This window comes from Panthera leo, chromosome F3, assembly GCF_018350215.1.
Source record: "Panthera leo isolate Ple1 chromosome F3, P.leo_Ple1_pat1.1, whole genome shotgun sequence".
NCBI classification, from domain to species: domain Eukaryota; kingdom Metazoa; phylum Chordata; class Mammalia; order Carnivora; family Felidae; genus Panthera; species Panthera leo.
Genome location: NC_056696.1, coordinates 11872574 through 11944242, shown reverse-complemented (window position 1 = coordinate 11944242; position 71669 = coordinate 11872574). Strand labels below are relative to the sequence as shown.

Sequence of the window (71669 nt, the reverse complement as noted above, 5' to 3'; positions counted from 1 at the left end):
AGCGCCATTGCCACAGCCAAAGCGGAAACTGAACCGAATGGGATTAACCGTGGCTTAGACCCCAGGGAAAACCTACAAGACTTGAAGACAGAGCAACTGTTCAAAATCAATCACCGGGAGGAACAACAACAACAACAGCCAAAAACAAAAACGGCACTGGAAAAAAAGGGTCAGGAGGAGAAGGGTTCCAGAGGCGCAGAGGAAACACCTGCTGGGAGATGTTCGAGGAGCATAAGCCTTGAACGAACTTCAGCTGGACAAGACAGAGATGGGAACCGAAGAGACACAGGTGAAGAGCTCGTCCCTAGGGGATGTGGTGGAATAAATAAATTCATTTATTTTTGAAATGCTTGCCAAAGCATGCTACCATTTGCTGCGTGCTGTCTCTGTGCTCCACTTGATATTGGTCTTAGGAGATGCAAAGATGTACAAGATCCATGGGTCTGTGGACATGTGGACATGTTACGGATGTCGCTGCTTCCCATGTCGGCACTTGACCATGAGCATAAGTGGCTCCTTCAATTTCACACCCTACGTGCCTCTCCGGTCTCATCCTTTCCGGGCCCTGGGTAGGAGGAGTTCATGACAGTGGAGACGACAACTGGACTTAGGACTCCACTAGGCACAGTTTCTCCCGTGGGTCCAATGTTCGGACCCGCATTGTTGCGGAATCCAGCATTTGAGGGGAGCCTACGCCCTTTGGCTTCTGGAGTAGGATTGCTCATCACGGAAGCCTCGGGTCTAGCGGGCTCCCCTAACACCTCCACTAAAACACAGAACGCACAAAAGCAAATAAAAGGTTACATTTCATTCACAGCCTCCTCCTTTGCATCCCTTTTTATATCCTACCTTCTCACCAATCACACCTTTGTTGGCACGTTTTGGTCCTCCCAACTAGACCCTGAGGAACCCGAGGACCAGGACTATCTTACTCAGTGTGGTTGTTTGGGGTTGTGGGGTTTCTTTTTGGTAAAACATTTGTATCATTGCAGTAGAATACACGTAACAGACGTTTCCAGTTTAGCCATTTTAAAATCTATCACGCAGCAGCATTAATTCCATTCACGACGTTGTGCAACCGTCCCCAGTACCCACTTCCAAAATGTCGTCTTCTATTTTTGTATCCTTATCACAGTGCATGGCACAAGTGTGATTTTAATCAGGAATATCTTTAGAGAGGCAACCCAGGCTAATGAGGAACCACGCGTGCTTTTGATGAAGAAGCCGCCCGACAGAATTCAGAGACCGCCACAAACAGGTGGCAAATTCCTTTGCGAAGAAAAGACCTTCAGACCTTCAGACCTTCTCTGGGGGTCATCAACATGGGAGCTTCAGGGCGCCAGGCATAGAGTGGGGGTCCCCACTGACTTGATGTCACGGTGATGGGTCCGTTCTATGTGGAGACAGGGAAGGAAGGGCAGAATGACGATCGTAAAACTCAGCCTCCTACGGGTCAATGACTCTTAAGTTTATACAAATGTATTATATTTATTACTCGACCTCATCATTTGACATTGTTTGATACGATACTTATATGATGTTATTTATGAAATGTTACAATAATTATTATAAAGCAAGCACCATCAATTACTGGCGAACTTCTTCTCCCCCTTGAAGTGACTGGCCCACTCCCAACCTCCGGGGAAATCTAAAAAGAGCTTACAGACTCTCCTTCCAGGGGCCTGAGGGTGGGGATGTGGCAAAGGAGCGATATTTTTAGTTAATTTTAACCCATGTGAAAGCGCTTCCCACTGTTGTAGGAGAGAAACAAGCTTCGGCCAGCATGTTCCCAATTACTGGGTTCACGTCTTGACGGGAAAAACCCCCGCAATTATGGTGGCTGATGTCAAGGGAATAATGGTGACTAGGAGAAAGGAAACAGTCTTTAAGGGCTTTGTCGAGCAACCCATCCACATTAAGTAAGAGCAAATGACCAACTCATGCCCTCAAACTCGGGTCCGGGAGACTTTTTTAGTAACACGCGACCATCCGCGACTTCTTTCCCTTTGTGTGTTTCTTTCCTCCTGTTGCCAATGAACTCCTAACTGTATACTTCAGAGAATGTGAATCGGGGATCGATACTACTAGATAGAGAGATAGATAATATCTTTATAATATTTCATAATATTTATAATATATTTACATATTTTATAACATACGTGTTAGTATCAGCTTAGAGTTACTAAAAAGATAAGCTTAAGGTTACTTATAAGTTTACAATTCCGCTCCCATATGCTATTTGCATTAGCAAATATCACATAAACGTATACAAAGACAATTTATAGTTTCTGCAGCTCAAATTATTGTGGTCCCTTAAAAGATCCTGAGGGGAAGACACGAGGACCCTTACAAACAAGAGGGGCACAGGGCCAGGACTTCCCTGGGGGACACACGGGTGGCCGGAAGGCGATTTTAGGAGCTTCCTTTGAAATTCTACCTTTGCTTTGGCTCCTTTCAAAAATGTAAATATTTTATTTGAGAAAGTTTACTAATTAATTCGTTATCACTCGCTAAAGCCTCAGCACAGATTTTTTTTTTTTTTTTTTTCAGAGAGAGAGGCAGAAGCTGAGAAGGAGAAAGGAAAAACACGGGTGAAGTTTACCTCAGAACAGGAATCTTTTGAAGGCAGAGAATGAGAGAGAAAGGTCTGGATCCAGAGGGCAGGCCAGTGGAAGCCATCTTGGGAACACTGGAGCGCTTAAGAAAGGTGAGGGCCCCGAATAAGCTTGACTTCAGAGTTTGGACCCCGGACCGGCCCCGCCTTCATCGGCCCAGCGGCTCTCACCGTCTGGCTGTCGCCTCCTGTCCCCCTCACCCAGGCTCCTCTCTTGAGCTTGATCCGCTCCAGGGATGGGCCCTCCCTGGTGACCTCCTCGATCTGGTGCAGCCGGTGGCTCTCCCAGCCTCTGCCGCTCTTCAGAGGGGGTGTGAAAGAAAAGAGAAAAAGGGAAGCGGAGCCATGGCCCCCCCACCAGCAGGCAGGCTGGGCTTCCTCACTTTGCCTTTGTTACTCTGAATGTTCTGGAGCCTGAAGACGGGTGCAGGCAGCAGGCCTCGGAGCACAGTCTCCTCTGGCTTGTGAGTCGTCTCAGCGCCTAGGAAAGGTGGGCACCAGAGGACGGGGAGGAGGAGAGGTGAGCGGACGTGGGTAGTGCCATCTGAGGGACACGCACGAGCCCCCTCGCCCCACACAGTCCGGCCAGAGACTCTGCCCCGCCAGACCCCCCCCCCCCATGCTGTGGGAACACAACTATTAGGCACTTCTCTTCCTCTCTTGTCAGTCAGTGCTGTGTTTTCAGGGGCCGCTATCAGCCACAGTGTGTGTGTGTGTGTGTGTGTGTGCACGCGTGCCTGCATGTGTAGGTGCCCGGTGGTCTCCTATGTAGCAAGTCCACGGTGCATAGTTAAGTATATAGTGTATAGAAAGTCTTCTAGAATATTCTGGTGTGTTACCAATACAGGTCTACCCGTGAGCCCGTGCAGGGGTGATCAGTGAGAATGAAGAGCCCAGAAAGTGCCTTTTGTCCCAAGTCAGCAGAAGCTCAAAGCCACCAGTCTTCTCCCCCAACTCCTAAACGGATCGACTTCCTTTCTCTCACAAGAGAGGAACATTGTATCCGCGGAGGTGACCTCAAAACAGAGTTGACTGTTGCCCTGGAAGGAACCTGACACAGTTTCTAAGACCCCAGGACAAAGGGACGGTCAGGTGTGAGGCTTCGGATGGCCTGTCCCAGGATAAATGGTGTAAATCCATTTCGGAACAAACCGCGGCCCCGCGGCCCGACGCCAAACCCCGCGGCTGTGCAGGGGTGAGGGAGGTGGGGTGGGAGGGCTCAGATGACACAGCAGAAAACACAGAGGTAGAATTTGCAGGTCCCCCTGCTTACTGCTTATTCGTGTCTCCTGGGACTCGTTCTTGCTCTGACACCTACAGGAAATCCGTAGGCCAAGTTTTTCTTTCCTCCTTTGATGTTGCCATAGCAACACTGGGCGTCCCTGGGCCGATGGCTTCCTCTGGGAGAGCCTTGCAGACGCATGTCCTCCGGGAGCCTTGCCGGGCCCAGGTGACCCAGACCGTCTTGAAGGTTCTGTTCATCCACTTTTACCCGCACGCAGGTCTTGCCTAGCTCTGCCACGCTTACGGTTGACTGCTTTGCTTAGAAGCAAAAACCCAGCTCTGAAAATGTCTCAGCTCTGAAAGTAGTGTCCCGCTTGTTTCCCAAAGTCTCTCGGGCCTGTAATCAATCAAATGCATTTCTTTGCACACCTAGAACTAAGCGATTTGGAGCAGTTTTGTGCCTTTCCTTTATATCTGTTATTTAAAAATTTTTTCACCTTTATTTTTGAGAGAGAGAGCACATTAGCGGGGGAGAGGCAGAGAAAGAGAGGGAGATACAGAATCCGAAGCAGGCTCCAGGCCCTGAGCTGTCAGCCCGGAGCTGGACCTGGGGCTATAGAACCCACCAGAAATCATGACCTGAGCCGCAGTCAGTGGGACCCTTAACCAACTGAGCCCCACCCCCCAGGCGCCCCTATATCTGTTATTTAAGTGGAAATCCCACGAACGCCAATAGGTTCTAATTCATGTCTCCTCAAGTGATTCTCTAGGTTAGGAGTCGCTGCTGTTCCTGTGAAGGCCACGTGGTAAATAATGTTACAGTTTCAGGCCAACCGGTCTCTGTTGCAAACACTCACCTTTGCCCTTGTAGCCGGAAGAGTCGTAGGGCCTCAACAAATGGATGTGGCCGTAAGGCGATAAATCTGTATTTACAAAAACAGGCAGCAGGCTGGATTTGGCCTGGGCCATAGGGTGCAGGCCCCTGATCCAGGTGGCTCTTTCAAACAGTCCCTTTTAAACATTTTTACGTACTCCCTATTACCATTATTTTAAGACAGTTATTTTAAGAAAGTTCCTAAATTTGCATAAACTAGCTATACGTTTCTGTGATTTTCTTATAAGCACACATAAAAACATACTTTCCGATCTTTTTTTAATCATAACCTTACGTATAAGAAAAACACAGTAAGTTCCATCTGGCGTAATTCCAATTCTTGCTCCAAACACGTGAATGTATTTTTATTCAGTTGTGGTTCAAACATATATCCCATTTGCTCTGTTGTCATTTACACGTACTCTGGTAGAACCACTGTTATCTGCTGATATATTCTGCCTTCTCATTTCTAAAGATAATTCAGTAAGTATTTCACTATACCCACAGAGCTGGCTTACTATAAATTCTCCTATTGTTAAATATTTGGATTTTTTTCCCCATTATTTTTCCATGAGCTAAATGAGGCTGGACTGAGCCACCCAGGCACCCCTAAAATAAACAGTTTCACGAACGTTGTTAACAACTGCACAATTCACTATTACGCTCAAGCTGAGAATTTTCTTTTTCCAAATGTGGAAGCGTGGCATCTCAAGATGAGACATTACCTGCTCCAGTAAAAGACTTTTCCCCGGCTCAAAGTTCAGACATTGTTTGGTATTTCCCTGCAGTAAATTTTTGCCTCTGAGATCCACTGGAGACGCCGAGTCTGAAGCGACAGAGAGGGCTGGGTAGAGACAGCGTAAAGAATCGTTCTCGGGCATTCCTTGGTAGAAAGGGGCTTTCTCGAGATGGCTCTCGTTCAATTGGAGCTTTTCAGAAATACAAATCACCTGTTTGAAACAATCGCGACAACAGGGCACCGAAATACACACTGGCTCCTAACTCTGGTTCTATCCTATTGACATCTTCAGGTACTTAAGCCAGCAAGACATAGGACTGAGGATCAGTGCTTCTGAAACAATCCATGGTAAAGAACCAGTCTGGATTTCTTTTTCTTTTTCTTTTTTTTTTAATTTCCAAAATGTCACCAGCTGATAGCTTTAGAAAACACAATCAAAGAACGATCAGAAAAGTAAGTAAAAAGACAAGACATGCAAAATAGCAACCCCCAATTATGCATTTGCCATTAGAGACCATTTTTAGTTTTTATTATATAGTTAATATAAATGCAGGTATTATTATTATGTTAGAGATCATATTAAGTTGGAGTTAAATAAACACAATCATAGCACAGAAAAAATGATAAAGACTGAACCCATTTTTCATTAAAAGGGCGTATTGGTGAATAATACAGGCTTTACTTTGCTCATCATAAACTAGTCTAAGGCCCAAACTTAGAGTCAGAGGCTGGCCTTGCTCAGTCTGCTACTGGCTGTGTGAGCCAAGACAACTTACTGTCTAACCTCCATTTCTTCATCTATAAAGTACGGATAAAAATACAATCCAATCGGGTTGTTGGGAAGATAAAGTATGACAACACATGGAAAGTTCTTAGGATAGTATCTAGTGTAGTAGATGCTAAACAGTGACAGCCAAGGGGCACCTGGGTGGCTCAGTCGGTTGAGCATCCGACCTCGGCTCAGGTCATGATCTCACGGTTCGTGGGTTCGAGCCCCGTGTCGGGCTCTGTGCCGACAGCTCGGAGCCTGGAGCCTGCTTCGGATTCTGGGTCTCTCTCTCTCTCTCTCTGCCCCTCCCCTACTCACGCTCTGTCTCTCTCTGTCTCTCAAAAATAAATAAATGTAAATTTTTTTTTTTAATTTTAAATAAAAATAAAAATAAAAAGCGATCGCTAACCTTTCTGTTACAGGGTCAGCCAGCATGGAAGAGCTTTGAGGAGACTGGGTGATGAAATGTGTGAAGAGCATGCATTCATCTGGCTTCAGGGTACCATCTAATAAGAGTCAGATATGCAGTGAAAACCCACCGCGTAATAGACTCCTAAACTAATAAGAGTTCGGTAAGGCTGCCAGATACGAATTTAATTCACACTATCAATAAGCAACAAGGGACTGTAATAGAACATGAGATGCCATTCGTAACATCAGGAATCTCTCAAGTTTCTAGGAACAGAAATAAAAAGGAAGGCATGAAATTTTATGGATAAATCATTCAAATTCTATAAAAGGCATAGAAGAAGACATGAATCATGAATGAATGGAATTATCTGATATTATAAATCTGTCGGTTCTCCCTGAAATGAATCTACACATTCCATATGTTCCCCCAAAAGCTCCAGCAGAGGTTTGGGGGAAACTCGACAAACGGAATCTGAAGTCTGCATCGAATAATTCAGTTTCACAAATAGTGGGTCAATTTTACGTGTGTGTGTGCGCGCACACACACACACACACATACACACACACACACACACACACAAAGAGCAAGGAGAGGAGAGTATATACCAGCACAGCAGCAGAGAAACAAAGCATAGAACAGAAAGGAATGTCCAGGAATAGAGATGTGTACAAGGAAGACGTCTGATAGAGGTGGGGAGTAGATAAACTGTTTAGCAGACGGTGCTAAGAAAGCTGGCTCCTTAGAGCTGGTAGGAGAAAATATTCCCGTAAGTGGAAAGAGATTTTTTGCAACAAGACCGTATAAGCACAGACTATAAGGTAGGAGAGTATTGGGTCTGGCCACAGATTTCTATCCAACACGGACACAGTCGACGGTTGTTAACAGGTGTCTACCATATCGAGAGACTGTTCAAAGTTTAAAATCAATGGGATTAATGTTTAGATGAGAAAAGAATTCCTATTAATCCTTGAAAGAATAGGAAAATGGGTAGAGGATAGAAATAGGCAATGCACAGAAAGGAAGACACCTGAATGGCTAAAGTTCAAGAGATTCTCGACCTCATCCATAATGACAAACATCGACATGAAAACAACAGTAGTTGGGGCGTCTGGGTGGCTCAGTCAGTTGGACGTCCGACTTCGGCTCAGGTCATGATCTCGTGGTTGGTGGGTTTGAGACCCTCGTCGGGCCCTGTGCCGACAGCTCAGAGCCTGGAGCCCGCTTCGGATTCTGCATCTCCCCCACCCTCAGCCCCTCCCCTACTCGTGCTCTGTCTCTCTCTGTCTCTCAAAAATAAATAAATGTAAAAAAAACAACAGTAGGCGCCCCTTAATATCCACTCCAGTAACAACAATGTAAAAATTTGAGTTGGGGGGGGGGGACTGGAACACCGGGGCTTAGTTGGCAGGAGTGGAAATTGGCACAGTCTTTCTGGAAAGTAATCTGGCAGCTCTAAGGGAATTAGCCTCTGGGTGCCCTACAATACAGCAGCCTCTCTCCAGAGAACCTGCCTGGGAAAATCTTGCGTAAGCCCATTAAGGCCCCACATGGAAAATGGAACACGGGAGAATTATTTGTAGCAGCAAATAGCTGTCCCATGGCTATGGGAAGCGATACACTGGTGAGCATATCCTGGAAGGAGTAAGAATAAAGGTAAGAAATGTAACGAGACACTATGACGTCAGCTAAATGCAACATACATACGTGAAACACCCGCACGCATTTCTCACAGGCAGGTACATATCCAGAACATCTATTCAACGTCGTAGCAGAGGTGCCCGCTTAATAGGAAAGAAAAGTAATGGAAAATGGGGCGTGCATGGAACCCTGAAATCAAATAAGAAAGGGACCTTGTGGGGGTCAACGTAATACACCCATATGCCACCAGCTGTGAGAGGCATTTGATTGAATCAAAGCTCTGCCCCTAAAATCCAAAAAGTTAAAAAAAAAAAAACCTACATGATACGGAACAGAGTGTTATCAGAGGCGCTCTTGGATCTCGGTGGACACTTTTCCTTGAACATACGGAAACACGTGAGCCCCGTGGGACAGAAAATGCAGACTGAGACTGTGGTCTTCAATTCATGAACTCTGGGCTTCAGTCTGTAGAAGTTCTTTCCCATTCGGCAACACTGGGGAAGATGAGCCAAGCGGGGAGCGGAGGGCACGGTTTCTCGATCCTGGGACGCCGGTGACAAAGCTCCCTCCCGGCCGGGGTCTCCTAGAAACGCTCGATTTGTGTTCCTGCCTGAGCAGTAGGGTCCCTGTTTTCCCTTTGCATGCTGGCAGTAGCATATGTCTTCACCGTGGCTGCCTTCCAGCGACTTCGAAGCCAGAGCTTTGCTCCGGGCGAGCATCCAGAAGAGTGATTTGGACTCCGTGGCTGAAGAGCCCGAGTCCTTAAGGAGGACCCACAGGCGATGCCGACTGCTTCTTCCAGCCTTTGTAAGCTGAGGAGGGAAGGAGGCCGGTAGCCCTCGGTCATTCTCAAGTCTTTCCTAGGTCATTCTCAAGTCTTTCCCAGCCACCGTATGCTGGCCTTAATTTGATGTGCATTCTTTTACGGGATGCCCAGGCGCTTGGGAGGGTTTCAAAAGCAAGAGGCGAAGCCTTGCATTTTTGTTGTAGATCTTTGCCCCACCTGCCTACTGGCTATGAGTCGCTGGGCAAACGCTTCCTCAAGCGTGTCGTGTCGGTGGGGAAACCGAAGCGTGTGTACCTTCTCGGTGTAAGAGAAACACCGTTCACCAAACAGAGCGAGCAAGTTCCTCCATGAGGTGGTGAGAGGCCTCTGGAGGTCTTCTGATCTCACCTCCGATGCTCTCCCCCAAGCTGCAAATGCCACGATTCTTAATGGCGAAACTACCATTGGGGGTGTCTGTCGTGTAGTAAGCTGTTTGTAAACAAGACCTCATCTCATAATTTTAACCCCGCTGCTAATTAGCTGCTCTCAGTCCTAGGTAACAAGCAAGGAATGGTCTAGAGAGGTTCCTGCCTTGTCCCAGGTGACAGAGCTAAGGCACAACAGACCCAAGAGGCAACCGAGGCGTGCGTGGGTCCATGTGCGGAGGCTTCCGCCGTCTCCATATTGGTATTAAAAGCCTCTGTTAAGATCCAGAGACATTTTCTCCAGCCCTTTGCAAACTGAGTCGTCCTCGGCACCTCGGTATTATTCCTCGGTTCCAATTAGGCAGATGTGCCCTCAAAAGTAGGACCCTGAAAGAACGAGGCAGAGAAAAATAACGAGGCTCCCACCCTGGGGACCGTTCGCCACCTAAGGAGCACACAGGAGAGGCCCAATCAGTAAAAATCCCCTTCCCTTCCTGTCTTGCGACAGGTGCACCAGGGAAGGCTGGACCCTAGAGGCTGGATTCTCGGAGAGGTGGCAACCTCAGGAAGGGTGATAAGAGACTCTCCACGGCAAACATAACCCATTTTTCCAGTCAACCAAGGGCTATTCTTTGGGCCATTTTTCTAGCTAAGACTGATGGTACCAGGGCAAGGTACAGGTTTTGATGTCTTCCCACAGCCTCTAAGTCCGCCTGAGGACTGTGCAAGAAGGAGCCTATGGCTGGTCAGCGTTATGGGTCAGGCATATTGACTTCCACTTGATCGCCAAAATGCCCCATGGTAACAGGTAACGATAATTGTACTCGCGGGGATAGCAACGGCTAGTTTAGATCCTACAATATTTTACAGCCAGTGACAAATGCCTTAGAAATATCTCATCTCACTTGACCCTCTAAACAACCCTCAAGAGTCGATATCATGACTCCTACTTTATATAATTAAAACGGAATGGGGCACCCGGGTGGCTCAGTCGGTTAAGCATCTGACTGCAGCTCAGGTCATGATCTCGCGGTCTGTGAGTTCGAGCCCCGAGTGAAGCTCTGTGCTGACAGCTCAGAGCCCGGAGCCTGCTTCCGATTCTGTTGTCTCTCTCTCTCTCTCTCTGCCTCTCCCCTGCTTGCACTCTTCTCTCTCCCTCTCTCAGAAATAAATAAACGTTAGAAAATTAAAAACACAAAAACCGACACTTGCTTAATTGTCCAGCCATTCATCTTACTAATATTTACGGCGAGGAATAATTAATATAATCGGTGTCTGTAGTGAAGTGTAATTGAACATGGTTTATTATTAATAAAGGAAAAACAATTCACAGTAAGCAGAATCATAAGTGCTATTTCCTCCATAACTGGTTGCCTTCTACGTAAAAGCCTTCTTTTATTAGGGCATCTGGGTGGCTCAGTCAGTTAAGCATGCAACTCTTGATTTCAGCTCAGGTCATGATCTCACGGTTCATGGGTTTGAGCCCCGAGTCAGGCTCTGCACGGACAGTGCAGAGCCTGCTTGGGATTCTCTCTCTCTCTCTGCCCCTCCCTTGCTAACACTCTCGCTCCCTCTCAAGATAAAGAAATAAACTTAAAAAAAAAAGCTTGTTTTTTATTTCCTCTAATCTGGGAATTCGTATTCTTGGGTCCCAAAGGATTCATGGGTAGAATTCAGGGGTGGAAAAGGGAGGCTGTACCTAGATTTGAATAGAAAATATAACACTTAGGCTTTAGTAGCCTCTCACTAAAATGTGATGTTTTTCAGTTCTACATATCGCCGACAAACTACAGCAGTATAATCAGAAATATCTAACTTTATCACCAGTATAAACTGTATATTTTATTTTATTTTACTTATTTTAATTTTTTAATGTTTATTTATTCTTGAGACAGAGACAGAGCATGAAAAGGGGAGGCGCAGAGACAGAGGGAGACACAGAATCCGAAACAGGCTCCGGGCTCTGAGCTGTCAGCACAGAGCCCGACGCGGGGCTCGAACCCACAAACTGTGAGATCATGACCTGAGCCGAAATCGGACGCCCAACCCACTGCGCCCAACCCAGGTGCCCCTAAACTGTATATTTTTAAATATTTACAGATATTACAACTATTTTAAAATTTCATTTATGCTTGTGTCTACTTGGAAATATAGTTAATAGACCCACTGCTAGACCTTTTATATTTAATACTTTAATAAAGAAGCATGCACGTATCTATTGCTAGATCACAATTTTTTAAAAATATTTTGGTAAGTGCATTTCAACATATTCCATCTCTTTGATAATCCTATGCAGTTTATGTTATGTATTTGGAACTATTGCGATCAGCGCATGGACTTTACCGTAGAAAGTTTGAGAACTGCTGCTCTCTGCCATGCCCCCAAGGTACATTTTCTTACCAGTTGGGGCTGGAGTTCAGAGAGGGTAACACTACCCAACCTCTTTAGAGCAAGGGGGCCAGACCCTCAGACCATCCCTCATAAATTCCTTCCATCCACCTTGCACCAGCCCATGAATGTCCAGATGGGTTTCTCTCTTTAGTTAGCTTATGTCTTCACCATCCCAGAGAGTAGTAGGTCATCGTGGACAGAAAGCTCCGCGACTGGTGTCTCTCCCAATATCGACTGAGGCTCAGGGCCCGTGTCACCAGCTGGTCGTTCAAGAGTTTGGTGCTGGGGCGCCTGGCTGGCTCAGTCGGTTGAGCGCCCGACTTCCGCTCAGGTCATGATCTCACGGCTCGCAAGTTCGAGCCCCGCGGGGGGCTCTGTGCTGACAGCTCGGAGCCTGGAGCCTGCTTCGGATTCTGTGTCTCCCTCTCTCTCTGCCCCTAACCCACTCGCATCCTGTCTCTGTCTCTCTCAAAAATAAACAAACATTTAAAAAAATATATTAAAAAAAGAGTTTGGTGCTGACGCCTGGGTGTTGCTGGAACTTCTCTGTGATCCTGGGCAAGTTCCTCAAGACTCAGAACCTCAAGTGCCTCTCGTTTAAAACTGGGATGAGAAGGCTTGATATTTGTAAAGTGCTTCACCACTTTCAGGCCACTCCTACCTTACCCCTGGAGCTCTCACACCAGCGCGGTGGGGCACAAACACCGTCATGTTGTATGAGACGCAGGGGAGCAGACTCAGAGGGGACGGTGCAGGGTGGCTCTAGCACCCGGATCTTCAGACTCTTCCTCAGCAGGGACACCCTCACTCTGCATCCCCCGCCGGAATGGCCTCGGGGACCTCCCTACCTGCCGTCTCCATCCTTAAAGACGCAACTCGTCCAGTGAGGACCCTTCATTTCCTCCCGTCATGATCCCTCTCGACCGCGCTCTCTGTAGCACCTGCCGCCTGCCTTCTGCCCTTACCCGTGAGCTTGGATCCCTTCCCTAAGTGGTAACACTCCCGTGCGCTCAGGTCTGAATCTCAGGTCTACCTCAAATTCGCTGACTGACCCTGAACAAATCACCTCGGCTGCGTGGGCCTTATTTTCTCACTTTTAAGTGGGGATACTACTGATGTCGAAATTTGTCGTGAAAATAAACAAGATGGTGTACGAAGATGCTTTTGTAGAACCATGAAATAGTCTATAGGGTGTCAACCTATCAGCAACCAGAGTAGATGGGGGAGGGGGCGGGGGGTGAGGTGCAGAGAAAGGGCCCGGCTAGGTCACTTCCCCTTTCCTGACCCTTTATGTCCTCGTCTTTGACAACAACACTCTCATCTTCCTATTAAAGTTTTTGTGTGGATAAAAGGAGACAGTGCACAAAGGATCTTGATACGATGCCCGGCCCTCAACAATTTGTGCTGTCGTAAGCGGGGTGCTATTATTTTCTTTGGGGGAACAGAATCTTCTCTCGTGTATTTCGAGCCCCACAGCATTAAGCACAGTGCTGCAAATAACGGGTGCCCAAACACAATTTTAAAAGTACGATGAGGTGGGACGCCTCCGAGGCTCAGCCAGTTGAGTGCCTCACTCTTGTTTTGTGCTCGGGTCATGATCCCGGGGTCGTGGGATCAAGGGCTGCATTGGACTCTGAGCTGAGGACGGGGCCTGCTTGGGATCTTCTCTCTCCCTCTGCCCCTTCCCTGTTCTTGCACACGCTCTCTCTCTCTGTCTCTCTCTCTCTCTCTCTGCAAAAACAAACAAACGGACTATGAGGTGACAGAGAGATAAGAACGGCTGTAAAAATTGTAAAGTTCTGTCTAAATACCACGGCTTCCTATTTTTCCATGTTACGGAGCATGGCAAGCAGGCCCCAGTCCTGGAGGTTTATCCTGGGTTGCTCTGTGCACTTGGAAAGACCGTAGGTCACACGACCGACAACACGCTTTTTGGTTCCACTGCGCCAGAAGCTTTCCCGGCTCTCTCACCCCCAGTGGACGTTGAGCACCACGAGAACTGAGTCCACGTTTCCCGCTCCGCAGATTCTCAGGGGTGAGGGCGACGTGAGCGAGGGAAGGCCCTTGCTGAGTGTCTGCTGCTGACCGCAATTGCTCGACCATTCGAGGACCCAGGGTCCAGGCAGAAACGGGGCTAGGGCTTTGAATACAGAACCCCTTCCTCTTTCTCTTTGACTACTTGGGACAAAAGCCGTCCTTAGGTTGAGCCGAAATAGAGAACGACAGCATCCGATGAGGATGCTGTGATTTTTTACTCCAGGAGTTCATGCCCAGCTGAGAAATGGAAACAGGGTAAGCGTTTATAGGCATCTGTTGTTAAATTAATTAAATGCACAGCGGGGCACTATAGCAGATATGATGAAATTAGCTCTGCACCCCTAGCTTGTTAAATTAGGAGCTCGTAACCGGTGACACTAAGCAATTAAGATTGAAGCCTCGAAGTGCCTGAACTATGATGTTTCTGGAGCGTGTGTCTTACTTTTGTGTCACACGTTAAGACACAAGTCGCTTTGATTTGCATACCATTTGAATCGCACGAGAGCCTCGTGGGAGTTGGTGGTATTATCTTCATTTTCAGGCTCCGAACCGTCAGCACAGAGCCCAACGCAGGGCTCGAACTCGTGAACCGTGAGCTCGTGGCCTGAGCCGAAGTTGGGCGCCTAACCGACTGAGCCAACCAGGCGCCCCAAACAACCAACATCACAGTTTCTGTGGGTGAAGAAACAGGACACAGCTGAGCTGGGGGCCTGTGGTTCAGTGTCCCTCTTGAGGCTGCGGTCAAATCATTGCTGAAGGCCCACCGGGGTGGGGGTGGGGGGGACCACTGGCTTCCAAGCTCGGTCTGGGAGGGCCATTTAGTTCCCTGCAGGCTGTTGGACTCAGGACCTCAGTGCCTCACTAGCCGTTGGCCAGAGGTCTCCCTCAGTTTCTCACCACGTGGGTGTCTCCACAGAATAGGCCACAACATGGCAGGGGTCTCGTCAGAGCGCGAGAAAGTGAGGGAGAACAACCCACACGGAGCCACGGTCTTTTACAACGTGGTCTTGAAAATGGCATCTGTCCTTTCTCCCGTGTTCTGTTCATCAAGAGGGATGGGTTCCAGAGGGCTGTGAATGCCCGGAACAGGGGTCAAGGTTGCCTACGCCGTTCGTGTTGAAGACAGGACTCAAACTCAGGTGAACGTTTTGTCTGACACGCCATGTTGCTCCGGCAAGGACCCGTCAACTCCTTCCAAGGCTTCCTGCAGGGACCCTTCTTGACACCAAGAATGCAAAAACAAAACATGTGACCCGAGGAGATTCACGGTAGTTGGGTGAAGACTTAACTGGACAATTAGAGCGCAGGGAGACAAAGGCTGTGCTCCAGAAAGCGCGGGGCATGGTGGGAGATCTGTGGGAAGCCAGGCAGCCATGTCCTGCAGGGAGGGACTGGACAGCTGTCTGACACCGGGGCTGAAGGGCTGGCGGGACGAGGTAAAGGGAAGACGTGGAGAAAGACCTTGCTCTGTTTGCTAAGTTTGCTATGATGGGGTCATATGTCTTATTGATGATAAGAAAAGCTGTGTTGAGGGGCGCCTGGGTGGCTCGGTTGGTTAAGCGGCAGACTCTTGATGTCAGCTCACATCGTGATCTCAGGGTTCGTGAGTTCAAGTCCCCGCCTCAGGCACTTCTGAGCTTGCTTGGGATTCTCTCTGTCCCTTCCCTGAGCGTGGTCTCTCCCTCTCTCTCTCTTTCTCTTTCTCTCTCGCGATCTCAAAATAACTAAATAAAAACTTGAAAACAGAGAAAGGCCACGTTTATTACCTATTTTATCTATTGCTTACCTATAGACAAATCTATTGACAAATCGATCTGCCACAAAAGAATATTAAATCGGTTTGCGTGAAATGGCTTGCAAAGCTGGCTTGTTATTACAAACACCTGTGATGGCCCAGGAGTCAGTAAAATCGTCATCTGTCTTTCCCTAGGGTCCTTCCAAGAAACCGGTCACAGGATCGATCAGCCGTGTCCACGGAACCTTTCTTTGCATTCTCGCGTTTCCCTATTTCTTCTGACGTTTGCACTTCACCCTGTACTCATTCCCCGGAATTTCCTTCCCACAAGAGCTTCAGCCAAGCTAGCCCCGAGCCGTGCTCAGCGATGATGCAGGCACAGACCTAAATACTGGATTTCTGATGGCTTAGTAACCCTCCAGCTTCTACAACCCATGACATGCACGCATACGTCTGTTCCACACTCAAAGGGGGGAAAAGAGCAAATGAAATGGGTGAGCCCCACATCGAGTATCATTTTTAAGGTAGTATCATTAGCGTTAGGTCCCAAGGTCCCATTGGCCAGTGACTCGATCCTTCCTGCTCACTACCTGTTCATCCTCCACTCCATGAAGGACCGCTGTGGGATACACGCAAGACCAGCGGACGGTAGGAAACGTTGATATCAGGAGAGTTGACGACAACAGCTGCATTGATTGAGCGCTTACTGTGTGCCAGGCACCGCGCTCACGCTCTCGCACACCGTGACTCTTTTGATCTTTTTAACCGCCCGTGAGCCCTATTGCACAGGAAGGGAAACTGAGGTCTGGAGAGGTTAAGTGATTTACCCAAGGGGGTGACTGCTTGGTCACCATCCAAGCGTTTCTGTCTTCAGAGATGGGAATTCTTAGCCCTTCGGATCCTCCATCGTCCGAAAGCTTAGACAGGCACAGCAGACTCCTCTTGGTTCATTTGGCTCATCCATGTAGAAGTTTTGCTACGGCGTGCCCAGGACTTGGGTTTAGAAAAGTCCTAACGTTTTACCTGTTCCCTCGGGTGCATTCGTTCTTTAACCCCTCAATGTTCCTTCAGGGAGTAGAGTCACTTTGCTTTATGACAAAGAGGCCTGGGGAGGGCATTTTGGGGAAGGAGCTAGCTCTGTTCTCACCCATCCCGGACTGACGGGAGCTGGTGAGAGGGCCCCCCCCCCTGGGGGGGAGAGATGGGACATGAGCATAGAGTCACCTTGTGGCAGAACACAGGGGGAAGACCGGGCTACCGAATGCGTGTGAAAGAAAGCAGCTGTGTTTCTTTCACAAGCCTTTGGAGGTCAAGGGTAGGCTACCATGACAGACGGAGGCTCTGGGAGGCGCACACACTGCGAGTTTCCAGCCACTCGGGATTCTTCAGTATGAACACCCACTGGATGCTCATGAGCGGGACCGGAGGCAGGGCCAGGGGCCAGACAGCATCCCCCACCGGCGGAGGCCAGCTGCAGGTAAAGCTTGACACGTCGCTCAGACCCTTTCCCCTAAAGAGCAGAAGCCTCAAGTCGCCTGTGGGAGGGCAGCTATCCCCGTCACCCCCAGATCAAAAGCGAAAAGCCATTAGGGCTGGGAGGAGGGAACAACTCCACCCCCCCCCACGCCGGGTGAAGGAGGAGGAAGCGTCCAGGGGCCACATCAGCAGAAGCACCTTCAGCCGGGGGGCGGAGAAGGACCAGAGAGAAAGGCGCACCCCCGCAACCTGAGCCCCGGGGTGGGCCTAAGAGCAGGTGACAACCAGCCACGCAGTCCGGGGCTGGCAAGGCCAGGAGGCAGGGAGGGTCGTCCTCCAGACGCACCAGCACACAGACGAGCGGGAGGTACGTTCAGGAACACTATTTTTTCCTTCTCCACCCACGGCTAAGCTCAAGGCAGATAATTTTCCTTGTGGACCCGCTTCGTGAAGTTCTTTTCTTTCTTTTTTTCCCCTTTCAACCTAGTCTATTCTTTTGTGAAAAGTAGACGACTCTGTATCATTCCGGCTTTCCTTTCCCTCCTTAGTCGAGGGGGCTCCTACCACACGGGAGGTCCCAAGGCCACCGGGAATGAGCCGGTTGCTCCGGGATCGCTGGTGGGTTAAAAGCTTCCCCTCCTTTCGGATTCCTGTATTTAGTTTGTTTTCATCAGGCTAAAATTGCTTTTAAAAAATAAAGGAGGGACACCTGGGTGGCTCGGTCAGTTGACTGTCCGACTTGGGCTCGGGTCCTGAACTAGCGGGCTGTGAGTTCGAGCCCCGCGTCAGGCTCTGTGCTGACATCTCGGAGCCTGGAGCCTGCTTTGGATTCTGTGTCTCCCTCTCTCTCTGCCCCTCCCCCCGCTCATGCTCTGTCTCTCTCTCTCTCTCTCTCTCTGTCAAAAATAAATAAACATTAAAAAATAAAAAATAAAGGGGCGGAATGTCCTAATGGTGCCGGTTAGTCTATTCCTGGGTTTGAATCCCAGGTCTGGCTATCCCAATTAGGACTATGCGACCTCGGGTCATCTTTTTGCCTTTGTGAAGTTGTTTTGGCATGTGTAAAATATAAACAAATAATACGTATGTACATATCGGGCTCTCGTGCAGACTCAAGAATACCGAACGCCAAGAGCCTAGAACGAAGAGATCTTGCCTGGCCTGTAACCGCTGACAGTTACAACAAGTTTCGTTAGTAGATCCTCTGGGGATAAATGTCCTGGAATCTTTAAAAACTACCAAGTGGCCATTTCCAGGCGGGGCCTGCTGTCCACTTAGCCCAGAGTGATAATAACATAGCAGAGGCAGGGTTTGGAGTCCACAAGACTATTACCCTAAGGGCAAGGATCGTGGTAAAGGGGATTTATCTTGGTCTCCATCATTCTCTGTCCTAACCAGAAATGACCCAGGGGCAAAAACAACACTCTGTCTGATGTACAAACGATTGCCTCTGAAAAGAAAATAATAAATAAGGTAGGGAGAATCTCAGCCAAAAAGCCAACTATGGTTATTAAGGAGAATCTTAGAAAGTACCAAGGGTATGAGCTCAGCCGTATTTGGGCTGCGAAGCAGGCATTCTCCGTCGGCCAGGGTGACGGTCCTAAGGATTACATCCACAACATCCGAAGGGTAATTTAATTCCCGTATTCCTGACCCACTTACACTAGCGTAATTTGAACCCGGCCTGAGAGACACTGAGCGATGCACAGCCTGCCCTCTCTCCTTTCGGTTCACTCGTCCAGATGAAAATTAGTGAGGGCCTAATGTCCCTTTGAGAAGTGTCACGTCTATTGGATTTCACACGTGGCGAAGCCTTGGGGATGGTGAAGGTTTTTTTGTAAAAGTCGGTTAACTGATGGTTAGGGGGTTGTGATCACCTCGGATTTTCTTGCTTATTGTGCCCTGCGGGAATCATTCAAGAATCTGTCCGTCAAAGAAATGATACGCCATGGCGGCATCATTCATGGGTGGCTGTCCTCCCCGAAGGGATGTTTCGACGACATGGAGTTGACTTTGCGGGCCACTTGACCTCTTTGCGATGCCCATTTGGACCTCCACAGACAGTGAGGGTCTCGGCTTGAGCTCCCCCGGAAACAAACAGTGAAATGTAGATTTGCTGGCAGGTTTCCTGAGAAGTGCTTTCGGGTTCGAGATCTGTCGGTAAGTGCGGAAAACAGAGCTGGGCAGAGGGAGCAGTTGAATTGTGATGTGGTGTCGACCAAGGCCTCACCCGGTCCCACAGAGTGTTCTGGAGCAGAGGACGGCCCCTCAGAGTCGTCCTGAGCTGAGGCAACGGGCCCGTCCTCTGCACCACGTATCGACCCCTCACTGGGCTACGCCTGTGGAGGGAACAAATCTTGGGGCCAGGAACTTTCTTCTTGCGAGGCACAGAGCTGTGAACAGCAGCAGCCAACACTCTGACCGGCTGGGGGGGAACGTGTGCCCCCATCCTGGGCCGGGCCGGGGGGATGCCTCACAGCTTCCCGTCCACACCTACCCTACGTCCATGAGCAAAATCAAACACAGCTCCCGGCCTCATGGAGCTCACAGTCTAGCGGATATTCACGGTTTTTCTCAGCTTCCTTTGTCTTGACCTCACCATTCATCTTGTCCCTGGTGGCCCTGTCCTCGCTCTGTCTTAGTCCCGCTTCCTCTCCCCCCACGGACTGTGGAGACAATTGTGATCATAATTGGGTTTGGGTCAGCACCGGGCTTCCTCCAGCTGGAGGAAAGCGTTCTATTGGCTCAGTGCTGTGTTCCCCGGGGTTCGGCTTATTGAAGTCCTCAGTGGGGGCTCCTGGGTGGCTCAGCCGGTTAAGCGTCCGGCTTCGGCTCAGGTCATGATCTCACGGTCCTCGAGTTCGAGCCCCGCGTCAGGCTCTGTGCTGACGGCTCGGAGCCTGGAGCCTGCTTCGGATTCTGTGTCTCCCTCTCTCTCTCTTCCCCTCCCCTGCTCACTCGCTCGCGTGCTCTCTCTGTCTCTCCCTCTCAAAAATAAAAAAAGTTTTTAAAGTCCTCCGTGTATGGTGTTAAAATGGAAGATGAGAAAATGAATAAATTAATGCTTATCAAGCACAATAACCTCTGGAGGAAAAGAAGTTATGTAACTCTATAAGGGCCGTGGATGTTTATCTAGGTGACGGGAAGTTTTCTCCCTTAGCCATTGAGGGAGCCCAGTCTTTTCCAGTAATCAGGTACAATCTCTTATAAAGCTTTTGTAAGAATGGATGAGACACGCAGGGGACTCAGATTATTTCCGTTCTACGGAGGAAGAAACTGAGGCGTGGCATAGGCACAGGCTTCCCCTTAAACCACAAACCCATGAAGTGCTGGAAATGATAAAAATAGCTCCAAGTTATCAAGAATCTACTGCTTTCCCTCCCTGTTAAACCCTACACTGCTATGCTTCCATTTACTGTTACATTTACTTTTTTTTTTTTTTTTACATTTACCCTGGGAGCTAACTATGAGCGAACTGAGGTTCAGAGGGGTTAAGCGACTTGCCGAGATCACACAGCAATTAAATGACAAGATTGGGAACCAGCTTGTCTTATAACGGAGCCCAGGTTCTTTGCACTACCTTATGCCCAGGCGTTCTGGTCTGTGGCTTAGCATTCTGCGAGGTAGGGAACTAGCTCTAGCCTTTGATTCGTGAGCAAAGCAAAGGAGTTTCAGAAAAGAGAGCCAGGGGCGTGATTACAGGTGAATTTCGCCTCGGGTGAAGGCTGCTGCGAAACCCCGTGTTCCTAGCGTCACAAATGTCACTGAGTTGCTGTGGGAAGAGGGCCAGTGAGGAAGGAGGGTAGGGCCTGCCCCAGCTCAGTGGGGTGGACAGTGCAGGGACCCAGCCCTCGGCTCGAGGAAGGGCCCTCGCGGGGAGTGGGCACCTCGGCCTTACCTGTGAGCCTCCTGCAGACACAGCATCAAGGAGCCGCCTGAAGCTTAGCCGGACAGACCAGGTTTCTGTCCCAGACTGACACTCTCCAGGGTGTGCCTTGGCCGTGTCACCTCACCTGCCTGAGGCACAGCGTCCCAACGGGGACATCGGGGATCATCTTTACAGCAAGATGGGCGCTTTACAGCAAGATAGGTCGAGCAAGTCGGACGTTCAACCGACTGAGCCACCTGGCGCCCCATAAACCATGTTTTTGAGCAGAGGGGGACGGCAGCCCCCGGCCCGGCCAGATCACCTCCGTGCGTTTTGCCCGCCGAACAGCAGGCTCTCGGGGCACAACTTTATAGAACAGGGAGGGCTTCCTGGTTCCAGACTAAACCGAGCTGACCTGACGTCGGAGCCTCTGCGTCTCCTATTTCTCAGGAGCCTTCAGCTCTGCAATTTGCACTTCCCACGGTCCCTGCCCCCCACTTGTCAGCCACCTTGACGGCATGCCCCCGCCCCGGGCTCCAGGGCCCTGGCTTGGAAGGGCACAACATAACAGAAACCCGCGCACCTGCTTACCAACTGGGCCCTCGGCTCCTTGAACTTCAGTTACTCCGTCTGTAAAGCGGGGATACGGTTCACGGACACGCGGGGCTCGGTCCGTGCTCCACGAAAGCCACGAATACGACGAGTAGTAGAATAGCGTCATCATCGAGATGATCATCGCGAAAAGCAAAAAAAAAAAAAAGTGTGTGCGTGTGCAAGTGTGTGTGGAGGGAGGGGGATAAATTCAGAGATTCCGTGACTGATAAATTCAGAGAGGCAGAATTGACCTCAAAGGCATTGATTTCTGACAGATGGCCACCCTGGTTCTGATAAAAGGCAGTCAGCTCTAAGGGGGCCTCAGCTTTAGAACCGCATTTTAATGAGAAGGATTTTTAACTTAGTTATCATCTGGCTCAGGGGTGCTGGTGATCATTTCATTCATTCCACAAGTATTTCTCCTGCCTGCCATGGGCAGAGTTTTCAAAATAGAACAACTACCACATTCAGACGAGAGCGGTACACGCGATTTCTTGCTAACCGGTCGGAATCCAGTGGGGGTGACGCTGAAAAGAGGGCAGGGTGCCCAGTTCCGGGCACATCGGTGTTCCCAGCATCCTCCTCGCTCCGGGAACCCTCTCCGCCAGCACACCCCATCTCAGCATGAAGGTCCTCACTTGTTCCCTGGGACCCCCTCCCTCCCTGATGTAAATCCTGTCTTTGGTTCCCCCCCATGCCCCAGTCCCGGCCAGTTCTGAGAAATTAAACAGAGAGAGCATATTTCACATTAGAGTAATGATTATAATCCCACTGAAGCCTCGATCATTCCAGAAACATCCCCAGTATAAAGTGGAACAGGCCTTTTCGATATATGAGCCCAGAAGGATGTCAGATAATTCTCCCGATTCCGTTACAATTACCTTTTTCACTTATAAGTGTGTTCCGATTTATTTATTCATTACCATCGTCTAGATCTTTATTACTATTGGCAGAACTGTTGTCAAAACTGGTGACAGATGAAAAAAGCACAGTGCCTTACGTGTCTATAGTAGGTATGTAATCCACAGGAATTATCATTATTACCAGCCAATAAACCATGATGAATTTAAAAAATAATAATAAAGTGGAACAGGCTGGGCACGAAACACCTTGGCCTAAGGAGCGGAGTCTAATAGGACCACAGGCTCTCCAGCAAAGGATGAGGTACAAGCAGATAGTTTTGCCTCCCACTCTGACATTTGTGCCGGAAGATGGGAGAGGAGGAAGAATTTGCGGGAAGAAAATGGGCCAGATGCTGATGTGGGCTTTGGAAACAAATAAATGAATAAGACGGTCTGAACAAATGCTTAAGAACGAAAGAAGGATGTGCCTTGGAATATACTTTTTTTCTCCAAATAGGGACGTTAGCCGTGTTCTGGCTGTGACGCTTTTTGACATTTTCCCCTCCGTCGCAATCTCTAGGGCTAGACCTCTCTCCCCTCCCACCTGACTCATCTCCTGTTTGACCCATTGGATGGATCCTTAAAATGCCCCGTTAGCTAAACAGATTTTTACAAGGATTGTGTGAACCCAGCGCTTCTGTGAAATCGTCAGTCCTTAAGTCTGTTTTGCTGACATTTTAAAACAATGATCATATGGAGTGATTTCCCAAACCAAATGAGGCCAAAGGGGTTTTGCAGGGGGATATTCATTTTCATCACAATGTGATTATTTTATTCGTTTATATTCACAGGCTGGGGTCAAAATATCTTCCTGGGGCAGGGGGGGCAGCAATCTTTCAAATCACAATGCAAGTGGAAAGAAAGATTGATTCATTGGGAAATTTTCATTTACAAATGTACAGAAAGAAAACTATGGCTTATAATTTGGTGACATTTTGATTAAAATTTTATACTACTGTATGATATGGATTAAAGATCAGGAAATAACAGATTTAACATTTTTGAACCTGACACTCTCTGGAATACTGAATTTGAAATTAGTGTCTTGAGGGCAGAATTGATGTCCCTGTGGTTTACTCCCTCTTGGAATGAATTCGTAGTCATAAAATACGAAGAGAGGAAAAAAAAAAATATGAGGACAGAATCCTTTAGAGCAGGGACCCACGGTCTGCAGATTGATTCCAAGTCTCCACAAATTCTCCCAGAGACGTATGCTAAAAGTCTAATGAGCATGTTTTCTTCTGGAAAGAAAGTTTACATTTTTATCAGAGTCTCAAACTTGTCTATGATTTCCCAAATGTTAAGAATCACTGTCTTGGGGTGCAGACCCTGCTTGGGATTCTCTCTCTCCCTGTCTCTCTATCCCTCACCCGCTTGTCCTCTCTCTCCCTCTCTCCAATAAATAAATAAACATTTAAAAAAAAAAAATCCGTGTCTCAGAGATAAGCCACATCAATCCTCCTTCAACCAGTTGGGCCACTGCTCCCTCCTTCTAAAATCTGAATGTGTTAGCAACCTGCCCAAGAGTGTGAGGAAGAGCCCAGGAACACAAGAATTGAAACCATGCCCCCTAGCACAGTTTGCCTTTCAGCCAAACAACAGAGGCTAAATTGAGTCTTTAAATACATCATTTCCACCGTAAGTAGCTTGTAAATGGCCCATTCACACTGATGGGGAGCTGGGACCTTACCCTTGAACAGACACTCTCCCCTTCCCTTCTCCCGAAATGCCTCCTGCGCACGTGTTTGGTGCCTTGGCGAGTGTCTGGTCCCCTTTGATGAAGCGGGGAGGCGCCATCCGCTTCGGTTTCGTGGAAAAGCACTCCCGTGCCTGCCCTGACACCTGAAACCTCATAGCACGCTTCTTGTCCAACAGGTCTTTCGGGTGTGAGGCCTCTGCCAAGGGGCCCCTGGGATAATAACAGAGAAGATAAAATTTCACAGATAGGGAGGAAGTGGGGCGAGTGGAAACCTACAGAGGTTAGTTAATGTGCCCGCTCTGCTCCCCGCCTCCCCTTGTCTCCACCGCTGCCGGGGTCTGGCCCCGGGACGCCTGTCTGCACGCGTACTGCACACAGCCGAGCCCGCACGTCCTACTTGTGAGGGATCCACTGAGTTCATTCTTCCTCTGCGGGCATAAGGTGCAAACTGCTCTGTCTCTAGCCGGTCGGGACTAAGCAAAGTTGGATTTGAAAGGTTAAACGGCCTGTCGGCCTTCGAGTGACCTCAGTTCCCTTTTCTGGCAAACCTGGAGAGCACCGCCCCGTGCATCCGTCTTGGGGCGCCCAGAACAGCCTGTTTCCCGCCACGGACTCCAGGAGTTGATGAAGTCCTTTCTCTCCGACACATAAAGAGTCGTCTCCGTGGTCTTAGTAAAACTGCAACTTTCACCCGCATGCTTCAGTCGCTTCTCACTTGCTGTCAATTTCCTGACGGCCCAGGGCAGGCGACTGTTAAACGTGAGGTGCTATGGAAGTCTCTGGCACCCTGCTAAGTCTGGCCGCGTGGCCGCCCGACCCTTTCACGCTGGAAAGACATGCGGGGCCACGCGTCAGGGCAGCTCAGAGATCAACTGTCTCTTCGTTGTGTGATTGGGAGAATCCGCAGAGCGGAGGACGCGTTGGAGCTGAGCCCGCGTTGCCTATGATGGTTAACAGGTATCATTCATGGGGTGCTTACCACCGAGCACCGGGAATGTTCCCATCTCGTACCCACAACATCCCATGAAGGAGACACAACCGGGAATCGCTCCGGCTACCCGAGGCACTTTTTGCTGATTCCAGCACCCGTGTCCTCACCCCTCCACCACGCACCTGCTTAGTTCAGAAGGCTTGGCGACTGGCAGAAGACGGAAAGCATCCCAGGCTGTGCTTTCATGTTCATGGGGCGGACGGCAGAAATCCAGTCCCAGAGGGCAGGACTGCGGCAGCCCAGAAAATAGGATAGGAATGTTTCTCAACCCCCGCGCTGTCACTCTGTGCCCGGCTTGCCTGAGCACCCCGCAGACACGATTATAATCGCATCCTCCTAACGATCTTGACAACTGAATATTATTATTGCAATTTTCACAACTGAAGGGACCCAGAGAGTTGAAATTACTTACCTGAGGCATCAAAGAGTGTCGAAGAGCAGGGCTTTGACCTGGAGCCCCGGTCACTCCTTTCCAACCTCCCGGAATCCATTAGAGGAAGAGGAGTTTCCGCAGACCTCCGGTCTTTAAACCGTGACTATACCTTTACCTCCGTCCCTTCTTCAACCCCGACGCAGAAGGCAAATTTAAAAAATCCTAGATCCCTTCTATCAAATTGTCTTCCTGTTGTCAGTCGGAACGTTATTGGTTGGATTATCGATGGACAACTCAAAAGAAAAGGGAGTAGATTGAGTATTATGTTTTCCATTTTACACATGAAGGAACTTGTACTCAGTGTAGAGCCTTGATCAAAATCAGAGAGCCTCTATATAGAGGCAGTACTGGTTATAGAAATTAGGAACATGTAAGACACTCAGGACGCTCAGATATTTATCCCTGGCCTCCTCTGGACTATTCTTTTAAGGGATTCAAAGTCAGAATTTGTAGATGGATCTCTTTCCTCATAGTTTGGATTAGGGGTGTTCCATTCCTTGTGTGGTTTGGGGAGCTTGCCTTGGACCCACCTTAAACGGTGACAAGCGGTCCTTTGCAGTTCGTTCCTGAAATGTTGGAAGTAGATCCATTCTGAGGCCACTTTCACAGATCTGGATCATCTCTACATAGGAGGCAAGGAAAATCCCCGTGGTTCCATGGCCCTCGGGGAGACTTTGCAAAAATGTGCTTCCTTCTCCATTCCAGAAAAGTGAAAACAGCGTGTTGCTCAGCTGGTCATAGAGTAAATGCCCAAATGCCCTTTGGGTAGCCTCACCACGCTGGTGATACATGGAGTGGCTCTCTAATGACAGTGGCACTCAGAGGAACCAACTGAACCACAGAGGTGAAAATCTTATTCCAAGGCACTAAACTCTCGTGCAATTATTAGTGATTGAAAACTGCTCAGAGCTTGAAGTTCTACAAGAGCCACACTATGTATTTATTGAGCACCTACTATGGGCCAGATACTCCGTTTAGAAATGGGATGCAAGGGTGAATAACATAAGATTTCTACCTTACCATCTAGAAGTGTCTAAAAACTAAAGAAGCAAGAACACTAGAGTTTGGAAAGTATATAATAATGGCACTTGAAACAAACAAGAATGCCCAGCCGGGCACTATCCACCTGGGAGAGTCAAGGAAGCCTTCTCCAGAGAGGTACCAGCTCAGCTGAAGTCTGCAGTGAATTAGGAGAGCCAGACGAATGGAAAGGGGAGAAGGAGAGTGTCCCGTGCCGTTGAAAGATCGTGCAAGGGCCAGGACGTAAGAATGATCATGGTGTTTTAAAAAATCTAATAGTAATTTGTGTGGCCGAATCGTACAGCTCGGGGGGAAGAGGCAGGGGGCAGATCGTCAGAGGACATCTCCTATCCTCTCAATAACCGATTCTTCTCCCTAACCAATAATACAATGGTGACTTTGAAGTTTTAGAGACAGAAGCTTTGTCAACACTAAACAAAGTATTTATTTTTTCAAGATTATATTTTAAATGTTTTTCCAGAGTCGGAAAGGGCCTCTCGTCTAATGCACACCCCTTGTTTGACAAGGGAGGAAACTGAGGCTCAGGGAGGTTTGGTGACTTATCCAAAGTCCCCAACAAGCGCTTTTTTTTTTTAATGTTTATTTATTTTTGAGAGAGACAGAGACAGAATGCGAGTGGGTTAGGGGCAGAGAGAGAGGGAGACACAGAATCCAAAGCAGGCTCCAGGCCCCGAGCTGTCAGCACAGAGCCCGACGCCGGGCTTGAACCCACAAGCTGTGAGATCGTGACCCAAGCTGAAGTCGGACGCTCAACCGACTGAGCCACCCAGGCGCCCCTAAAGTCCCCAACAAGCTTTAATCAAGCTTCTCTTTTAGGAAATGCATGACTATCTTACGTTCCTGGATGGCAAGAATATGTATCGCCAAAGTGAATACTTTTTCCAGATCCGGGTACAACGTTCATACAACCCCCATTCAGCTGGTGAAAGGACTACGTAGAAACATGCCCCCAAAATCATTCTAGAAATCAGTGATACGGAACTCTTCCAGTCATTCCAATGGTAGCTGTCTATTCCACAGTACGTTCTAGCTTCCAACCGTAATAATAATGGATCCTTACATAACGTCTTCTATCCTAGGGATTTACCAGCATCACAGTGCTTAGCTCCTTTCTGATTAGCCATGGGAAAACGTCAGCCCTCGTTTTTTCCGGGAAAAACTCCACTCCCATCACTGGAGTCGGCACCTGCCTTTGGTGTGGAGACTGTGGACGTCGAAGTCGGAATTCTGGAGTTCGAGTCCCACGTGCTCTCTGACCTGGCTGTGTGACCTGGGACTGAACCTGCCTACGAATCAGCGATTCTCACCTTCCACGTGGATCCAGGCCCACCTCAGAGGGTCGTTGTGAGGATTAAATGTGCACAAAGAGCTTAGCCGGGCACCCAGCATGGAGCCATGCATATGGCGGCTGCCGTCACAAGGTGGTTTTTGCTGTTGGACTTGCTTCCAGTAAAGCCAGGGACCCTCTGTTTTTGTAAAAAGGGACCAGGAGATAGTTTTTCTCTGTTATGATAATCAGGGTGTTTTAAAAAACCTACGAACCGAGACCTTGCCAAAACGGTATCAACGGTGTCGGGCTAATACTCTTGGGCGTGGACCCCTCTCTTGGGTCCTTTGCTGCGAATACACCTTGCTTCGCGTGTGTCGGCTCACTTGATTCTCCCACTCATTGTATGAAGTGGGGACTGTTAATTTTCCCGCTTGACAGAGAAGGAAACTGAGGCCCGGAGCCATTCGTTAATTCGCTCGGGTGATGCCTCTGTGTCTTCCCAGGGTCAGCTAAAACTCAGCACCGGAGGCCAGCACTGAAATGTTCAGGCTCCGTTTGGGGGGCGCAAACCTGAATGCAAGAGACGGGGGAAGAGTCGAAGCATGGGCAGGCATGTTCCCTGGGAGTCTGGACCTCTCTGGAATGTTTACAAGGAGAAAGTACACCTGGGAGCAGTGGGCGGGAGGACCCATTCCCTCCATCCCTCCAGGGATGCCCTTGGATGGAGGTGCCCCTTTCCCCCCACCCCCCAGGAGCTCCATTCTTGCCTCCAGGGCTCGTTCGTTACCCCGCACAGTCCCCAGCTCAGCAGCTGCTCCGGAAGTCAACGCTGTGAGGCTCCGTCCGAGTTACAATGCGGAGGGGCCACTTGGAACGGGTAGGATGGGGTCAGAAAGAGAGGACGAGGGACTGCTGGAGGGAGACTGAGAAGGCCGGTGGGGATCGTGTCTCATTCGAGGAGGGCAGCTGTCAGCCCGGTAGCAGAACCCCTGGAACCCAGAGGTACTTTTTTCCCAGGACTGCCCCCAATAAGTAACCACAAACCTGGTGGCTTCAAATAATGGAAACTGATTCTCCCACCATTCTGGAGGCTATGAGTCTGAAGGCAAGGTGTCCTCAGAGCCAACGCCCTTGAAGGATCCAGGCAAGCATCAGGCTGCCGGCGATCTTGGGTGTTCCTGGGCTTGCGATGCATCACTGTGGTTTCTGTCCAACAATGTGTTGTCGGGACAAGATTTATCTTTGACTTCCTGAGGGGAACAGGTTGCAAAGGTGGGCATTAGGACGGAGTGATGTTAGGGCTGAAGACAGAGAAACAGCGGCTGGACGTCAGTCTGGCCTCACACTGAAGAGGGAGCCATGCCGATACTGCCTGACATCACCCAGAGGGTGAGAACTTTCTTCTCCTGTGAATAGCTAACGTCCACAGCAGCTGGAGACGGATGGTCAGTGCCTGGGACAGTCACGTCATTTCAGGATTTTCCTTGTATTGAATTCAGCCAGTCATCGCTCCTATCAATCAGGTCCCGGCAGGAAGCAGGTGCCCACTGGAGAGGGGTGTGGAGAGAATTAGCGGGAGAATTACTGGGGAGAATTAGTGAAGGAACTGTCGACTAAGGTAAGAGCAGGGTTAAGGTGGAACATTCCAGGGCCAGCCGTGGCTAGAAACTGCTGAAACACCTCTCCAGGACTGAAGTGGCGGGGAGGGAGGAGGGGGTGATGTTCCTGGAGGGACCGGGCGGCAGCAGCCAAGGCTTCATGGAGCGAAACCCAGCCACTGGCAGCCAGGGCTTGGCAGGCAGGGAACCAGGGGAATTAATAATCTGACCCTCTCCTCCCATCCTTCAATAGTCCCCTGATGCCTGCCGTTGGCCAAGCCCCGCCCCCAGGAGCCAGAGCGCAAGAGGCACATTCATGCAGCTAAATGAGAAGAGTTCCAGAAAGTACAACAGAGAATGTGGAGCACAACACCTTGTAAAATAAAAACTCTTCTTTTTTTTTTTTTGAATACCTGACTCTGTTCAAGCCCTTTCCACGTATTGCCTCGTTCAATTTTCACGAAGGAGGCAAAGTAAAGTATGTGCGTGTGTGTGTGCGCGCGTGCGCGCGGGTGCGTGCCCGCGCGCGCGCACACGCATGCAAACACGTGCGCACGCATGCATACACACACACACACACACACACACACACACACACACACACACACTGCAGCGCTTTGGCAACAGCAGAAATGCTGCGGCTCTGTTCGTGCAAGCCCACCGCGGAAGAGAGTCGAATTCTTCCCGGAGGTGTTAACATCGCAGCCTTTAAAACGCTGCCAGAGAAAATGAGAGTCATTAGCTCAGCAGCAGGCCGGCGACGGGGACAGGAGGAGGGCTGAGCCGCCATTCTGTTCTGCCCTGTCACTGTCTGCACAGTGGCGTGTGGGCAGGAGGCAGCTGGGGCTCCACAAAAGCAGGATTACAACGCAGAGCCCTCAGTTTGCCCTGGGCCTGGACCAGCAGCAGGGGGACGGGGCAGAGGCGACTTGCCCCATTCGGCCTCACGCTCCGGAAGAACACGAAACTCGGAAGCATCCTCCGGGAATGAAAATGCACCTTCGCCTACGGTTCCAGGCTCTCGCATGCATCGAGTTGGAGTGAGGGGAGAGCTCGTTGGGACCACAGATTCCAGGCTCCCCCCGTCTCCCGGGACTCGGCTTCAGCAGGAGTCACTAGCATGTCCCTCCCTGACTGTGATGCTGCCGGCTGCGGACCTCCCTGGGAAAGGCCGATTTTGGGGGGTGGGGAGGGCCTGTAAGCCTGGGAAAGGCAGGAGTCCTCCTCGGTGTCCACATCCAGCCCCCGATGCCTCAGAGGCGAAGCGACTGATCGATGCCAGACGGTGTAGACGCCACCCGCCCTGCAGGGGAAGGGCCCCTCAGGGAGGCTACTGCCCCTGCTGAACCCCCAGTCCCACAGCCCTCAGCATGGTCAGCGGGAAGGGCTCGGTGAACGGCTGTAACTGGATCTTCCGAAGCACTCTAGGACGGGTCCCCTCGCGTCCACGCAAGGCAGGTCCCCTGGAGCCCTGAGCCCAGGGTGCACCGGGATTGCCTCTTACCGGGATTTGCAGGATGAGCCCACTGCCCCAGTGCCCAGGGGTTCTCCGAGCTGCTAATGACCACCTACCTTCGTGTCAAGGGTTACAATCTGCTCTCGTGCCCTCCATCACCACTTGGCCCCCTGGGGTAAGGCCGTCGCCTCACTAAAAGAAACGGGCTGATGAATTCAAGTCCCCCTTTGGGTCTCGTGCCAGCTGTAAAAAGTGGGGTGAGTTACCCATCCTCTGTCCACCCCATTTTCCCCGGTGCTAAAAGGGTTATCCTAGGACTGATTGGCTGGTTAGCTCTCAGGGTTAACCTCGGCTGGCACCACGGTGGGTGCGAAAAGAGATTCCAGGAAAACAGTGGGTCGTCCCAAGAGTGGCAGGCTGGAGGGATGGGAGGACCGACGGGGATATTGCTGAGGCTATTTTAAGTAAGACCTTCCCTGGCTGAGAAACGTTCTTTTGGGCCGAAAGAGTGTATACGCAGAATGTCTCAAGAAGGAATTCTATGCCTGAGGAAGCTACCCGACTGGAGTGGGTCCAGACCCCAAAAAGGGTCCCCGGAATGGCTGTGGCTTTCCACAGCTTTTGCGATTCTACCTCTGGGTAGAGAAAGGAAAGGAAAACCTACGGCCGCACAAGAACTTGCCCGTGAATGTTCATAACCACGTTGTTCATAATGGCCACAAGGTGCAACCCAAACATTTAACATAACAGCCCAATCTGTAGAGACAGACTAGAGATTTATGATGACCCAGGGCCAAAGGCAGGGGAGAAATGGGACAGGGTAATGGGTACAGGATTTCTGCTAATGGGTACAGGATTTCTTGCTGAGTGACAAAAATGTTCTAAAATCGGCTGTGGTGACAGAGGTACAATGAGAATACCCTAAAAGCCACTGAATGGTGTGCCTTCAACAGTGAATCATGGGGCGTGTGAGTTATACCTCAACAGAGCTGTTAAACGGAGAAGGAGGAGGAAGAAGAGGAAGAGAGGAAGAAGGAAAAAGAAGAATCATTCAGGCTTTGGAGTGCCCATTGGCTGAGTCTGTCCAAAAGATCTCAAGTTCATTACTACTAGGAAGTGGGATAGTCCGGTGATCACTGTGCGGTTTCTGGAATGAAAAGAATGCTTTGGCATCTGATAGGCTTTGGTAGCACTCAATTGCCCCTTACCAAGTGAGTCCTGGAACTTGGGGAGAGTTTTCCGAGATGTCTTCTGTATAGTGGCTCTCGTTTCGGCGTGAATCAGATTACCTGGAGGGCCTGTTGAAACACAGACTGCTGGAGAAGATATTTCCAAATGGCATAGTATCCAAAGGGCGAGCATCCAAAATCTATGAGGAATTTGTCAAACTCAACACCAAAAAATAAAAATAAAAAATAAAATAATAACAATAACCCAGCGAAGACACGGGCAAAGGACGTGAATAGACAGTTTTCCAAAGAAGACATCCAGATGGCCAACAGGCACATGAAAAGATGCTCAACGTCACTCATCATCAGGGAAATACAAATCCAAACCACGATGAGATACCGCCTCATACCTGTCAGAATGGCTAACATTAACAACTCGGGCAGCAACAGATGTTGGCGAGGATGCGGAGAGAGAGGATCCCTTTTGCACTGTTGGTGGGGATGCAAACCGGTGCGGCCACCCTGGAAAACAGTATGGAGGCTCCTCAAAAAATTAAAACTAGAATTACCCTACGACCCAGCAATTGCATTACTTGGTATTTATCCAAAGGATGCAAAAATGCTGATTCGAAGAGACACGTGCACCCCCATGTTTATAGCAGCGCTATCGACAATAGCCAAAGTATGGAAAGAGCCCAAATGTCCACCAACTGATGAATGGATAAAGAATATGTGGTATATAGATGCAATGGAGTGTTACTCGGCAATGAAAAAGAATGGAATCCTACCATTTGCAACCATGTGGAGAGAACTAGAGTGTATTATGCTGAGTGAAACAAGTCACTCAGGGAAAGACAAAATCACATGCTTTCACTCATATGTGGAATTTAAGAAACATAACAGATGAACATAGTGGAAGGGAAGGAAAAATAAGATAAACACAGAGAGGGTGACAAACCATAAGAGACTCTTAAATACATGGGGCGCCTTGGCGCCCGTCGGTTAAGCCTCCGACTCTTGGTTTCAGCTCAGGTCATGAGTTCGAGCCCCTCAATGAGCTCCAATCCCTGCTTGGGATTCTCCCTCTCCTTCTATCGCTATCTTCTATCTCTGCCTCTCCCCCATTCGATCTCTCTGTCTCCAATAAATAAATAAATAAACAAACAAACTTAAAAAAAGAGACTCTTAAATACAGACTACAAACTGAGGGTTGCTGGTGGGGTATTGGGTAGGGGGATGGGGCTAAACGGACAAATGGCATATTATCCAAAGGACAAGGGGCATTCAGGAGGGCGCTTGCTGGGATGAGCCCTGGGAATCGCTAAATTCTATTCCTGAAATCATTATTACACTCTCTGTTAACTAACTTAGATTTAAATAAAAAATAAGTTTAAAAAATCCGGAGATCCGGGGCGCTTGGGTGGCTTGGTCGGTTAAGCGTCCGACTTCGGCTCAGGTCATGTTCTCACAGTCCGTGAGTTCCAGCCCGGCGTCGGGCTCTGTGCTGACAGCTCAGAGCCTGGAGCCTGTTTCAGATTCTGTGTCTCCCTCTCTCTCTGCCCCTCCCCTGTTCATGCTCTATCTCTGTCTCAAAAAAAAATAAATAAACGTTAAAAAAAAAAATCCGGAGATTTAAAAAAAAAAAACATGCAAAAGAGAAAAAAGCTAAAACACAGACTGCTGGGCCCCCACGTGTCTGATTCATTGGGTCTGGGGTGGGGCCAGAGGATTTGCATTTCTCACAAGTTTCCAGGCGGTGCTGAGGCTGCGGGTTCTAGAACCACACTTTGAAAACTCAGTTCTCGAAAGTCCTCAGATTATTGAGCACATGTTGCCGAGAGCCGCAGAAATCCATAGTGCAAATGAGTCGTACGTGTGCGCGCTGAGATACATGACCTCTTAAATATTTTACGTGCCGATCCATCCTGAGTGTTGATTTCTAGTGGTCTAGAAATGGACCTTCCTGTATGATTCTCATGGGCAGCCACTGTGGAGAACCACTGCTGTAGACGACTGATTGATTGACTGACTTACTGATTTTCTTCCATCCCTTTCCCCTAAGGGTTTTAAGTGCTAGCATGCAGATGCTCGTGAGTTATCCTGCATTCTGGGTACGACGTATGAGTCATCTGAAACCTTAACTCCCAGAGAGAGACGATGCAAATGACTGTAAGCACTTCACTCTGTTTGCACCTTCGTTTTCCAACCATTTCCAGGCCCCGCCTGTCCCCTGTTCTGGGCAGACCTCTCTGGCCTTACAGCTTAGAGATACCACGGCTGAAATCCCAGTGTGCAAGAGTGAGCATCTTGATCACGTAGGCCAGTGTGGGTGTAGCTTCCTCTTACTTAAAGCCGAAAGCATCCCAGCTTATGCAACATCTCGGGGGATCTCAGAAACTGCTGAGGGCTTTGAAGCGAGTTGCCGGGGGCTTCACCGAGAAGGGTGTTCCGGAGCGGACATTAGGAACCTGTTCCACACAGGAGAATCATACAGGAAGGTTTAAAAGGGTACTGTCGTCTGAGCCCTGCTCAGAAGCGTCTGGTCTGGTGGGTCTGGAAGGAGGCACAGACACAGGTGTTTTTCAAAATCACCCAGGTAGTTCTTGAGTGGTAATTTTTGACAGGGGGTGAGAATGATTATTCCGGCATATTATAAATCAGAGCAGCTGCCCTAAGCTTGAAGGACGCCAGTTGCCAGCCGTGGGGAATTACCTAAGGGCAAAGTGGTAGGAGAAGGTGATGGTAAAAAAAAAAACTAAGCCTCCGTCCAGCCCACGGCCTCCTCCCCTCCCTTTGGTAACCACAATCTCAGAGCAAATTGCATGCCCAACACACACACACGCACACGCACGCACACACTTGCTTTCTGTCCTTGTGCAACTGTCTTTCTCCTTCAAGTTTACCTTGATGTTTAATCGAGCCCGAATGCCAGCTGGTGTATGGGCCATAGGTGGCACAAGGCGTGGGATTTCTAGTGGGATTTCCTTTTTCCCTAGTTCCACTTTCCTCTAGGAAAGTGGTTCTTCACCTTGGTGTGGATAGGAACCACGTGGAAAACTTTTAACTGTAGAGACCTGTGCACCCCGCGTGAGGTTGTGATTTGGTACTTTCTGGAGTGGAGGCCAGGAGTCTGCGTTTTAACAAGCTAAGAGATCATTGGTCTACGACCACAGTTGAAGGCAACTTCTTTACGGTCAACCCCGAAGAAGATGGAAAATGGGAAATACTATGCACTTCGGAGACACCCAGAAGGCTCAACAGATTTGAACAGTTAAATCACCTAACAAGGCATACAGTGTCGATAAACACATGACAAAATGCTCAAAATCATTAGTCATTAGGGACATGCCAATCAAGACCCCACTGAAATACCTCTAGATGCCTATGACCCAATTAAAATGGTTAAAAGAAAGAAAGAAAGAAATGGCAGTTTTCTGGGAAAAATGCACAATGAGTCAGCTGTTTTATAAATCAGATAGTTTCTTATAAACTTAAACATTCGCTTGCCGTATGGTCCAGCAACCCCACTCCTAGGTATTTGCCCAAATGAAATAAAAATGTGTTCACACAGGGGCACCTGGGTGGCTCAGTCGGTTGAGCGTCCTGCTTCAGCTCAGGTCATGATATTGAAATTTGTGAGCTCGAGCCCCACGTCGGGCTCTGTGCTGACAGCTCAGAGCCCAGAACCTGCTTCGGATTCTGTGTCTCCCTCTCTCTCTGCGGCCCGCCCCCCCCCCCCACCCCCGCTCACGCTCTGTCTCAGTCTCTCAAAAATGAATAAACTTTAAAAAAAATTAAAAAAAATGTGTTCACACAAATTTTGTAACCAAAGTTCACACAAAACATCTGTACGTGAATATTTATAGCAGCTTTTTTCACAATTACCAAAAACTGGGGGGAAAAAAACCCTCCAAATGTCTTTCAGCTGTACCTGTGGTACAGCCATAACATAGAACACCACACAACAGTACAAGGAGCTGAACTATTGACACACGCAACCGCATGGATTGATCTAGAAAGCATTATTCTAAGGGAAAGGAGTCAGACACAAAAGACTACGTATGATTCCATTTACTGGACATTCTGGAAATCGCAACGCTATAGTGACAGAAAGTAGATCAGGGATTACCAGGAACAGGGTATGGGGGAAGATTTGATCACCGAGGGGGTCTAAAAGGGATTCGGGGGCTGATGCACCCGTCCTACATCTCAGTTATAGTGGGGGCTAAATGACCGTATGCTAAACATTTTAAAAGATGAATTTTATTGTATGTACATTATACTTCAATACAAAAAAAACCCCCAAGGTGGAGGAAAAACACTGAAGGATGAGTTCAGATGATTCGGATTAAATTCTTTAAGACCGGAGAGCAGAGCACAGCTTGTAGATGTCGGGGGGGGGGGGGGGGGGGGGTCCAATTTCAGCAGCTCAGGGGGTTGCTCAAGTGCAGAGATGATGCCTACCTTCGCTTCCCGGGGCCCACAGCTCTTCCATTTGCGACTTACTAATTCACAGAGCAGCCTTGCAAACTGGCACGACATGCACCCACTCAAGGTCAAAAGACATTGGGCTGGGAACGTCAAAGAAACCGGGCATCTGGCCTTGCAGAAATCTAAATGACTCCGTCCCTTCATCCCTACTATTTTGGTGTCTTGAAATCACTCCGGGTACCCGGGGGGTCCTGGAAGGCTAGTTGGGGGAACGAATCGGGGGGGGGGGGGGTTTGCTGGGGGAGGGGAGCAGAGGGAGGGGAGGTCCTGAGAGACGAGGGGCAGACAGCCTGCTGTCTCAGGTGACCGCCTCCAAGGGGCGTGAAGCCATTTGCCTTTATAATCTCCCCGCAGGGTGGGTCTTTGTCCAGGGAGTTCCTTTCATTTGTATGTTCCTTACATTTCCCTAGCATTCCACCTTAAAACGAGCTGGACGGACTCATGGCCCGGGCTCTCCGCGCTGAGGTTTTGCTTCAGCAATGACACAGTGCACTTGGAACCTGCTCTCCCACATCTGGAAGCCACATGTCGGCGGCAGCTGTATAAAACGGTCAGCCCCGCAGACCTAGGGTGACGTTTTTTGCCAGAAGCCCGGGCGGCATGGACCTCGCTCGGCTGTGGGTGCTGCTGGCCCTGGTCACCGTGGCCTGGGGCCAGTACGGTGACTACGGGTACCCCTACCAACAGTACCATGACTACAGCGATGACGGGTGGGTCAACCTGAACCGGCAAGGCTTCAGCTACCAGTGTCCCCACGGGCAGGTGGTGGTGGCCGTGAGGAGCATCTTCAACAAGAAAGAAGGCTCGGACAGACAGTGGAACTATGCCTGCATGCCCACGCCCCAGAACCTCGGGGAGCCCACGGAGTGCTGGTGGGAGGAAATCAACAGAGCTGGAATGGAGTGGTAAGGGCGGCCTGGGCTCTCGGGCGGGGGCTTGGTGGCACATCTGTCCCCCGGCATCGGCTTGACCACAGCCTCCAAGGACTAGGCCAGGAGTGCACTGTAGCTTTCTTGGGGGGGGGGGGGGGGGGGGGGCCGCTGCCCAGCGGCGACATTAGACGACAGAGACCCAGGATGGGGAGTGCAGACGGGCTCCCCCGCGCCTCTGTTCCTTCCAGAGGCCGCCCTCCTCGTAATCTGGTCCAGGGACTGCTTTGGGTCTGCGAGAAGGTTCCCGGCCTGCAGACCAGAGGAGTATGGAAATTGGCAGTCTTTAAGACACTTTAGAGCCCACAACCAACGTCGTTGTGGTGTCCGGATGGCGTTTTCGTTTCGCAGCAATTTATTTTTAGTGTTTCACCAAATACTGGTGCACGGTTGTCGGGGGACAAGAAATGACTGGCCCCTCCCCACAGACCGTTTGAGAAACATGAACTGAGAGCAAGCGAATGGGGTGGGGGCGGGGGGGCAGAGAAATGTAGGCAAAGAGAAGCGAAATGAAAAACCTCTCCGCCGCCCTGAGAAGATGTGCTCTCTCAGTTATAAATACTGAGCCCCTTCTCTCTGCCCGACCCGAAAGTGGGTTTCACCGCCGTAAAATAGTTTACGGAAAACTGTTGGGGGAGAAGGGCTGCTCTTTGCCTGACGGGGCTCCGCCACAGTCAATGGCATGGACACGGTCCAAATCTGTGATTCGCTGTGGGGTGTGACCGTCCCAGCCCCAGTACTTGGTCAGGAGCCCATCCCAGTACTACTGACGGCTAGGCTGGTTATTCATTCAGCCTGGATTAGGGGCAGGAACCCTGGGGGTGGGGAAGGGGGTGGGAAAGGGGAAGGGAGCCCTGGGAGGTTGGGAGGGGAGGGCAGCCCTAGGGGAGGCAGGTCCAGGGAGGAGGATGCCCAGCTGGGAGGCTGCTGTAAGGCAGGGCTCTATGAAGGTTCCAGCAGGCATGTGGCATAGAGGGGGTTGGGGTGGTCAAACTCTGGGGGGATCGCTCGGTCAACAGACAGAACCATGATGAGAGGCCAAGAGGCAAAGACAGTGACCCGCGGAGGAGCCAGGCAAGAGAAGGGACCTCTGAGTGGTAAAAACAGCCACCGTTTATCGAGTGCTTCCGCTGGGCTGGCACCATGCTGAGTGCTTTGTATGGATTACCTCATTAGTGCTCAAAACAAATCTCTAAGTCATTTTATAGGCAGACAAACTGTGGTCTAGAGGCCCAGGTGTTTCCTCAGCCGGAAAGTGCTAGAGCCAGGATTTGGATCTTAACTCCAAAGTGGATGTGCGTGGTCCCGGTGATGAGCTATTTGAGAGCCCGCTGCCCCCGCCCAGTGGGGGCCATTGGCTCAGCTGGGGGGCCAGGGCTGGACTCAAGGGGGTTCTTCATCCTGGGAGGATGGGATCTGCAAAGGTCAGAGCACAAGCCCGGCCCTGGAGGACGGGGGACCAGCTCGGTACCCATGACTGACGAGGGGTTCCACCAGCCTGTGGAAGGGATGGGGAGAGGGTCCCACAAGCAGCTGCAAGTGGGGCCCTTCATCCGGCCTTCCCCGTCTACCCCACTGCCTCCGGCGAGCAGATTTAATTAGCCCAAACTCCTTCTGGTAGGCGGCCAACTCAGAATCTAGCCTCACCTCAAAGACCTGAAGCAGGTCCCAGTGCCTGGCCTGGGGCTCAGGACCAACCCAGTTATACTCCCACCTGGTCCTTCCATCTGGGGGGCCATGATATGGACGGGTCCCCTTTCTAATCCCCCTTTTTAGAGACAGAATAAAACGGCACTCGGAGATGATTTCTTCACCCCAAAGGAAAAGCCCTGGGCTCTGAGTCAGAAGGCTTGGGTTTGGATCCGGGTTCTAAAGACCATGTGACCTTGGGCCAGTGGTTCAACTCTCTGGGTTCCCACCTCATCTGGAAAATGAGTGGCCCCACTACATGATCCCAGAAGAATTCACATCTCTAGCACCCCACACTCCGTTTGGCCCTGAAAACGCACTTGGATTTTTCTGGCATTCTGTTGATCCTTGTGTTTATCCCTGCTAGGCAGAGGAAGCAAATGATGTTTAGTTTTAAACTTGCCAGCTTGCTACTCAGCTAATCACAGAGTTAAAAATGCACAACCATGAAAAACAGCCCCTTTACGGTAAACCTCGGCTGCCCCAGGACCGACACCAATTACCCCAGAGGCATGTTTTTAGATGATTATTGCCTCGAGTTGAGACTTCATTGTCAGTGAGAACTCTGAAAGGAAAGGATTTGTTTGTAGGCTGAGGGGCAGTTACGTCTTCCCACGGGCTGCAAGCTTGTAATCTGCTCTGGGGAAAGAGTCGTTGATGGTTTTGCACAATTTGGCTGCCTTTTATATATATATATATATATATATATATATATATATATGTATATTAAATATAACTTATTGTCAGAATGGTTTCCATACAACACCCATTGCTCATCCCAACAGATGCCCTCAATGCCCATCACCCACTTCCCCCCTCCCCCGCCCCCCATCCACCCTCAGTTTGTTCTCAGCATTTAAGAGTCTCTTGTGGTTTGCCTCCCTCCCTCTCTGTAACTTTTTCCCCCCCTCCTTCCCCTCCCCCATGGTCTTCCGTTAAGTTTCTCAGGATCCACCTATGAGTGAAAACATATGGTATCTGTCTTTCTCTGCCTGACTTATTTCACTTAGCGTAATACTTTCCAGTTCCATCCACGTTGCTACAAATGGCCAGATTTCATTCTTTCTCGTTGCCAAGTAGTATTCCATTGTATATAGAAACCATAGCAATTTCTTAACTTGACACGTCTCCAAAAGCAAGGGAATGAAAACCAAAAATGAACTGTTGGGACCTCACCAAGATAAAAAGCTTCCGCACTGCAAAGGAAACAATCAACGAAACTAAAAGGCAACCGACGGAACGGGAGAAGATATTTGCAAATGACATATCGGATAAAGGGCTAGTATCCAAAAGCAATTTGGCCGCCTTGTATAACTGACTCAGCTTGCCGGTTTATTTTAAGAGGCAGGAGGAATCTCGAGCACAGGTATGACAACAATACATAGGGTCTACTAAAGACGCTTGCTAAAAAAAATAATAATAATAATAAAATAAATAAATAAAAATAAAGACGCTTGCTAATAAGAGCACAGATTTGAAAGGTGCTCCAAGCGTGGCTGAGCGGCTCGTAACACTGCTGTTTGCTATGGTTTCCGTGCCAGATTCTGGTGTGTGGATCCTGGCTCCCCAACTAATGACCACCAGGAGGCTCTACCTAGGTCCCAAGCGTGGCATTTTGCTGTTTCAGGGCATGGCTCTGTTGTTCCCGGGGAATCTTCTCTAAATTGACACAGCACAAGCTGTAGGACATGTCGGTCCTGGGCGGAACAAGATGAAGTTGGAATTTTCTAGTCAGGCTGAGCTGTCATGCGGTGGAAAGAGCTTTGGTCTTAGAGTCAGGAAACCCCTGATTCACAGCTCCTGTTTCTATCATCTGCCGGCCCTGTGGCCCTGCGCATTCATTCTAGAAAGAAAGAAAGGTGTAACACCCGCTTCGCAATAGGGGTGCAAGGAAAAATGTGTAGAGGAGCCCTACGTGTATACGGGAACTCCAAATCTAAATGTAAACAGATGCCCGGCACATCCTGGGCGGTCAGTAAGGGTTCAGAGATTCTGGAATCTGCTGAGGCTGGGTTTGGACAAGCCACCTTTGCGTGGAGCCTGCATTCAGAGGAACAGCATTGTGTTTATTGGCACCTGCTTTCTTCCTCCGCTCCCCTCCCCTGGACTTCAAAGGACCTCAGGAAGACCTTTTGCAATGGCCGCTTCCATCAGAGCTGACAATTTCAACGCATTCAAGGTCAATTTCTTACTCAACGCGCCTCCAAAGGCAAGGGAATTCAAAGCAAAACGAACCGTTCGTGAACGACAAGCCACGTGATGGAGAAGAGGAGAAAGGAAAACTCTCCCACTGAGCTGTGGGAGCACCCACGTCAGTCTGAACCTGGGACTGGTGGGCAGAAACTCAGTTTTTTCCATAATCTCAGTGTTCCAATTCTAATGGAGACCAGGGCTCTGGGTAGTACGGGGCAAGCCCTCCTGATCTGTGGTTCTGAGCACTCAGGACACACAGCGCCCACCTCCTCAGAGATCCTTCCTCAGACCACCGTCTCTAAACTCACGTTTCTCACCCTCCACTCCCCAACCCGCTTTATGTTTGCGGTGGTGCACCTGTCATTAGCCAATGTGTAGTTGTATATTGCTCGTCTCCTTGAAAACAGGCTTCGCAAATGTAGGGACTTCGTCTTATTCAGTGCTGCGTAGAATATTCTCCAGCGCCGTGGATAAGGCTTGTGCAAAGCAGGCCCACTAAATACGTATGCAAGACTAAGTCTGACTTGTTAGTGGCTTGGGCAGTCCCAATCCGGTGTTGCCACCGCCCTCACCAAAGAAGCCTGCAGATTTTTCCGCAGGGGACGCCGTTTGGTTTCCATTTTTGAGTCTCGGTATTCCACTGTCCGTAATATAGGGCCCAACTTTATTGTTCACATCTCACTGTGACGAGTTGCCTTTGCGGCCCTGCAGGATGGTCTTTTGAGATTTCCCAAAGTTCTCTAAAACATACAAAGGATGGCTGACACACTTACCTTAAGATAAATTCTTTTCTAGCTTCCACTCTCCCACCCCCCCAAATGTTAACGTCCCCATAAGCTTCAAAAAAAAAAAAAAAAGAAAATACAGTAGTGAACTCTTTATCTCAAAAGCCACAGAGCCCCAGTACCATATGGATTCCGGGCTGGATCTCGGAACAGCAAAAGGGCATTAGTGTGAAAACCGGCGAAATTCCAAGTGAAGTCCGGACGTTAGGGCCGTACTGATGTCACTTCCTTGGTGTTCATCAAGGCACCGGAGTTCTGAGAGATAAGGTCAAGGGAACGAGTCCTCCGTAAATCTGCATCTATTTCAAACTAAAAAGATATTTGAAAACAACGATGCAGGCTAGTAGGGTATGTACCGGGAGTTTATGAGGAAACGGCAACAGAGTCGAAGAAGCTCGGAGCTGGGAGGGATCTGGAAAATAATCCACAGCAGTCTCCTCGCTTTGTATAAGAGGAATAAAGGCCAAGAGAGCCAGAAATACATTCGGCATAGGAGCTATTACCCTTGGCCTAATTTATGTGACGCTTTGGAGTTTATAAACATTCCCCATTTATACGTTCCTTTGCTCATTCATTCCCTACCAAATGCTCATCATCACAAACTTTGCCAGACTCCGGGAACCTGAAGACAAATGATATACAGTCTACGCCCTTGGCTTCCTCATGGTCTATCTAATCTTACTTGTTCCTCACGGTAATACTGGGAGGCAGGCCTTACTATTTCCCGGTTTCGCAGATGAGAGACTGTAGCTCAGAGCGTTGGGAGACTTGCCGGGTCCGAGCTGATGAGTAGCGGGGGGGGGGGGGGTGGGGGGGGGGGGGGGTGGCCAAGCCAAACAGTCTGATGCCACAGCGCTGATGGCAGATGTGAAAGGTCGGCATTGTTTTTGTGCTTGGATAGAGCCGTGGTGAGTGCTGGGCTGGCGATGATATCCCATCCACCGAAGAATGACTTCTGGAGGCAAGGAGGCAAGTGTGGGAGGAGGGTTATGGCAGATCCAGGATTCTTGCCAACTTTCCATCAAGGTCGCGCCTCTAAGTACTAGGAATCAATCATCTGGGGGAAACCTTGAGTTCTGCGAACTTGGCTCTTGGTTGGGCTGATCAGGATGGCAAAGCTTCCCTCCTCCGGTAGGGGGTTTGCTCCTGCCGGGGCACTTGTCAGACATAATTTTCCCAGTAAATAAGTCTGACCCACAGACTTAGGATTGCTTCTTCTGTGCGTCCGCGTGTGTGTTTCTTTGAAGCAGTGGAGAGGTAATTTTTGGAGTCAAACAGGACCATTCTCAAAAACGCTGCCCCCCCCAACTGCTGACGCAAATCATGTCCACGTTCCAAGACCCAGTTTCTACTTCTACAAAGACAACCCCCTGGAATTGTTGTGATAAGCATCTTCGATAATATTGTAGGCATTCCTGGCTGTGTGTCCTTGGGGGACTCACTTAACCTCTCCCAACCTGAGTATCCTTGTGTACCAAATGCGAGGGGGGGGGGGAAGGGGGGGGCTGGTTATTCAAGCCATTTCACAGGATTGTTTGGATGATTGAAATAACGAACACAGAGACAGTGCTGAGCACAACGGCTGGCACATGGAAAGTCCCCGGCAAAGGTCGCTTCTTTTTACTTAGAAACCGAAACTCGAGTTTCACAGTGAATTGGAAAGCCGGCGCTGAAATATAAATCTCTGGCTTACAAAGACCCCTGATGGGTACAAAGACCCCTGATTTTGTTTTAGGAACACGCAATTCGGTTCTGATCTATGAATATTTAAATGTACGTTACGAGCGTCTTGAATATTTGTCACATTTTCAGTTAGACCTGGAAGTAGCGTTAGATCTCCTGGTCAACAAACATTGCGATAATTGATGTTCAAGGTCTCCCGGGGCTGAGCCTGCAGTCCCCACGTGACCTGAAATGGTTCCCAGGCCATAGCTGATCTCAGGCCATAAATCCATCATAGAAGCTCATCTGCATCTTCTCAGAGGCGTTCGGGGTAGCCTTGACTTCTTGTGTTTTTCCAAAACGGGGCAGGAGTTTGTATTGTGGGGAGAATTTGTCTTTCTCCCTCGGTCCTGGCCTGTGTCTTTTTATCCAGAAAAGCTGTTCAGCATGCCATTCGTGCTTCCCCATCTGGAAACCCGGCAGACAGGCCGGCAGACATGAAACCGGGACAGAGAAGACGGCAGAACTCTTCCCCAGATGCGGGCAGGCAGAGAACAGCCTGCGGACAGCTCGACATTATTTAAATAGGTAGTTCGAGTCTCCACCATTGTGGCAGGAGGCCCAGTACTCGGTGGTGCAGCACTGACCTCCAAAAACTCTGCACTGTCACACTTTGCCCCTAAACTGGGTTCGTCTCTGCCCCTGGCCGCTTCCCTGTCCCAAGGTCCCCACCTGGTCTCTCATTTTTCTTCTCTGCCTTTAGTGTCAACCCCCTTCTTCTCCCCACTGTCTGAATTTCCACAGTGAGTGCTTCCCAGCACAGCCCTCTGGAAAGACCGAGGATAGCACCAGGCACAGAGGAAGTTCTGATGAGGGTCTGTTGAAAGACTTAAGAAACATTCTAAAACCCTGTGAACTCTGTTATAAATGCCTTAGAGGAACCCGAAGGATTATTCTGGGGAAAAGAGAATTAGCGGGAATCGAGGCTTCACTCCAAAATAACGAGTCTCTCTTGGGGGGACTTGAGCCCTCCTCAAGCCGGGTTGGGGGAGAAGTTTGGAGGAGTGAAGGAGGCCGGGTCACCGTGTCTCACACCGTCTCCCCAACACCGGCTTTTCCGGTTTCTGTCTTGGCCAAGACTTTTGCAGGCGTTCTTTCATTCGGTCCTCACGGTGACTTGGGTGAGGCTCCGCACGGCCTGGTAAGGACAGGACAGGCGCAGACCTCAACAAAAGCTCTTCCCCTGCATGCTTCTTTGTTGGACGGCAGCAGATACAGGAGAACGTTTTCTGTCTCTGCTTTCGGGGCAACAGGCCCGAGACAAGCCATTTTCCAAAGGCCACTTCCCAGAGAAGGTCCCTCCCTGAGGATCGTAAGGGGGGGACTAAGTAACTGCCTCCTAGTCTACCTTCTGGAAAGTTTCTCCCGTCAGGGGGAGCCGGGCCAACGATGATCCAGGTTGTGAGACAAAACCGAGCCTCCGGCCTTCACGGGGTTGGTGAGAAGGCAAGGCTGCCTTCCGACGTGGGGAGTAGACAGCCTCTGAAGCAGGGCACCCCGAGGTTCTCAGGGAATCTGGGCCCAAGGCTTCCATGGGGTCCCGTCATAAGCCACCCAGAAGCCTACGGGCTTGGGTCCTTATCCTCCTGTAGGCCCCTTCAGGAGCATCGCACAGGTGCCGGAAAGGGGAGCAGAGCCTCTGTTGTGTCTTTTCATCACCAACCACTTCTTTTTCTTAATGTTTATTTATTTTGCAAGAGAGAGAGCACACGAGCAGGTGAGGGGCAGAGAGAGGGAAGAGAGAATCCCAACAAGGCTCCCCGCTGTCCGCACAGAGCCTGATGCAGGGCTCAACCCCATGACCCTGGGATCGTGGCTGGAGCCAAAGTCAAGAGCAGGACGCTCAACTGACTGAGCCACCCAGGCGCCCCCATCACTAACCATTGTTAACGACTGGTTTGAATCACTCGAGCCATGCCAGCCCTCCCCTGCTCCCCCGCACCCCTCCCCTCTACAGCCACCCCCACCCTTCTTCTCCCCTGCCTGCTCCGTGTTTGTGATTCTGCAGCTTGTGGTCAAATGTTTAAGTGACTCTTGTCAAATAAGGTGCTTTCAGAAAAGATCGAAAGTTGCCAGAAGGGAGGGGAGGAATGCCCAAAGCTCTATTCGGTTGACACCCTCAGCCTGAGGAGGCTTGGTTCCTGAGGGCGAAGGTGGATGTGGGGAGATGATCACTCACTTGGGTTCTGGAAACTTCATGGGGCGGGGGGGAGTTTCAGGGTCCTTTCTGGGTCTAAGCGATGGGCTCTCCCAAGTCAACTCCGTCATCAGTCATCTGTTCGTTCGTTCTTCTGTTAAACATCTGCTAGACCCATTGTGTCAGGCACTGTGGGGACTTCAAACTAAAGATCAAGCTGTCCCTTAAGGATTTTACCTTCTACTGGGGGTGATAAGTGAGACCTAAGTATCTATACTACAAAGTGGTGTGTGTGTCGGGGCACCTGGGCGGCTCAGTCGGTTGAGCGACCGACTTCGGCTCGGGTCACGGTCTCACGGTCCGTGAGTTCGGGCCCCGCGTCGGGCTCTGTGCCGACAGCTCGGAGCCCGGAGCCTGCTTCGCATTCTGCGTCTCCCTCTCCCTCTGCCCCTCCCCCGTGCAGGCTCTGTCTCTCTGTGTCAAAAATCAAATAAACATTTAAAAAAATTAAAAAAAAAAACCCAAAGTGGGTGTGTGTCTGCAACCAAGGCATCCAACCCCCGTGAGCTTTGTCTTAGGGAAACAGACCCTCAGAGAATGCACTGGGGCCCACCAGCTTTCCTCTGACCGGAGACTGGGGAGCCGAGGCTGCTTTCGTCGAGTATGCTCAACGGTCGTCAAGTGGACGAAATGAAAGTATGATGGCAATAACAAATGACCGAGCAAGCGTCGAAAGCGTCAATAATAAGTCATTTAGTAAGCGCCAGGATTTTATCTGCGTGGTGTTATTTGGTCTTCACGATAACCTACGTAAGTATGTGCGATTATGATGCCCGTTTTGCAAATGAGAAAACCGAGGCTGTTGGAGGCTACGAAACCTGCTCAAGGTGACACAGCTGGGGGTGGTTGGAGCACTTGGTCCGGCAGCATATCCCATGCTGTTAGCCTTTCTGCTCTGCCGATCGCCACGTGAGAGTGAAAATGGCCGCCGACAAAAATCCACTTCAGGGAGGAATAATTTCATGGCTTGGCCACACGCACTACCAAAACCCCGGTGCAGGCTCGCTCTAGCAACACGTGTAGGTGACGGGACAGAAGGTAGGAGAGGCGAGCCCTGTGTGGTTCTCTAACTTTTACCACACGGTCTTACGCCCCGCGCCTGTCGTGTCCAAATGATCTTCACAGGGCAGCCTTCCTGAGGTGGCGAATGAGGGAGTGACAGGCACACTTGGCCTACGGGACGGTGGGGCCAGCTGCCCGGCTGACCGCCGGCGGAGAATTCACAGGACGCGGAATGCCTTCAGCACCGGGACTCCACGGGCTCAGGTCAGCTTCTCTTGCCGCACTAATTTTTACTCGAGGGAAATGATCACCCTGGGAACCCTGTCCCCGTGGTGATCCGAGTGCCTCTGACAAACCAGAACAATGGAACAACAGCCACAGGGAAACCACAGCCTGGCTCAGTTCTGAGAAGGAACATTTTTTGTTTTTTTATAGAGGAAGCCAGAATTGTAGTGATGGTAAGAAAGAAGACACCAGAAGCTTCGTGGACAACTTTTAGCGCTTTCTATTGAAAAGCTCTCACTCACGCTGCTAGAATGAGGCTATCATAGACCATCTTGGACACTCCACTGCCCCAGAGCTTGGCAGCCCATTCCAATCACGTGGCTTCCAACACATGCCAGGCGTCTTCCCAAGGGGGTACTGCTTCCGATAAGATGTGGGCAACGGTAGGGCAGAGAAGGCTAGCGCGTCAAGGGCATTTTCATCTGCGTTCCTGAGCTCCTGGAGCTGAGGTCTCTAGGGTCCCGGCACCTGTTGCAAGTTCCAGGGACAGCAACCCAGGCTAATCTGCATGGCTGGCCAAGCACCAAGCCCAGGTCTCAGTTCTCTCCACACGGAAGCACGGAGAGGGATGCAAGAGTAAAGCCTTCCAATCAGAGCCATGAAATATATTTAATTGCTAGTGTCGTCAGATCCACAAGATCGTTTCTAGCACTTCCAAAGAATCACGTGAAACCCGTCACCACCGATGGTTTCCTAGTTTGTGTGTCAGCACAGCCCCTCCCACCCGTCAGCACGGAGCACTTATTCTTTATCTGTGATCGTTTCTGGAAACGTACCGGTACTTGGGAAAACATGGTTGTGTTCTGGCAGCTGTCGGGCCAGGATGCGGAGACAACCGCCTGCTCCGCTCACTCGAGAGAGGGATCGGGCTCCGTGGCCGGATGGGTGGGGAATGCAGAGAATCCGAAGGAGCTAAAGACTTATTTTGGAAGGACTTGTGAGCAACCCCCAGCCCCCTTGAGGGGGGAGCCCTCTGTGGCCAGGTGGAGAACAGCGTCCTCAATATCAGCTGGAGGTGACAACCTTCAGGCCCCAGTGTGATTTGGGGGAGGGGGGTGGGAGAGAGGAAGTGGGGCAAAGGAGGTGGGACAAAGGAAGAAATGATCACACACCGTCCAAAACCAACGCTTAGTGAGGAAGGCGCTGTGAAGGGAAAAGGGGCCGATCCCCAGAGTGAGGGCCCAGCGACAAGGAAAGGGTGACCACGCCCCGTGGTCGAGGGGAGGGTCTGTGGACCAGAAAGGAGGGGTTGCCTTCCGTGAAGAATTAGAACGCAGCGTCTCCGGCAGGAAAAATGCTCGTCCAGGGAGTTTGAGGCCCAGTTTGAGGCCCAGTTGGCCTGTCACCACCCTGTGGCGGTGCCTCCATATACCAGGACCCACCGTGGGCACTGGGGATAAATCTGACCCAAATCTGCTCTGACCAGGTAGAGCTTATGGTTTAGCGGGAGGTAGGAAGACTCCTGGGTAAGTGCGTCCATCCATTCACGCTCTCTTCTATCCAACTCTACATTCGTAGGAGTCTGTCGGGAACAGTGTTCCCCCAAGTTTCCTTCAGCTGAAAGATTCTGAATCATGTGAATTTTAACGGTGAGCGTAATGTGATTTCTACAAACATAACAAAGTCTTGACTGTTTGCATAAAAATGGAATACGTTGTTGGGAATCTAGGTCAGTCAAAGCATGGCCTGGCTTGGTCACGGTGGCAGCCGGGGTCTTGGGTGTCTCTGTCGCTAGTTCACTTTGGATTGTTCTCTTCTCTTCAGGTACCAGACGTGCTCCAACAATGGGCTGGTGGCGGGGTTCCAGAGCCGCTATTTTGAGTCCGTGCTGGATCGGGAATGGCAGTTTTACTGCTGTCGTTACAGCAAGAGATGTCCATATTCCTGCTGGTGAGCCTGGCGGAAGGAGCCTGGAGTCCAGAGGGGAGCTTGGGGGGTGCTCTGGTCCGTGTTTCTGGCTTCAGATAAGCCTGGGCGGTCACAGACAAGCTTAGAATGTGACAGCCAGCATATAGAAGGAAATGAACAAATAAAATTAAGGAAAAGGCTAGAATAATATCCTAGCAGGGAGGGACCTTACAGGTCGCCAACCCAATGCGCCTACACCCCTCTTTTGGCAGGAAAGAAAACAGACAGAACGATAGGACAAGGAAGTCACTTGTCCGAAGTCACCCAGCTGTTTCATGGGGATGTCACCTCTAGAACTTGTCCCAAGTTCCTGGGTGTGCAAACGAGCCAGGCATTTCCGCCTTGGACAAATGGACCCCAACGTGGCAACATTTGAAGGGTGGCTCACTCAAGTGATTTATCTCTCTGCGGTGTGATGCCAGAAGGGGCAGCCTTGTGGGTTATGCTGTCTTCTGCAACCAGAGTTCCTCCACAGATGCCTGTGTGGCTCTAAGGAAGGCAGTTCCAAAGGCTTAACATTTTTCTGTCCAAAGTAATGGTGACTAGAAAATCCAGATTCCATATGATGGAGCAGGGGCCTCCTCCAACTCTCCACAGCTGCCTCCATAAAGCAGTTCTTACCCCACCGTGGCAGGTGCACAGGCATGACTAGGACATAGGCTAGAACTGTGACAGGTCCCAAAGGCAAGGACCTAAAGCCCGTGCGTGGTGGCACAGTGTGGAAACCCTGATGGGGCAACAAGAAGCTTGAGGTTGTGTCTCTGTGTTGACGTGTCCTCTCCCTCCCTCCCCTCCTCCCCCAGCCTTCCTCCTCGTCCACTGTGACATCTCTAGAAAGTGACTTTCCTTCTCTACAGGGTGTCAAGTCTAGCCATCTTTTCTGGATCTCTGAGGTTTTTAAGAATCTCATGAAAGCTATAGATCCTGTCTTCAGCGTGTTTAAACAAAAGTTTACAGAGAATTTCCAGGAGTCCTTAAACTCCCGAAAGCCACCAAAAGATCTTTGAGGTTGTTTTGAGCCCTAAAAATTCCTTGACTCCAAAGGTGCTTTTGCAAAGGGCAACCAGATGCCCAGAATTGTTTCCAAAGAGAGGATGAGGGTCTGAAAGATGACTGGGCCCCACTGAGAGAGAGAAGGAGGTAGGAGTCTGCCCACTGTGACCTGAGAAATGGGGCTTTCCCCAATCTTCCCGGCCCGAGTCGGCCGACAGAGGCCACCCCCACCATGAAATCCGCCTCCCTGGTGGCAAGGCATTCAGAGCCAGTTACATCGCAAATAAATTATCTGAAATAGCAAGCCACAAACTAATAGCCAGTTAATCCATCACCACATTGGCAAGACTTCCCCTTAGGCTCCAAAGGAGGCATCAGGGTTGCAGGATACCGGGTGGCCCAGAGGAGCATGTTCAGGAGAGAGGGGGTAAACAGGAGTCAGCCCAGAGCGGGCTTCCCTGGGCAGGATGGACACCCGCCCTAATTTTGTGAGGACTGAGATAATATATACCCGGTATTGCCACCGGCTATGATCTGTCCCCTTCAACCCTCCCAGCTGCCGTGTAGACCCAGCCTCCTGGCCAACTAATAAATGCTGAGACCCCAGAGGCATCCAGATCGTTATATCTCAAAATTCCATTAATTTTCTCATGATGCCCCGGACTTCCCTTGATCACTGGAGCGCTGGTTCCAGCCTCCGTCCTGCTCCTCACAAGGGCTGGATGTCCTTCCTCTCACGCACTTTAGAAACGACTCTTTGAGTTCCCTTAGATGCAACCCACGACTTGCTAGGATGTGAAGAATTTCATGAATGGGGACATAGATACGAAGGAACAAACGCCTTGGGTTAAAGACGGGAAAAGGGAGATGAGCAACTTTTCTTCAGTTGCCGGAGACGTTCAGGGCCCCATGGCAAAACTCACCCCGAGCCTTGCCTGCGGTGCCCCCCTCTCGCCCCCCCAACCTAGAGGGTTGACAGAACCAGTGGGGGGGAAAGAGGAGAGAATGACTCAGAAAGACACGGCAAGTCAACTTGGAGGCAAGCCCCTCCGAGGAATGCTTTGCTTAGCTGCATCTATTCTGACTGCATGGTGTCAGAGCCAAGAGCCACCATGGCTGTCCCAAGGAAAACTTGGAGAAGCTGCAAAGTGAGATTGCCACATGCACTCACTATCCCACTGGGCTATCTAGACATCTTAGTGGCATCTTTGAATTGCCTGAGTCATGACGTTCCTTATATCATATGTCTTTAAATTGCCTGAGTCATGACGTTCCTTCTATTATATGTCTTTCTAAATTGAATGAAGTCTCTAGGGCAAAAATTAGGTCTCGTTCGCCGAAGACTGCCTGGCACAAAACAGGCCCTTCATCAATTTCTAGGATGAATGTTGCAAGCCCATAGGAACAGGAACCGTGGTGAAACCTGACACTGTTAGGATGACGTTTTCTAGTTGAAAAGGATTTTTCCACGCGCATTGTTTTCTTTGATCCTTTTAACAGCCTGTCGGGGTGAGGAGTGTTTTCGCACACCTTCCCACAGTGAAAACCGCTGATAACCTTCCAATCTGTAGCCTCCCCTTCTGTCACTTAAACTGGCTTGAATTACCTCCCCGGAAACTAGACGCATGTGTTGGGGGGACGTTTTTACTCTCCCACTTTGAAAGCCGATCTGCTGCACTGAGCCCGACACTGTTTGGAATGCGCTAAATGAGCATCTATCCTCTTTGTGCGTGCAGGCCCTCAAGGATTCGGAAATAGCACCGCTCTTGCAGGGAGAGAAAAAAAAAACCCACAAATCACCCCACCACCTCCCAGATGAGCGAGAGATTCATTTGTTTAGTTCGGACCGAGGTGCTGCTCTCGCTTCAGACTGAAGTTTCTCATTAGAGAGTAGAGCCTCACCGAACTCTGGCAAAAGAGAGAATTGCTGATAGATTCAGACACGCTGTCACTAAACAGTCCCCACTGGATGGGTTCCATATGTACATTTTACATGTCTTTATTTACATGTGAGAATTCAAAATCTTTGTCCGGTTGTCTGCAAACCACAAACACATGTCGCTGACTGAGCCACAACCCTTTGGAGCCTGTGTGTTAATAATCCCCAGGCTCCCAGCAGCTACAGCTGCTGCCTGCCATGTACCAGAACGTCCCCCATCGGCAGGTGACGCCGGCCACGTGTAGACGATGGGTCCCAGGAACCAACCGTTTTGAATTGAGCATCTATTTCCTTTTTCTCATGGTTCTTCTCCAGACCTGTGGCCTTTCATTACGTTCATTGCATAGTATGTTTGGATGGGCAAAGAATAATGTTCTTCCTCAGAATCAATATAGGCGACATGTTCAGTTCTCCTCCAACCCAGATGTCCCATGACTCTCGCACGTTATACTCTCTGCTGCCCAGCTCCCCTCTCCCTGAAGCTCGAGTCTGACGCCAGAGAACATTTTCCTGAATGCCCAGATAGCTCGAGTCCACAACAACGAAATCAGCTTACCAGAACACTCTTCTCTCCCCCCCCCCCCCCCCCACTCTAGAGCACTCGATCAAACTTACCTTCAACTCTGGGTCTCGTGGTTCAGATTTCAATACAAGATGGGTGGTGTTTGCCTGAAGTCATGGCAGGGACAAGAATGACGTCACAGGCACCTCCACTGCTGTGTCTGTCACCCCCGCCCCCGCTCAGTGCTGTGCCCAGAGTCTGGGAAGAAAGGCGGCTTCTACACTGGTTCCTCCGAGCCATTGGGAGTCAGTATCAGAGAGGTGGCGACACCCACACTTTGAGACAATAGGACCGGATGTTGCATTTTTTTTTAATACAAAATTTATTGTCAAATTGGTTTCCATACAACACCCAGTGCTCATCCCAACAGGTGCCGTCCTCAATACCCATCACCCACCCTCCCCTCCCTCCCACCCCCCATCAACCCTCAGTTTGTTCTCAGTTTTTAAGAGTCTCTTATGTTTTGGCTCCCTCCCTCTCTAACCACTTTTTTTCCCTTCCGCTCCCATTTTAAAGCAACTCGCATTGAGTGTAGTCACTTCCTCTATGAACAGTGGCTGCCTCGCATTGCCTGAGGCCCAAAGCGCTCCTTTTGGGGGACAACAGCCGCTCTGAGCCCGGGCAGAATCAGTCACACCTTTCATCAGCCCGAGCGGCTGTTCACAGTGTTTTGCACTTGAGAAATTGTATGTGCTGCCTGCATGGCAGTGATGCGTTTCCCCCCACCACCTCCACCCTAGGCTCAAAGTTCAAAAGCAGCAATTTCAGAGGTGTGGCTTGTTGGCGAGTGAGCGTCGGCCGCCCCAAAGCCAGGCCCCGTAGGTCCTCAGAACAAGGCAACCCTCGCGGCGATAGACATAATCTGTTGCGTCATTCTAGCTAGTCCGCTTGCCTTTACTGGAGTCTAGAGACCATCGCTCATTCCGTTAATTTTGCCTCAGCAGCCAGTGAATGTGAATGGATATAAAATAGGTTACCATTTAGAGACTTGGATTCAGTTCCCAGGAAGGATGACGATGGTACCCTTTATGTCTTGAGCACCTAGCGTGCGCCTGCTGTTTACTTCAAGCAGGTCCAGCTGCCTCCCAGCCCTAGGCTCCGCACGCAGTGCTGAGCTCTCTCAATCCAGAGGAGAAACTAAGACCCACAGGGGCGAAGTACCAGGGAGTAAGGCGGCGGGGCCTCTAGAAGGGAAAACAGCAGAGAAGGGGGTGATGTGAGCTGGGGCAGAGATGTGGGACGCAGAGTTGTTCCCCTCAGTGTTGAAGACCGGGGCGACCGTGATGCAATGTGGCTGATGAGAGCCAGGAAGCGTGGAAATCAATGTGTTGGCTGAGCTGCCCTGGGCGTGGCCAGTGAGCTGGAAATTCAGTTCCAAGAGAGCAATTGGGAAAATATTTAGAGGTTCTCCTCTTCTGATTGAAGTCAGAGATGTCTCTGGAACCGCATTTCCATGTGCTGTGATACGTATTTGAAGCTTTTGCGACCTAAATCTGCAAAACGCCACGAGAAGGTCGACGTGAGCATCCGAGGTTCTTTTCTTCCCTCCCTTCAGGGTCTAAGGTCTCTCCACAGAGGATGGCACTTGGGTGACGGCAGAGACCTGGGCCTTCAGCCCCACGGGGCCAGTTCCCCAGCTCTCTGGGGGAGAAGCCAGGTGGCTGTCCCTTCGCAGGTGCTTTCCTTCATGCATAACTGCATTTGGGTCTTTGCACATCTTTGCGCAAATAATTCAGACAGGTTCTGATGCAGCTCCTGTTGGAGATGCCAGGCCATTAGCAAATTAGTCCAACCTGAAATATCCTCATGCCTGCTGGCTTGCCTGGAATAGCTTTGTGCAAGAGGATTGATCGTGAGCAGATTGTTTATTTAAAAACAAAAACAAAAACAAAAACAAACTTCTCCGTGATTTGCCTGCCGGAGAGGGACAACCTCTTTGTAGCCGAATGTAGAACGTAGGCCAACCTCAACACATCAGTTCTACAAATGCTGAATTTCTCCTTCACGCCACTGTGGGGGCCACTGTCCCCTTAAGGAGTTCACCGCATTGGTCATCATCGTGAAAAAAAGACATATTTATGGGATCCTGTTTTTGTAATTAAATGCTACGTATGTGGGGCCGACAAGTAATAGGACATTAGAAGAGGGTATTTAAAATAAGGTGCACAAGGCACCTGGGTGGCTCCGTTGGTTAAGCGTCCGACTCTTGATTTCAGCTCAGGTCATGATCCCACGGGATCATGATCCCATGATCGCAGGTTCGAACGCAGCATTAGGCTCTGAGCTAACAGCGTGGAGACTGCTTGGGATTCTCTGTCTCCCTCTTTTTCTGTCCCTCCCCTTCTCTCTCTCTCTCTCTCTCTCTCTCTCTCCTCCCTCTCAAACTATGAAATAAATAAAATAAATAAAATAAAATAAAATAAAATAAAATAAAATAAAATAAAATAATAAGGTGCCGATTGGGACGTGGAGGAAACAGGAGGAAAACAGGATTAGAGGCTGGACTGACCAGAAGCAGCTTCTCTAAAATGTCGATTGAACGTGGGCTACTCACCAAAGAACGGGTCAGAAAACATCCTCAGTTTATTCCTGTTTAGACAGAAGCTGAAGCTCCCATCCTGACGCGTTAATTTGTAAAAGTTGGGTTGTTCTTCCAGCTTTTACCTTCGGGAGGCTGTGGTGTGTGCTCCCCTGCTGTCCCATGCGGCGGGATAAGGTTGGGGACGTGGTCCTCGCTGACTTGGGGCCACGAGACAAGGCCCCGTTGTCCGTGTGCAAAACGGTGGGGCACACGGCCTGACAGCAGCCTGCAGGAGGCCGTCGTATAATCCAGTTGTCCCCACCGCCAGCAGATCAGGCGGGTGGGAAACCGATCCCGGGGCTGTGACGTTTGACTGTAGGTTCAACTGCCCCGTAATCGATGATAGAGGTGGATTTTGTTACGGTTTCACACTGAGTCACTCTCTGCCGAGGAATAGATTTAAAACCCTTTCCTTTATTAAACCCAGTCCTCAGCCAAACCTCTAACAACCAGTAAGACCGGCCTCTTTTTCCAACTAAATCGTAGCTCTACTCCCTCTTTTGAAATGGCTGTGATAACATATATCTGGGCCTGGCTCTGTGATACGCCCCATTCTCACAGCAAAAGGAGCAGGGACATCTGTCGGCTGTGGCTCCATCAGTGGTAACGGACACAGGCAGCAGCCCTGTTTTGACTCTAGTTGGGCCTGTTGATAATTTCAGGGCTTTAATCTTAGATGAGAATCTTAGATGAGAATCTCCTCTATCAATCTTAAAAATCCCTTCAGTTTGAGTTTTCTTCGGCTCGTACGTGAGATGTTATTTAATTTCTTTCCATCTCGCTCGACCCCATCTAACACAGGAAGTTGTAAAGGGGTTCCACGTTATCGAGCTCTCGCTTAGTTTCCCTCACTTTGCAAGTTCTCGGTCAAGTTCTTTGTCTTGCTTGCAGATGGCATAAATGGGGTATCATTTATGTATGTAGTTATGTATGTAGGTAGGTATCATGGGGTGAGAAAGTGTACCCCAGTAGTCATTCATCCAAAGTGATAGGAGGAACGCACACACACATACACACACACGCACACACACACAGTTCTGTGTAAGGGAGTATGTGAGGATCCCAATAGAGACCTTCAATAATCTACCCATTTCAGTGTTTTTCTGCTTCCTTATAGGCTCTTTTGATGTCCTGACAAGTCCCCACGCCCCTGTTTCAGTGTCCAGCTATGAACGTTTACATTCTTTCTTTTCTCTCTATTGCTGGGGCTTTCCTCTATTAAGACGTGTTGTGTGTGCCCAACACGATCAAGAACTAAAATGGCGACACATCTATTTGGTTCTAAAACTCAGGATCCTGGATCGTACTGAAACAGTAGTTCCCTCTATGGATGGTCTTTGGGTTGTTCACTTCCCACTCATGACTTGGGCCATTTCTTTCTCTACATTTTTAGCGTCTGAGAGCAGGCATAATTTCCATCAATATGTAAATTCCTTCCCTGGCCCTGTTAATCCAGGGTCCGGTAAGAGAGTCCAAACTTGGTCTCACAGTTTTGTAACAAAATAACAACAAGAACCAAACATCAAATAAAACAAAAACCCGGCGGGATGGAGACAGAAATGTACTAATGAGCATGCACGCCTTCTTTGGGGCAATCTAGAAATTTACTGGATCGCAGTCCCCCACAGAGACCAACTGTCCAGTTGATCAGGGGACCTGTATCTGATCACTACCAAAAATAAAGCAATAGAAAATGCTAAAGTATTGGATACATTTTTCCCCTTCGAAGCTTAGAACTTCGTGATTTTTTTTAATGCAAGCCTCTCTTTTCCACGTTAGTCCAAATTTGTTTAACTAACCAAGTAATCTGAGGTCAGATCAGTAAAAATTTAAAAACAAATAAATATCTAGCCTGGTCATTTCCAAATAATTTTAGTAATTGGATTTAGCTCAATAGAGTATTGCCATATGTAGATTCTGCCTTCACACATATAAAACTGTTTGGCACTTAGCTTTCATGCATTGTATCCAAGGAGTGTTTCAAAGTTCCAGAAAATATTTTACGTTCCCTGAAGTAAGGAAAACACCTTCTACCCCATTTCTTTTAATCCTAATTTGCATCATTAACATTCTCAACCAATGCCTCTTTTTTTTTTTTTTTTTTTTGGATAAACTTTAGTCTAGCACATGTTAGAATCCTCGTGGATCAGAAACCAATGGGATCCAAGTGAGGCCCTATTAAGTCCATTTATGAGTCATTTAACACTTTCATTAGAAAGGGAAGTTCCTGTTCTGGGTCCCTTTAGAAGCACTGAATAGATTTCTGAATTAGCAGACTCTAATTTTCCTTCATGAATACATTAGGCAAAAACACATATAACCCCCCCTGGGTTGGGCTTGGCATCCTAATGGAGCATAATTATGTCTTGAGAAAAGTCTCAGAAGGAGGGCAACTATATAATGTGAAGACGAATTGTGAGCCTCGAGAACGGGCTTTTGGGGCTTTAGCTAACCCCACGTTAACCTGAGCTAACCATTGATCTTGCTGCAGCCAAGCTCTGAGATCCTCCTCCGAGCCCTTCCAGTTTATAAATCAGTCTTTTCAAGATTTCATGACAATCATTGCAATACTAAGTCCACATAATGGAAGGTCTTTGTATCATCAACAGATATACAATAACGCACAATGACCTGGTGAATCCAAATCGGATGAAATTATTGACACTCACTAACTGCCTTGGAGATGCAGATAAAGACTTTGGCACACCCATTTCACACCGAAAGGACCCTTTTTGGTCCTGAAGATCCCCTTACGAGCCTCGGGAGGTTCTAGATTTATTCCAGGGTGGACCACAGCAAACCTACTTTTAGGGAGGCCTGGGATCAACCTAATCTTGGAGGAGAAGGAAGAAAAAGGAGGAGGAAGAAGAAACAAATTGCTCCTTATGGCTCAACTTCTACCATTTGCACATCACACATACGAGTATTAGTTCCAATAACAAACTCATAAGGTAGTTTTCATTCTTCTCTACACCGGGAAATTGAGATTAAGTGACTCTCCCAAGGCCATTTATTTATTCAGCAAATACCTATTACATAGAAGGAACTGTTCCAGGCGCCACAAAACAACAGTGGACAAGGAAAAGACTACCTTTGTGGGGATTAAATATTATTTTAATATTTTTCAAACCCTTTAATCATGACTCACAGTAAAAAAATACATACTAAACTATCACACCAGGCGTACGTCATAATTACACACACCTATACAGTATATTTGAAACAAAGTTTTTACACACACGTACACAACCTTCAGCATGTGTTCTGATATTTCCTATTCTACTTTTTTTTTTTTTTATTTTTTTTTTTTAACGTTTATTTATTTTTGAGACAGAGAGAGACAGAGCATGAACGGGGGAGGGTCAGAGAGAGAGGGAGACACAGAATCGGAAGCAGGCTCCAGGCTCTGAGCCATCAGCCCAGAGCCTGACGCGGGGCTCGAACTCACGGACCATGAGATCGTGACCTGAGCTGAAGTCGGAGGCTTAACCGACTGAGCCACCCAGGCGCCCCTTATTTTTATTTTTTAATATTTATTTATTTTCGAGAGAGAGGGAGAGTCAGGGTGCGAGCGGGGGAGGGGCCGAGAGAGAGAGGGAGACACAGAATCTGAAACAGGCTCCGGGCTCTGAGCCCCGACACGGGGCTCGGACCCACGAACCGCGAGATCATGACCTGAGCTGAAGTGGGACGCTTAACCGACTGAGCCACCCAAGCGTCCCTATGTTTTAAAGCTCACTTGGAAATAACCAGGTGAGTTGATTTCACGATCCACTAAGAGGTCACAATCCAGTTTGGAAACACGATTCCAGTGGACTTGTCTGGGACGGACAACTAGTGATATTAATTAATACTTCCTCAAGGCCCGAGGAGTTATCTACAGCTTTTTCAGCGTGTAGTTAAATGGCAAGAAGAAGGAAGATGAGAAGTGGGAGGCAACTGCCCATCGCCTTTCTGCAGCCCGGAAAGGTTTACTGGAGGCCATCAAACTCTGGCTTGGCTTTCCCGTGATGTTCAGACGCCCTCTCTTCTTTGTAATGATAGTGCTTCTTCCTCTAAACTTTTCTTCTTCCCGCATAGGCTGACCACAGAATATCCAGGCCACTATGGGGAAGAAATGGACATGATTTCCTACAATTACGACTACTACATGCGAGGAGCGACCACCACCTTCTCTGCAGTGGAAAGGTGAGCCTGCCCAGGGGCTAGGAGTCCAAGGAACTGGGGACCCCAGCAAGGACCATGTCAGCAGGAACTTCCATCCGGGGTTTTCTCTAGTTTATTTCCTCCTTGGTCTAGAATTAAGGGAGAGGTTGCCAGGGCGATGGACAGCCGTGGGAATGGAGATATTCTCATCAACCATTTCATGGAGCAGCTCACCCTTGGAAATAATGATGGGTTCCAGGCCGCTCCAGAGAAGGAAAACCCCAGCTAGGTCTCCCATGATGTTCTAAGCTCTGCCTTTCACTCGATTTCAGAGAACGCTTTCCCTATAAATTCAGGGACTTTCTGTCAGGTGATAATCGCCTCACTCAGCATATGAATTCCCAAAAAGTCACCCAAACGTGTTTTGCAAACAGAACAAAACTTACATTGACTCATTCAATAATGGACTATGATGAATGTGAGTGTGGCTTACCTTTCGGGGAAATTTATGCTTTTAAATGAAACGACATCTCACCTAACTGAAGTGATCGTATTTAACATGGCCCAGGATTTGACAAACAAAAAAACAAAAAAAACAAAAGAACAAACATTAAGCAGCTCTGAAAAGTTCCCCTACATGGTCCAGGCTTCATCATCAAAGAACCTTTATGTTTATTCATAAGGGAACCCTTCATTTCTCACACATTAATCGTTCTTATTTTAGACACATTTTAAACTAGCTTAGTTGTCTATTTTCTAGAAGCACAAAGTCTAAAAATGATCAGGGAAAATAGTGCTTAGAATGAAACTCTTCACCAGGGAGAAGAAATCGCCAAATGGCATCACGCACACACACACACACACACACACACACACACACACACACACTATTTTTAAGAAAAGGAAAGACCTGAGAACTCAAAAACCAGGGGAGCCTGGTGAAAATCAGTGGCTGTGCCATCCCAGAGGGCAGACTGGGTAACAGTGTAGCAGGGCTTTCAGTATTCTTGTGACGTCTCCATATCAACAGGAAAATTAGCTCTGCATTGCCTGTTTAAGAAGGCAGGAAAGACTACAATATGGAAAGAATACCATCCAAAATCACTACAAAAGACATATATGTTGGTGGTTAAAATACCCAATTCCCATTGGCTTGAAATGTATCAGTTATGGGGATTCACCCAGGACCTTGGAAAACTGAGATACCGTGTCACGCGTTTGTTTACTATGAACGTGCCCGTGAGATTTTGCTGCTGTCGCTAACAGTCAGTGGCTTAAAGATCCACAATGTGGGTTCCTTCAGCTCTGTTGAAAGATGCTAAGGCCACCTCGTTGGAGAAATATTGTCAGGGCAGGACCGACCGACTGGGCAGGGGCTTTCCTTCCATATGCAAATCATAGTGGGTTCTTCTTGGTATGGAGTTGCTCAGCCTGAGTGCTGTAGATATCTGGGGCCAGATGATTCTCTGTTGCAGGCGCCGGTCCAGGCATTCCAGATGTTTAGTGGCATCCCTGACCCCTATCACTAGATGGCACTAGCAACCTCCCCTCCCCCATAGTTGTGACAACAAAAAAACCCCTTGGGGAGCAACTGGGAGACCCTCCTGCCAATGATTTTAAGCAAATGACTTGGAACAACAGACTCAGAATTCCAAATCCGGACTCAGACTGAGCAGCACGCCCCAGAGCTGCTGGCCAGAGGTATCTCCCAGAGCTACCTTCCAGATCAGAGTCTGGATGGAGACCTTCTCGGGATCAGTTATTGTTCACGATAACTGGGAAGTAGCCTGGCAGGTTGAAAGGGGAGAAGGATAATTCTAAGATTAAATGACAGGCTGCGCTTTGGAAGGATCTGCGTGACCACGGATGGGATGGGTTTTTATTTTTGTCCTTCGTTGGGACTTTGCAAAGGATGTGACAGCCATGTCCTCCGGTGGGGTTACGGGCACGTAGTTACAGTTGGTATCGTGGGACAGGAGAAAGGGCAAGATTTGAGTTCAAGACTCTTGGAATCTGAAATCGCCGCCTAGTTATCTTAAGGAAAGGCACGTATTTCTCGGAGTCTGCTTCTTCACTTAAACTCATGAATCACTGTCAAGATTAAACGAGCAAACCTGTGCACCAGTGTGACGCTGGGTGTACCAAAGTTACTCTGCAAATAGCGGGTATAATTGTCATATCACTGTTAGGCGGTATTATTATGCCAGAAGAGCGCCACGCAGGCAATCAAAAATATACGCAGTGTATACGTATATATATGCAGTTAAATGCACAGTTAAATGGGTGAACAAAGAACGTAGGCTTGCCCTTAGCAAAGAACATCCATTGAAATGTACCCACCACACCTCATTTTCCCCAATCGAACAATGCTATGGCCTTTCATCCATATGCCTGACCTCTAGGACGAATACGCGATTCAATTTCTGCCTGCGTGGATGGCGGGCATTTTCTTGTTCGCTTTATGGGGGTTTAGGGTTGTGGGCCCCCCGCTTCATTTCCCCATCATGGTGTTTTCTGAATGGAAACACATAGTGTATGGTGTGGAGCCTAGAACTCGGGAAGCACTTAGTAAAGGAATAAATGAGCAAACGGATGGCCCATGGAAGAGAAGATTCTTTACAGTGGAAAGGAGACGATGCTAAATAAATGCTTTTATTCCAAACTGTGAACGTATTTGTCCTGGAGGTACTCATGGGACAGAGCAGTGGCCAGCAGACCCCAAGTGACAAACGGGACCTCCACGTGGCCAGGAACCTGTCAGTCACCTGCAAGGTGCGACCTGCCCTGACCAAGGAGGTGTCTAGAACTCCTGACCTCACAGATGGATTACCTGATGGTTTTCTAGAGACTTCGTAGAGATCGACATGAGATTAGGTGCCCCTTCGGTTCCTAGATCCTCCAAAAGTCGATCACTGCTTCTCCCTCGGCAGCGATTGTCCTCACTGGCTTGCCTTTTGACTCTCTCCCCACAGGGATCGCCAGTGGAAGTTCATAATGTGCCGAATGACCGACTATGACTGTGAATTTGCGAATGTTTAGAGCTTCCACCTACCAAATCTGGGCGAGGGGAACGGGGCCAGGAGACCGGAGGATGTCCACGCAGGTCCACGTCAGCTGGAGCTCCAAAGCGGTTTCTGCTGCTCTTTTCTTCTCCCTGAGCTGGTTAGTGGCCACAGCACCAGCTTTCTGGGCCTTCCTGACTAGTATCACACTTCTAATAAAATCCACAATTAAATCGTGTTCTCACTTTCCGCACGTTCCATAGCAACCGTTTCACGTGACTGACAATGGCTTTCTTGCACACTGCGTATACAGTGGGCATGCTCACAGCCGGAAAAATGCCTGGTTCCAGGAGCACCTGTCACCGCCTCCCTACGGTTTTTACTACCAAATGAGCTGCAGGCAGGCCCGGGGCTGAGTGCTGTCTATGACGGGGTTTCAGTGGAGGGGAGTGAATGACAGAAACTGAAGAGGGTGGCAGGGAAGGTCTTGGCAGCTCAGTCTGTTTGGATGAAACCCAGGGTCCTCAGCAAGCCTTGAGGGGATATGCTTCCACTCTCCCCCTCCACATAAACCAGGCTTGTCTGGAAGTCCAAGTGCAGAGCTCTGTGCTCCAGGAGGGAGGAGACAGGGAGGTAAAATGGGGAGATAAGAGGGTCTGGGGCAGAGCTAAAAGGCCTGGCGTTGGAAGAATCTTCTGAGTGGGAGGAAGGTTGTTGGCATACCTCTGAGGTATGACAATGGTAATGACAATGACGCAGACACCAGAGGCACGCGTGCAAATCTGGCTCGAGTCAGACAAGTACGAGGAAGGAGACAGAGACCAGAGCACGGGACTCGAGTCAGGAACTTGAGAGGGAAAAGAAAGAGTGGCCAGGTTGCTTTGGGAATAGAAGAGAGGGTTTGAGCCCCTGGCACCTGGAGATATGGCCAGGACTCCTGGGAAGGCTGGCATATGCCCTGTAGCCATGGGAGTTACTGGAAAACTCACCTGGATTGGTCCCGATTTTCCAGCTGGGAAAGGCGGCCCTGGGACTCCATTTCTCTTCTATGTACAGTTTATGGGTGTTTTCTGCAGAGGTGACACTGTCTTTCCTCTTCCTCTGATGTCTCTGCCCCCAGCCCTCTGTACTCTCTTCATCATAAAAGAAATAAAAATGTTAACATTCACTGCGCTGCAAATGTTAAGGGTCGATTTTTGCTGTCTGCCCCTCTCCTTTCCAATTACTCATGCCAGCCGTTCAGCAAATGTCACTTAGCGTTGTGATTTATGTCAAGCACCAAGCACCGTGCGAGGCACCGGGACGACAACGATGGCAAGGACAGAGTCTGGCTGGCGAATCTAATAATTAAAACATAAAGCACCAAGTGCCTTCACGAAGGACCGGACCGAGGGTAGAACCACGTTTTTGCCTTTGAACCTAACCTGATTTGCCATCAGCCTCCTTCAGCCCCCCCTCCCACCAGCTGGCCACATGCACTTGTAACTCTGGGAGCCCCTATTCCTCTTATCCACACAGTTTACCTTTTGTTTTCAAACCTGTGCCGCCCTTCCCTCCTCCTCTCCCCCAGTGGACCCAGGAGAGCAGGCAGCTGGGCAAAACCAAAGGTCCCCAAGATGGTGAATCCCAGCCAACGCACCTGCCATTTCCCGTGGTGACGCCTGGTACCGTGAAAGGGAAGCAGAGCTAAGATACCCTCCTTTGCCTCCATTGCCCTATAAGGCCATTTTTCGTGTTCTGACTTTGCGTAACGTCTTCCATTTCTTCGTTTCCACCTCCCTGGCAATTTTAATTTACAACAGGCTTCACTGTGTTATTTTTCACACAGGGAGCCATTAATATTTTAGCAACTGCTGCACTGGTTCAGGACGCAGCCAGGAAATGGGGTGTGTGGAGCCCAGCTGGAAGGCAGCCATGAGGAAAACAAAGGGCTGGTGAGAGCGGTGGGGGGTACAGGGGCTGGGGGGCTGGAGGGACGACTGTGGCGGGGAGGGGAGGTCCAGGGGACTGCAAGGGAGCAAAGGTGATTTAAAAAAAACAACAACAACAAAACCTGATAAAGCAATCCCATAAGGGCCCGCACCAAGCAGAATAAATAGGTTTCACTAAGACTAAAACTAGTCTTTGCATGCAGGCCAAGGACAATGATAGTAAAGGCATTACCCACTTGGTTCAAATCTGAATAATTTATACTCGATAACGTACGTCCCTCAGTAAGAACACAGGCTAATTCCGTGTTCGCACTACTCCAATCTTTCTGCTAACATGGATCACAGCCTTGGCTACGCCACCTCCCCGTTCTATGAGGACATTTATTTCAGGTAACCATTGCGGGTTCTTGCAATTCTAGAATTCTGTGAACTCCATCACCGGCCCCCAATTGCTTGTAAGGAGCCTTGCTAAGGCATTTTCTTCCAGATTAGAAGCCCAGCACGAGAGCTGAAAAGCTAAGTACGACCCCTGGCTGTGACAGAGGGTGGCCTTGTAGTATTCCTCAAATCCCCAGGCCGACATTTTCCTCAGCCACCTGGTAGGGCAAGAAACCGCTCTCCTGACAACCTCATAAGATGGTGGGCACACAAAATGGGAAAAAGGGAGGGTATTCATGCCTCCCAGGGCCTATAGTCCTAACGGGGAGAGATGAGAACATGGACAATGAAGACACAAGTGGAGGAAGATTCCTGAGGAAGCCAAGTCTCTGCCTGGCCCTGAGGGACAACAAGAACCCCTGAGGTGAGTGGAAAAACATGGGAGATCTTGTTCAGACTATCCAGGCACAGATCCTGGCTCTGTCACTTACCAACTTCCTGACCTTTCTGTACCCGGTCCTCCATCTAACCCCCAGCCTGCTAGGCTCTCTCCTTGCCCTCCCAGTCGTTCTCCCCCTATTAACCAGGGAGAATGTTGCTTCACACAGCCCACGCCCAAACAGGTATGCCAACACAACCAAGGTCGTATAGTCAATAGCGTCCACTCTCAAAAAAACCTCAATTGATTTCAATTAAACCACTTCTGTTTAGTTCTGTTAAATCAAGATGCGCTGCTAAGGAGCGATAACGGAACCTGGTTAACATCCTGGGTTCCGGAGTCAGTGAGGTAAGGGAAACCCTTTGCAAAATGGTGCGTAAGCCTACATGGCTGTGTTACCCTCTAGTTATCTAACTGCTGAGTTTCTTTTATCAGTTCACTCTTTTGTAAAGCCAGGAGAAGAAACACACCTCCTTCAAAAGTCATTTTAATGATTAATAATACATTCACACACAACTCAGATTTTCATGGAGCTTACAACTTCTCAACAGAATGGAATGTCCATTGTCTCCTAAAAACTAAAAAACAACCAAAACTCCCCACGTTCTGTAAACCTATTTATTAGGAAATGTTTGAAATTGGAAATTTTGGAAAATGCAAATTATTATATTGTCGTAGACTCTAAGTCTAAAGTTCTCTTTCTTCTTAGCAAAAGAGCAGAGAGAGGATTAAAACTAGAGATAGCTAATATCCAGGAAAAAGACAAGAGCCCCGAATAAGGGTCCTTGCCTCGTATTTATTCAGATCAGAAGGCTTACAAACGTGATGGGCATGTACAAAGAGACAAAGAAACTGTGAACATTAACTTGAGGACGTGAGGGGGAAAAGGGGGTCTTGAAGATACACAGTGTTTGGGGTTTGGATCAATATAAAACAAAATCCAGGTGCCGGGCAGATGGGTAGATGGTTGTTAACAGCAGAGAGGAGGCGCCATGCCTGTTTATCTTCGCCAGCCTAGGGGATGAGACAGATAGGAGGAGTAACCTCAGGGTTAACAAGACACCTTTTCTTTCGTTAACCATCTCTGCTCCGGGCTGTTTTGCCTGCAGGGCAGTGGTCCAAAGTGCAATACACCAATTTACCTGCCCTGGCCCTATTCTCCTATGAAAGCAGCTTTCTGCTGTAGTACTAAATTTGGGGTGCTTTCACCCTGAATATCTAATCTCGTTATTCCCATGTATTGGACACCTTTGCATTGGTTCAATTTTGGGCCTTTGCCTTTCCCTCTCTATCTTGGGCGGTATAGTAACCCCTCCCTATTTTGGGGTGCCTTTGCACCCCCCTATGCTTGGCACCTTTGTGCCTCCCTATTCTTGGCATGCCAATCTGTTTTTCCCGAACTCGGGTGTAGGCATTTTATGACTTTGTGTTTCTTTACGCCTTATTAACCCATTGGTACAGGCCCGAGGGATTCCTAATTTTAGCCCCCACATTATATCATTTGTGCCGTGACATCACTCTTTATTTCTTTGTTCTTCTTTCCTTTTCTATCTTCCTCGGCTTTAAAAAATGATTACCATTGACTGTTGATAATCCAAAAAAAAAAAAAGAAGAAGAAGAAGAAAAGTAATTCTAATCTTCTGGAACAAAAATAGTCACCAGCTGCCAAGCAGTTCGGCCCTAGGACCGCGTTCCAGTCTAAAGGTAAAAGCATATGGCGACTTCATGGAAGGAGATTATAGAACCAAACCCTTTCATCCAACCAGTTGACTGGTGGCTCATGATTTCATATGCAGAAATTCCTGCTCCTTCCCGTGCTGTTCACCATCCCCAGAGACAGTGGAACAGGTGTTCACTCTGTCAGGTGGCCAATGGGAAACTGACACTTCAAACTCCTTCACTCCCCGAAGTCCTCTGTGAGGGTTAATGCCCTCCAGCATCTGTGGGTGACCATTAATTTTAGCCTTTAAAGAGCTACTTACTCACTAACGGCGGGTGTGTTGGAAAAACACACCAATCAGTCACAATTGTCACTTACACGTTCAGAAAGCGTATGTCACCACACTAGGTACCCGAATGCCAATTTTGTTGTGGTGGTGACCTCTGAACTGTAGTGAAATCAACATCTGAGCAGCCAGCACAGGACTCTGCACGTGCTGTGACCGTAGTGCTTTGCTAAAGAGCCCCGGGCGGAGGCTGGGGGACTAAGGAACAAAGGGGTTCGGGCTGGGAAAATAGGGGCAATCCTGTATGAATTGAGACGCATCTGAGTCCAGGGGAGGTAGAGCCGTGAGTTTTGTTTGATTGTACCCCCTGCACAGCAAATATTTAATGAATAAATAAAAGTAGAGCCCGAAGACAAATCTTAACCTGGATTATGACTTCACGAATGGAGACTTGCTTCACGCCTGACCCTTTCTCTTTGTTCTTACTCCCACCGAGGGTTCACTTGTGGAACTAGCTGCTGGTTAGCTGGACCCAAGCAGTAAAACCGGTTTCTCAGAGTTAGGTGGTTTCCTGTTTATAGGCTTGCCTGGCAGGCATTCAGAGACCACTCTGGTGTCCCGCGGTTTCCCCCTCCACGGCTGGATTTCCACCGATCTGCGTGTTTCCATGGGTCTCGTTGGTTGGCAGACTCAAAGGTGAGCTCATTCGCCATCCCCCCCAGGAAAGATGTTCCTGGAAATCAAACTCGCTCTGAGTCACATCTGCCTGTCCCCTACCCAGATGGTGCAATGTCATGCAGATCGGCTCTGCCCACAGGCTTCCAGGAGACAGGAACGGCAAACCTCTCACAGCACAAAACAGCGCAGCCCCAGTTGGAGAAGGGCTTCCCTCCGCGGGAGGCAAACTCACTCGGAGAGAAGGCAGGCTTTTAGTTCACTGCATGCGTAAGTAAGCCTTGATAAAATTCGCAAGTTTCTGCCAAGGGGTTAAAAAAAACAAAAACGAGAAGAGCTGCACAAGTGGATTGTTTGGAGCAGAGGGACCAGGCTTGGCTCTTCTCAGAACGACACCATTTCTTGTTCTCAAATCCCAAACCTCGCACATCTGTGCTTTTCTCCACATCAGGTTGACTGTTACTTCAACAAGGTGCCATTAACCACCTGCTTTGCTCCTGGCACATACCGACCGAGGCCAAGCGTATGAAACACACTCCTTTACCCAGGGAGACGTTCGCTCGAGATAGGGAGACGAGAGCTAAAATCTGGAGAGGTTAATACAGAAAATGAGGCTGTTCACAATCTAGTCATGATGAGTGACGCAGGAAATCTTATGCTCCTACAGACATAGGAGGATCGCCACGGGCTTGATGAGACCGAAGCCCGTAGGACAGGTACAAGAACACTAAGGTTCACGCCAGTGGTGGAAACTTCTGAGCAAACCTGAGCCAGAGAGGTTGTTCCTCCAGGAACCCAGGGGAACCTTGGGGGTTAGGAGTCCAATTCTTACATCTTACCCATGGGAGGCTGGAGCCCACTGAGGTCAATGACTTACCCAAGGACACCTCACGTGTTAGTGGCAGAGTCGGATCTAGAAAAGCACAGTGCTGCCTTTCAATGGGATTCACCCATCATGGTAAAATCTGGAGCAGACTCAACATCTCCTGCAATTACAGTAACGTCTGTTGTCTACCCTTGAAGAAAATGACTCATACACCGCAAACCCTCAATTCCGCAAACTCAGTCTAACCCAAGGAAGACTTGAGACATTAACGTCTTTGCTCGGTCTTCCAGCCTCCACGACGGTTTTGGCTGTCCACGCAGGGTCACGGCCTTGTTCCTCCTCCCACGTGGGCTCCGAGAAGCTTTCTGCCTGGAGAATCAGCTAGCTCGACAAGCACCACATTCTCCCCGGTGGATTAAGCCCCAGGACACCCTGTCTGTTAGCAGAAATGTGTTGGGCTGACTTCAAAACTCTAACCCGTCTCATCGCATGAGGCTTTCCTCCAGGGTTGTTTTGGAGCGTGCAGTGACCCGCATCGTAAACCAAACCAGTCACTGGCACCTGGTAGTTACAACCAATTCATGAGATACGTACATGATGTTTCGCTAGCTGTAAATTTGGACGCCTAATCCAAAACAAGAGAATATTGTGTTGCCGTTTTGGGAGACATTGTAGAGAGTTCACCTGCCGAAAGCAGAGAAGTAAGCAAGTTTACGGTAGTGGCCACGTTGAGGTCCTTCCACACGAAACCAATCTCTACGGCCATTACGGACGCTGCTTCTGACATTAGGTGCAGCTTTGACCCACACTGGCCTCAGTGAATTCAGAGGAGGTCTCCATTTCCTGAGGTAGCCGGGTTTTTTATTTACCTGTGGCTATAGATACATGCACCAGATACTGACGACGACGAAAATTATTTTTGTGCGTACTCAGAGCAAGGTCCTTACTCAGCCCTTAAAGCACCCCATTTGAATACTCATAGCAGACGTACAAGGTGGCTGTCATTATCTTAATATTACAATGAAAAAATTGAGACTCATCAGTTGGATTGTTTTCTCAAGGCACACATCCTACACATCAGAGCAGACTCCGGCTTGGCCGAGTCCAGAACATCGATATTCCAATATAGACGTTGCTATGCTGCCTTCCATGGTCAATGCCGTGGATGCCAATGGCACCCTTTCTTTCACTATCTGGGGCCAGCACGGGCACCAGATCAACTTAAAGTCAAGCTTATCTGAAATCGCAGGGCCAGTCAATTCCTCCCTGGGACCCATGGAGCAGAAGGGAATGATTGCATTCCCTTCACCCAGAGGAATACCTGGTACATCGTTGGAGATTAATACGTATTTGTGGAGTGAATGAATGACTTACTTGGTTGATCATTCTTGGCTAATGCTCTAAGTGGCAGCCACTTTATCCACCTTCTCTCCCATACTATTGATTCATATTCTTTTGATTATATCCCCTGTTCTCATCCTCACATCCCCAAACATTCACCTCATCTAAGCTCCGGGAACCTCTATCACACAGCTCAAAATAATCCTAATCCTAATCATCCAGCTTCCTTCTTTTCACAGACTCATGCCTCACCTTCTGGTTTTACATGAATCTTGTCCCCCCCCCCAACCCCCACAGCCTTCTTGGCCGTGCGTTCACATATGCTCTGAGTACTATGGACTCATCGGTCATAATTTTTGCCCCGTATGCAATTCTTGATCTTCACCTGTTTTATTTATTCCCCCACTACCACCTTTTTCCAGACCCTTATCACTGCTTCCCCATCTCCTTAGCCTGGGAAAAGAAGAAGAAGTCTTCTAAAAAGAAGAAGAAGAAGAAAAGAAGTCTTTTCTTCAGGAAATGCAGCCATCTTAGGAGACGATCTTTCTGAACATAAATGCAAGAAGCTGCAGCCCTACTTAAAATCGTTTCATAACCCACAACTAATACGGTCAATTAACCTTCAACAAAGCAGGAAAGAATCTCCAGTGGAAAAAAGACAGTCAGTCTCTTCAACAAGTGGTGTTGGGAAAGCTGGACAGCGACACGCAAAAGAAGGAAACTGGACCACTTTCTTTTGCCATACACAAAAATAAATTCAAAATGGATTAAAGACCTGAAACCAGAAAAATCCTAGAAGGGAATACAGGCAGTAACTTCTTTGACATTGGCCATAACAACTTCCTTTTAGATATGTCGCCTGAGGCAAGGGAAACAAAAGCAAAAATAAAAAAAATCTTTGGGGCACCGGGGTGGCTCCGTCAGTTAAGGGTCCAACTCTTGATTTCAGCTCAGGTCGTAATCTCACGGGTCACGGGATCAAGCCCCACATAGGGCTCTGCGCTGACAGCACAGGGTCTGCTTGGGATGCTCTCCCTCTCTGCCCTGCCCTGACTTGCACTCACGAGAGATCTGTCTCTCTCAAAATAAATAAATAAATAAACTTAAAAGGAAAAAAAAGGCTTCTGCACGGCAAAGGAAACAATCCACAAAACTAAAAGTCAACCTACAGGAAGGAAGAAGATACTTGCACATGACAGATCGGATAAAGGGTTAGCATCCAAAAATGTAAGGCACTTACAAAACTCCACACCCAAACCCCAAATAATCCAACTTAAAAAAGGGCAGGAGACATGAGTAGACATTTCCCCAAAGAAGACAGCCAAGAGACACACGTGAAAAGATGCCCGATGTCATTGATCATCAGGGCAATACAAATCAAAGCTACAAGGAGATGTCACCTCGCACCTGTCAGAATGGCTGACAACAACAACCTTAAGAAACAACGCGTGTTGGCAATGCTGTGGGGACAGGCAACCCTCTTGCTCTGTTGGCAGGAACGCAGAGGGGAGCAGCCACTGTGGAAAATACGACGGAAGTTCCTCAAAACGTTAAAAGTAGAACCACCCTATGACGCAACAGTTACAAT

The 71669-nt window shown here is 49.2% G+C and overlaps 1 protein-coding gene across 1 annotated transcript; it reads left to right on the top strand.

The window, feature by feature from the left end:
- The first annotated feature begins 36944 nt into the window (after positions 1-36944).
- On the top strand, positions 36945-62778 carry DPT (dermatopontin). Its single transcript, XM_042924999.1, has 4 exons — positions 36945-37517; positions 49179-49304; positions 59478-59585; positions 62516-62778. The coding sequence occupies exons 1-4, from the start codon at positions 37213-37215 to the stop codon at positions 62580-62582; spliced, it is 606 nt and encodes a 201-aa protein (XP_042780933.1). The 5' UTR covers positions 36945-37212; the 3' UTR covers positions 62583-62778.
- The last annotated feature ends 8891 nt before the right edge of the window (positions 62779-71669 follow it).

Coding starts and splice junctions, on each gene's coding strand:
- DPT (XM_042924999.1), top strand. CDS start 37,213: ATGGACCTCGCTCGGCTGTGGGTGCTGCTGGCCCTGGTCACCGTGGCC. Junction 37,518..49,178: donor AACAGAGCTGGAATGGAGTG/GTAAGGGCGGCC, acceptor TCTTCTCTTCAG/GTACCAGACGTGCTCCAACA. Junction 59,586..62,515: donor ACCTTCTCTGCAGTGGAAAG/GTGAGCCTGCCC, acceptor CTCTCCCCACAG/GGATCGCCAGTGGAAGTTCA.